Source organism: Oryzias latipes, chromosome 19, assembly GCF_053564925.1.
Source record: "Oryzias latipes strain Hd-rR chromosome 19, Olatipes_Hd-rR_3.1".
In the NCBI taxonomy this organism is placed as follows: Eukaryota; Metazoa; Chordata; class Actinopteri; order Beloniformes; family Adrianichthyidae; genus Oryzias; species Oryzias latipes.
Genome location: NC_136255.1, coordinates 4,403,245 through 4,474,693, shown reverse-complemented (window position 1 = coordinate 4,474,693; position 71,449 = coordinate 4,403,245). Strand labels below are relative to the sequence as shown.

The 71,449-nt window shown below is 43.7% G+C and overlaps 1 protein-coding gene and 3 long non-coding RNA genes across 18 annotated transcripts; 3 read left to right on the top strand and 1 right to left on the bottom strand.

Annotated features, from left to right (window-relative positions):
* The first annotated feature begins 5,094 nt into the window (after positions 1-5,094).
* On the top strand, positions 5,095-10,603 carry LOC144988032 (uncharacterized). 6 transcript variants are annotated; one of them, XR_013651745.1, is made up of 8 exons: positions 5,123-6,025; positions 6,100-6,161; positions 6,522-6,568; positions 6,818-7,613; positions 7,937-8,083; positions 8,372-8,479; positions 9,634-9,804; positions 9,898-10,603. It is a non-coding gene; the product is annotated as an uncharacterized LOC144988032 (long non-coding RNA). The 6 variants fall into 6 exon arrangements; XR_013651746.1 differs by having other exon boundaries at positions 5,095-6,025; positions 6,257-7,613; XR_013651744.1 differs by having other exon boundaries at positions 5,107-6,161; positions 6,257-6,568.
* Positions 10,604-40,731: 30,128 nt separating this feature from the next.
* Positions 40,732-49,344, top strand: LOC144988031 (uncharacterized). 4 transcript variants are annotated; one of them, XR_013651738.1, is made up of 7 exons: positions 40,732-40,893; positions 41,218-41,364; positions 41,655-41,762; positions 42,152-42,710; positions 42,821-42,941; positions 48,734-48,845; positions 48,939-49,344. It is a non-coding gene; the product is annotated as an uncharacterized LOC144988031 (long non-coding RNA). The 4 variants fall into 4 exon arrangements; XR_013651739.1 differs by having other exon boundaries at positions 40,738-40,893; positions 42,632-42,710; XR_013651737.1 differs by having other exon boundaries at positions 40,738-40,893; positions 42,622-42,710.
* On the bottom strand, positions 41,610-71,091 carry LOC144988034 (uncharacterized). Its single transcript, XR_013651758.1, has 3 exons — positions 71,020-71,091; positions 43,682-44,859; positions 41,610-41,746 (listed from the first exon to the last, which is right to left on the bottom strand). It is a non-coding gene; the product is annotated as an uncharacterized LOC144988034 (long non-coding RNA).
* Positions 65,793-68,988, top strand: LOC144988029 (serine protease HTRA1-like). 7 transcript variants are annotated; one of them, XR_013651725.1, is made up of 6 exons: positions 65,793-65,979; positions 66,304-66,450; positions 66,744-66,848; positions 68,072-68,162; positions 68,256-68,370; positions 68,602-68,988. XR_013651725.1 is itself a non-coding variant. In XM_078938110.1 (5 exons), the coding sequence occupies exons 3-5, from the start codon at positions 66,769-66,771 to the stop codon at positions 68,635-68,637; spliced, it is 231 nt and encodes a 76-aa protein (XP_078794236.1). In that variant the 5' UTR covers positions 65,799-65,979; positions 66,304-66,450; positions 66,744-66,768; the 3' UTR covers positions 68,638-68,988. The 7 variants fall into 7 exon arrangements, 2 of the variants coding, with proteins under 2 accessions (XP_078794236.1, XP_078794235.1); XR_013651724.1 differs by having other exon boundaries at positions 65,796-65,979; positions 67,992-68,162; XR_013651722.1 differs by having other exon boundaries at positions 65,801-65,979; positions 66,741-66,852; positions 67,992-68,162.
* Positions 71,092-71,449: the final 358 nt, after the last annotated feature.

The window sequence follows — 71,449 nt, the reverse complement described above, 5'->3', positions numbered from 1 at the left end:
AAAAAGTTTCAGGCTCCCAATTGGAAAAACTCTAAGTGCCATTCTGTAAACCAGATTATCAACAGCTTTAATTCTTTTCCTAAAAACATCGTTCTTTGGTCCAAACCTAAAACACAATTTGCAGTTCAGGCACAATTAGCAAAACTCTGAGTCTAAGCTTTGCAAGATGCATGATATATTCTGACTTTTAAATGACCTTCATCATGCAAAAGCAACTTTGTTTTAGCTTTAAGGGTGTTATTATGTTGATTTCTCAATATGAACCCCAAAGTGGTATTTTGATCCATTCACGCATTTCTGAGTATTCCTCTAAAACCCTGCTCTCTGAGCACCAGCCCCTCCTAATCCACGAAAGTGAGTGGGTCCTCACATTGTAATGTCACAAAGTGAGGAACAGCCCCTTCCAGGAAGGGCTGCCAGCACCGCCCCCAGACTAACACACACAGGCCCACTTTCAGGTAGCAATAATCGGCTAAACGCTCTCATGTCACATGCACATCTATCTTTGCAAAAGTTCGGATGTTGTCTGTTTACGTAGACGAGATGCAGACACAGTTGGCGTCATGAAATGGGCGGCACCCACAAGGAGCGAAAGGCTGAAGAATAGCTTGGTATAGGCCCTTTCAAACATGGTTGCTATTCATACCAATGTACAAGATGCCAAAACACAAATTGGCAAAACGGCTTCTATTACCATTAACACAGTACTGATCAATGGCAGGGCAGTCCTGGAAATATTGAGCGGCTTTTCAAAGATGGATAACGGAGCAAAGCAAGTCAGACCAAGAAGAGTGAACCATGAAGGAAAAAGGTCAAAAGGTCAACCGCCAACTCAGCAGGTTCACTGTTTCATCAATAATACAGACATTCAACAAGAAAATGTCAGAGAAGATGTAGCGTTTTTGTTGTCTGGGACAGTTTCAATTCTCACAAAGGTCTTCTCTTCAGACAGTGGTTTAACACAAATCCCCTATTTGCATTAGTCTTGTTTTCACCTTAGTCTCCATTCTTTAACCTAATTGGATTTGTATCAGCTGGGCGTTGGAAGGTATAAAAGAGAAAACCATCCACTCAGGAAAACTGGTTCCAGGCCACGGACATGGCTTATGGTGACATTTCCAGGGAATCCTGTACAGGTTGGATCAGGCACACAAGATCATTTTTACCCGTTGTCTCAAAAAGTAAATCCCAGATACTGTTTTACTCTAATTTCTTGGAAGGTGGGGGGCATTACTATTCTTTCTAAAGCATTGTGTTTACAGCATGATGTGTTTTGTTTCTGCAAACATGAACCTTTGGGGATTTCTTCATACATGGTGTTTTACGGTGATGTGACTGTAACTTTGCTGCTGTTACTGCAAGACTGTTTGGAATACGTCCCGTTCATGCAAGTGGCTCTAAGTTTCCCTATCAGGCCAAGACGAAGTACACAACTCCGCACCCGCCATCCTTCTCCAGGTTAAGGGTCCCGCAGTCCATCCAGTTCTCCAGAACTAGATGAATTCTAAGTATCGAGCGGTTCTGTTAAGCATCTGCACACTGAGGTGCAGCTCAGACCCTCCATGTATGAAGACAGATTTGGTCAAATATACACATATTCAAGTACTACAGTGGCTTTTTGGTCATTTTACTCTGAAAAGATCTGCTATACCAGGGGTCGGCAACCCATGGCTCCGGAGCCACATGTGGCTCTTTCATCCTTCTGTTGTGGCTCTCTGTGACTTTGGAAAATAATGAGTATTTTATAATAATTCAATTTTATTTTAGTTTGTTCATTTTTCATGGCATTTCAAAGGCGCTGCTGGCTCCGCACGAAGCGCGAGCCACGTAAAAACCAGCTTTGTAATGAGCTCGTATTTATCGGGCGAGACCTGCAGGGCTGATAACAGGAGGAGACACGCGGGGCGGCTTCAATAAACACTCCGATCTTCTGCCGGGAACTTGACGTGCTGCGGGGCAGAGACCAACTCGCTGATGACAGAGAGTTTGCGCCAGTGTTGCCAGATAGAGTCACAGTTTTCCAGCCCAAAAGTCATCTGAAAACCGTCAGACCCAGCCAAAAACCGCCCAACACAACTTTTGTTGATATTTTTTTTCCGTACTGATTTAGCAAAATAAAAGATTTTTCTAAATAAAAGATAGTTCAGACTAATAATAAAATGTGTACAATATTGAATATTTTTTCAGTGGGCCGCCTTCTTCCATTCATTTGCTTGACCCGCTCTATCCCTGCTATAACCTGCGTCCGGCTCTTTCATCCGTGTGCTGCGCTGGAGCGACCTGACTATCGTGTCAACCTATGATGACTGTATTTTGCACTCTCTGTGTAGGACACACTGAGGAGCGCGGGGGAAACAAGTCTCAGCTGCAGAGGGTGTGAACAGGTAGAGAGGAAAAGCAGGTGAAGAGGCGGAGGAGGGGCTTTGGCTTCAAACTCTGTCAGATGGAAGCACGGGCGTCAGATTGAGACACAGCTTTCCCTGCAGGAGTTGAAGCAGAGACTTTCCCTGTGATGATTTTATGAACTCAAACATGAAAACATGATTACCAAGTAGAAATCTTCAAAATAATAAACCTGATCTCTCCACATTCTCAGTTTCTACCATGCAATGATAAACGCATCGCTCCATGCAGCGATCAGACCAGAACCAGTAGCTCCTCCCAACGCGACCGCGGTATCATCCTTTAAAGGACACAATGTGCATTTGCAGCGACGTGTGCTTCAGATGATGTACGATTGGCCAATCTACATGTCAATCAAGTCCCGTACTTCTCAGTGAGGATTTTGATTGGCTGGTGGATTTTAAAGAAGTACTTTTTTTTTTTAAATCTTTTCTGGCTCGTGATCTACACTCATGTCATTGAAGATCGACCGGTCGATCGCGATCGACGTAATGACGTAATTGAATAATATATACATGCATAATATATATAATGATGTCAAAACGGGTTGTGGCTCCGGGTGCTTTCTTTTTTATTAGGGGCGGTCCCAAATGGCTCTTTGAGTAAAAAAGGTTGCCGACCCCTTTGCTAAACAAAACAGTATACAGAATAACATTTTGTTTGCTTTTTATTCATTTGTAAGATTTCTATTTTATTTATTTAAAGTGTGGACGTTTTTCTATTCTCCTTGTTCTGAGCTGTTGGATGGAAATAAAACAAACGTGCCAATGAAACATCCAGTCCTGCAGCTTCTGCACGGAGCAGCTGGAGTTGTGTTACAATCAGAGATTGCACACACAGACCCGCTTTGTTTCCTCAATCCAACACCTGAACACAGACGGAGGACCACGAATCATTCAGGGCTGCTTGATCTGCTGCGACGTCACGGTGGAAGTGGGGGCCTGTGATGAGCTTCTGGGATGTCCCTGAACTGCAGAAGGTCATGGGGGGGGGGCAGGTAGCTGTTGGACGGCGCCGGACCTCATCAGAAGACCTGGGGCCTCATTTATAAAACTTTGCGTAGGATTTGCGTCAGAAGTGGCGTACGGATGAAACATAGGACGTGCGTACGCACAGAAATATTCGGATTTATAAAACCGTGCGCACGCACATCCTACGCATCTTTCCCTTAATAAATCACAACCATTCTAAATGCAGCGCAGCTTTTGCGGCGCCATGACACGCCCATAGTTGCCCATAAATAGTCTGTGAAACGCCCACAAATGAATATTCATTGATTGCGAAATCATGGCAAATACAGAGAGGAAATCAAAAAAACGTAACTTCACTCAATGTGAAGTAGAAGTTATCTTTGGCGAGGAGGAAAAGAGGAGAAAAGTGTTGTTTGGAGGGCACAGTGTGGGCATTACTAATGCCAAAAAGGCACTGAGTGACAAACGGGGGCAGACGCCGTAAATGCTGTAGCCTCACAACCTCGGACCGTGGCCGAAATAAAAAAGAAATGGTCGGACATCAAAGTCGAGGCGAAAAGATGTGTAGCGCTCCATCGACAGAGTGTGTCTGCCACGGGTGGGTGGGGGGGACGACACCGGAGCTGACCTCTCTTGATGAGAGGCTGACGGCAATTATTGGGGAATCCCTTTTAAGTGGAGTTGTGACTGAGGCGCAGGGGGAACACCGACGCGCCAGATGCACCTGGTGACACAGGTAAGAGAAATAACTAAACTGGAAAAGAGAAAAAAAGGAAAATGCAGGGAGAGGATCAGGAACGGATGAGTTTAGCTGATGTCTAAATGCCATCTGGAGTTTTCCTCCAGGTTTGAAAACACAATAATGCAAAGACAGAAACAGCTGATCCCCAGCATAAATGAGAGCCTCCAGGCTTTCCCTCTGTCCGTACTGCGCCGCCACAAACACAGGGGAGATGCCATGGTTGTCCAGAACCTCCCGGTTACTGACCTTCACCAGGATGGACACAATTTGGCCGTGACCCTGGAGGAGAGACGGCGCATTTACAGCTGTTTGTGTGTGGACGCCGTGTGTGTCCTGTTAACCTCTGCGCCCTTAGACAACAGCAGGTCAACCACGTCCATGTGCCCCCTGTCTACAGCTGAGGGAATTACACCTTTGCTACAAAAACAGCAGACAGCACCTGTCAGCGGCAGGTAGCAGCTTCACCTGCATACAGAGGACAGGACAAGTCATCTGGTGATGTCGGCGTGGGCTTTCAGGAGGAGGCGGACCACTCCCCCATGCCCCTGCTGCGCTGCCAGGTAACAAGCAGACTCCCCCTGGTGGGTTTGAGCGTTCACCAAAGCTGGAACTCTTTTGCAGGAGCGACTGTGGTAGGGAACCAAGATGGAAACATGAGTACGGCGAGGCTTGATGGGATCGGCGGCTGCACTTCTAGGGACGTTTAAATGTCGACATAACACAGAAACAAATGCAGAGAGACATTTAGACAATGAAAAACAAGCAGAAATGAAAAAACTCTCTGAAAAGTGGGGCATATTTTTGAAAAAAACAAATTCATAGCAGAAAGATTTATTTTAAAATGGCCAGAAAGTTCATGTCAAATGCACGATGTCTTGATTTAGCTGTACAGGAGGTGGGGATGTTGGACTAGAACAGGTTTCAGCCTGTCCTACCATCTACTGAAAGATAGAATTGATCTAGATAGAATCTAAAGACCCAATGCTGTTTTGAACATAATCTTGTAGCATTTTGGAGGACACATATAAAGAAAATTTAGAACAAATTTGCATTTTGGAATATTTCTTTAGTCAAATTGTTGGGAATCCGGAGCAGACGACAAAATGTTGCTTGAAAAAGAGTTTATTTGTCACGTAGAAAATACGCCGAGTGGGCCACAAGCTGCCTGCTCCCAATGACTAATATATACATTTGAACATGGACAGTGGAAATGTGTCAGTGCTGGTTTTATTGGATCTCATTGCTGCATTTGTTACAGTTGAGCATGTTTTATTACTCAAATGTCTGGAAAACGTGGTGGGTCTCAATGGGCCAGTACTTTACTGGTTCATGCTTGGAAAACAGAAAATATTTTGTGTCCTTTGGTAACTTTACATTGGAGCCAACAGAAATGACCCGTGGAGTTTATGCTTGATCTAAATTCTGTTCTTTTTAACAATAATAATGGATTGGATTTTTCTGCGCTTTTCCAGATGCTCAAAGCACTTACATTGTGTCCATTATTCATTCACTCCTCATTCATACTTGGTGGTGGTAAGCTACTGTTGTAGCCACAGCTGCCCCTGGGGCAGACTGACAGAGGTCTGGCTGCCAGATTGTGCCTACGGCCCCTCTGACCATCACTGGGATCATTCATGCACATTCACATACCAGTGGAGCCACACTGGAGTCAAGGAGGGTGAGGTGTCTTGCCCAAGGACACAACAACATTTCACTGGTGGGAGCGGGAATTGAACCTGTAACAGTCCCAAACATTTATGTGTTTATTCTGTTGTTCTAAATTATATTTTAATTTGCGCCATCTAGTGGTGAGAGCATGTGGAACAAAGTTCAATTAAAGTTCCACACGGACACATTTAACTACGCACCCAGCTATCAGTGCATTGCTGCAGCCACGTGAAGATCTCCGGTAAGATCAGTAGAGATCACATCGATGTATAACAGAATTATCAATGTAATAATTTGTTTATTGTGTTTATTTAGAAAGTTAAAGGAAAGCTGAAGCCAAATGAGTAATTAGCCCCTCGTGGATGTCAGCCCACGAGGTTTGTGTGCTTTTATTTGTATAATTTAAGATTCATATTTTGTAAGCTGTAGAATTATTTTTGATGTATATTTGTGTTTTTTATTTTGCTGCCAGTTCTCACGGGTTGTGAAGACCAATAAACCCTGTTTTAAACACCTCGTGCTCATGCTAATTCCTCGAGGGTGCTACAGAACCGCTGACCCTTTGATCATTGGATGACCCGCTCAACCGCCTGAGCCACTGTCGCCCCATTTCTTTTAATGTTTTATGTAAAGCAATTGCCTTTGTGTGTTCATGAAATGTGCTTGCCTCGTCTAAAAGGGTCTTTTTTTTGTTTTATTCTTTTACAACTCAATAAGTGTTTTCTTGACTCTTTTAGTCAGACGCCAACATCAGCCTTTCATCCAAGGATGAGGAAATGGACAGGTGAGTCTGACAGATCCTGCAGTCTCTGTGGTGGGAGGAGCCAGAATCACTTTATTTAGAGGTGTTTATCATCCTTACTATAAAGGCGGTTTAAAAATCTGTATCAACCGCGATCACAGCTTTAATCAATGAGGAAAACTAAGTTCTTGTTAGTCCTCATCATCAAACCAACGACTGCAGTGTGAGCTGATGCACCGTAGACTCTCCGCGCACGCCCAGACCTCCAGCTTCTTCCTTCTTACTGTGCAGGGCCGCCAGGATTTCTCGCATGCACGCACTGTGGCCGCCTTGTGCAGAGCAGTGGAGCATGGATAGATGGATGGATGGATGGATGGATGGATGGGTGGGTGGGTGGAATAAGACACCCACAGTGTAGAAACGAGCACTACTGCAGGTCTGTCATTCCCACTGCTATCAGACTGCACAACTCTGTATTATCAGGTCATCAAAAATGTGCACATATATAAATGTACCTATTTACTGATTTGTTTGATCTGATATCTGGTGATTTGCAATTGTACTATAACTTTATTTTTCTTTGGGCTTCCTTGATGGGTAAATTTCTCCCTGAGAGATAAATAAAGTTCCATTCAATGTCTCAACCAAAGCAAGAAATTAATTTTCTATTTTTAATTTCATTTTACTTAATTTTTGAAGAGAAAACAATTCCTTCTAAATGTAACCCAGGTTAAAATACCCTTAAAAATAAATAATCCAAAAAATAAAAATATATTAAAATACAAGAAAAACATAAATGGGAAATTGTTCAAAATGTCATTTCATATTTGTTCTCTTTTATTTTGAAAAGTTTTGCAGTCTCTGGGTGACGCGATCCACGTGACCGACAACAGCCAATCAGGTTTTTTCAGATGTGAGAGCTTTCCTGTACGTTAGCAGAGCGGCCATTATGCAGTTTATCAAACGAGGGAGAAGATGAGATGATCAGAGATCGATAAAAGTTTGGTTTTTGTTCATTTTACTCGGTGGTGAAGTTGGGTTTTGCCTGAAGAAAAAAATACTATTTTCATGTACTCAACGGGACTTGGTGAGTGTGTTAAAAATATATTTTATTTGCATAAATTTCATATTTAACAATGTTTTATTAGTAAATGTCGTGAAATAGCAGACTAAGACAGTGAATTTATGTTGTTTTATGATTTTTTAGTCAAGTTGTAGATGTTTTGGCGCGTTAATGTAGGCCTCGCGCGGACATCCAACCGCCATTACGTGATGCGTAACTTGAAATAGTTCTGTTTAAAAAATAAAATTAAAAACAAGGCGACCTTATTTTTATTTATTCGTACTGACTGCCTGGTGTTTATTTAGCTTATTTGAGTGTATTTTATGTTTGTCTGATGGGCCATGAAGGTTGGGCCGAATAAAGCGGATTGTTTTCTGAGATCCATGAGCGGAAGAAACAAGATGGCGAACCAACCCTGAACCATGAAAGTGATCCTAGCGAAGCACCAAGCGCCCTCTGCTGGACACTGGACAACCCTTACTCTACTGGAACTGGTAGGAATGGAAGCGTTTCTGTAGAATAACTGAAAATATAAGTCAATACCAGAAATGCTTTTTCTTTTTTAAAATGGCTTAATTCAAATATATATCTGGTGTGTCAGAAGATTCATAATCCCTGTTGTAAAAGTAAAACATGTTAAAGCGGCCTTTGAGCTCTCATTTGTTTCCTCAGCTGTAATAAAGAAAAACAGGAAAGCATTTAGTTGAATTCTTTATAGCATCAACCAAATGTTTTCCCTAATGTTTAAGTGCCTTACGGGTGAAGTTACACCTTTCCACCAGCAGGTGGCGTTTGAGTCTGTGAGGCGGTATGGAGACTTTAGCCAGCATCAAAATGGCAGAAGGACCAGAGTCATCGTCAGTCGACTTTGTTGCTCTCCAGTCTTACAGGTTGGTAAGGCAGTAAGATACGCAAAATGGATTATAGAAATATAAATATTCAACACATTTAATTGAGAGGTATCACTTTAGTGAACAAATACTGCACTATTATTTAGGGGTCTAACAGTACATTAATCCCCCAAGTATTGTTTACGCGTTTAAGATTCCATCCAAACGCCCTTCATCATCTCCAGATTGTGGAAATGAACCCAAACGACAGAAAAAGGTTCTGATTCTGCAGAGGCTCTGGGAGTTTTAAAACAGCGTCAACAATTCGTGGATTTTCGTTAATCGCGCGGGGGGGGGGGGGGGGGGGGGCGCTGTGGTTCACATAGAGCTGTTCTGAAAGTGTCTGAGTCTCTGTTCACTGAGCTGAAGGCTGGCTGGCTTCTGCTGCTATCAGGACAAAGATTCTCATCATTTTGTGCTTTAAATAAAAAGATTTTTACTTTTTTTCCCCATAAGTGTTGTTTTTTTTTTTTCTGAAAAAACTCAACTTTCAGGATTTGTTCTGTGGTCCAGAGTTCATGGGACAGCTAACAAATCCTGTGTGCACACCTGTGTTTGGGAAAAAATAATTTCTGGATGCTTCTTGTTGGTTTAGTCACTAACCCTGTTTAACCATTGATATTATATTTCATCCACACATTTCTGAGACCTCTATCTAATAACCAGGATCCAAACTTTCCTTCAAACTCCATTGTGTAGAACGTGGTCCATGTTTTCTAAAGATTTGCCTTTTTTCTGAATATTTTTTCCTCTTAAACTGACATTATTGAGAACAAAAACTGATCATGATGTAGAAATCTTTCTCATTAAAAATGACATTAAATATCCTTTAGTGGATTTTATCAAAGGTTTAAAGTCCCACTCTGATCATCTTTTCATTCATTTTCAGAGTTTCCAGTGGTCTCTTCACTATTATTTAGCTAAAATCACTAAACCTGTCTTTTTCTAGGACATAGTTTCTGCAGAGCAGCAGGACTTCATTAGAAATTCACCTCTGAGCTGTGGGCGGGGCCATTAGCATGGAGCCACCTCGCCCCCTTCCCCTAGCAACAAAAACAGCCAGAAATATTAGAGCTATGCAGCCGTACAGTTTGGATGCAGATTCCAGCTCAGACCAGGAAAACAAAGACCTTCATGGATCTATTTGTCTGCAGGATGGTGTTTTCCAGGAGGGGGGTGCCGTTTATAAAAACTTGTAAACTGGCCCACGTGGTTTGTATTTGAATAAAAACAGAAGTGCCTCAAGCTTCAGTCAGTGAGGCCAGAGAACATGGCGGCGTCAGTCAGCAGCTCCGATGCCATTCCTACAATAGGATGGCAACCCAGTAAGATATTCAGAAAAAAGTAATATATTATCATATACGTATAGCCTGAGATATATGTCCTTTAAATCAGCTGTCCCTTCTGTCTCTGTTTAGGATGGGAGCTTCCAGGAGGGGGGTGCCGTTCAGCAGTGGATCCGGGTTTGTGGTGTCGTACGATGGCCACATTTTGACCAACGCCCATGTCATCAAAAAGAGAACAGGAAATAGATCTGATTGTGTCCTCACCCTTTTCCAGGTGGAGCTGAAGAATGGGGTCCCTGACCCCTGTAGTAGGGGGTGTCAAAGATCTGCTCAAATCTGCATTGACTGACACATCACCTGACCTCATCTTAACCCTAACCTCCACCAAACCAACCCCCCCCCCCCCCCCATCCATAGCATAACCTCCACCCATCCCTGACCTGACACTAATCCTAACCCCGACCCCAACCCAAGTGACCCCCCCACCCCTAATCCTAGTTAGGTTATGTGTATATTTGTGTATGTTTCTATGTTCTAAAGAATGTTGTACATTTTTATCACATGTATTAAACTGCCCTGCTATGTGTGTTTGTGTGTATAAATGTGTTGCTGTTTCTCATAGTTCCATCAAATGTCTAAATGTGTAAAATCAGAAAAAGTTAATAAAGGTTTTATTGTTTCATTCTGTAGATTTATTGTATGAATTTATCAACAGTTTACATGAAGTCTGTATTAAAACTATTGCTATAAAGAAAATCAACTTTACTGCTTTTCATGAATAGAAAAATAAATGTTTATCCAGTCTGTGATGGATTCAAATAAAGAGATGATAAAATCTTTTTTTTTTAACTTGTCCTGTCCAACAGCTGGGCAGGCAGATGAGAGCTGAGGGCCTCTTGTGTTGGACATATTTTACTTTAACAAGAGGGGTTATTAATCTTCATACAAACCAAAGGTATGTCTGGATAAACCCCTTTTGTAATTGAGGCCAAACTTTATAAATTTAAACCATGTTTGAAAATTTTGTGTGTTGGACCGGACGGAAAGAAGGGAAGAAAAAGGGAGGGATGTTAGAGAGGGGGGTAGGAGGGTGATAATAGGAGGGGAGGGGGGATAAGACCATGAAGCAGCATAAAGCAACCAGTTTACTGGTTGTTTATCATTACGGTAAGGTTCAAATGTAGTACAAAAAGGGCGGGGCCTGTCCACATACACACTGAAATGTTATCAACATACTTGCTAGCTGCAAAAATGTCAACATGTACACAAAACAGTGTTCACACACGCATACCTATGCCTTTAAACCAAGTAGTGTAAAATCTTTCATTCATTCAATCATGCAAACTATTAGTGCAAAGGTGAGCTAACACCTGTGCTCATGTGAGTGTTTATGTTCTTCTAAAATGGATGGTGGAATGTGAAAAGAAGGAGGAGGAGCGCCCAGCCACACCCAGACCCCCGCCGCAGCGGCAGCCGGAATCCCCCCAACGCCACACGGGAACAGGGAGGGAACAACCGCCCCCCGGGCGACCAAGACCGCCACCCAGGCCAGGGCCAGCAGGATCGCCGCGAGGCCCACAGAGAGCTGGGAGGCATGGAGGGAAAGAGAGCGCCGCCCCAGCCCAACCAGGAAAGCAGCCCCCCCTGCCGGGCCGGGAGAGCCCAACGCAGGGCCCCACCGGAGAAGGACGCCCACAGCCCCAGACGAGCACCCCATCACCACCCAGGAGTTCCGGGCATCCCCCCGCCCCAACCCCAGGTACGAGCCTGAAGTTCTCCATCAGGTCTTTGTTGGTTATTCCATGGAACTGGTCCCGGATCTGTTAGGATTCAGGATTCTTTGTTGTCATTTCACCACAGAGATGAAAGAAAACTTGTATCTCTGGTCCCGGGCCAGCCGTTTAGTGACAAACAGGAAGAGACATGTCAATGTGAAATATGATGATTTCTATAGAGAATTGCACAGCGGAGGATATATGATAGTACTGCACGGGGGGGGGGTTTCCAGTGATCTTCCAGAGTTCAGCGTCTGACTGCTTCTGGGAAGAAACTATTCCTCATCTGGTGGTCCTGCTCTTTATGCTCTGCAGCCTCCTGCCTGAGGGGAGCAGGAGGGAACAGAGTGGGTGAGGGGTGGGTGGGGTCTTTCAGGATGGGGGAGGCTCGTTTCCTTCATCTGGTCTCATAGATGTCAGTGGTGGTCTGCAGGCTGCAGCTTTAGTCACTCGTTGCAGAGCTTTTTTCTCTGCCGCAGAGCAGCTGCTGTGCCACACAGTGATGGAGGAGGACAGGACGCTCTCCACCTCACACCTGTAGAAGGACAGGACCTTCTCCACCTCACACCTGTAGAAGGACAGGTTGCTCTCCACCACACACCTGTAGAAGGACAGGACCTTCTCCACCTCACACCTGTAGAAGGACAGGACGCTCTCCACCCAGGAAATAGAGGCGCTGATTTGCTTTTTTGGCCAGACAGGAAGTGTTGGTGCTCCAGGTATGGTTGTTGGAGATGTGCACGCCCAGATACCTGAAGCTGGAAACTACTTCCACCACAGCCCCTCCAATGTGAATGGGGTGGAGGGGGGTGTCTGTCCTTCCTGAAGTCCACGATCATCTCTTTGGTCTTCTTCACGTTGATGCAAAGGTTGTTGTCTCTGCACCAGCCCTCCAGATGTTCCAGAAGAAAATGCAGAGGTAAATTTGCTGAAGAAATGGCTGAAAATGTGAAGATGTTGAAACTCTGAAACTTAAAAAAATAAAGAAATGATCAAAGTTGACCATAAATAAAGTGAAAACAGCACAAGAACAAAGAAGATATGTTAGTTAAAAATGGGAGCATCGGGTATCATCAAAGCAGAGAAGTTGTTCAGCACAGCTCACGTGTCTCGCCATGACGACGCCACCAAGCAGGTACAGTGGACAGGAGCTGTTCTTCATCATTTAGTGAGAAAACAGCTGTTTGTTTTGTTTGTTATTCCCTCTACAGTCCAGCAGGGGGCGGTGTAGGAGCAACAAGAAACAATGTTTTTCACTAAAAAGAGAAAACTCGTTAAAGTTTCCAGAAGCTGCTGGATCAACAACTGTGGGAGTTCTTGTCAGAATATTCTGATGAAGAGTACAGAGTAGATCAAAAGGCTGGGTCTGGATGTTTCTTCAGGCTGTGCTACAGCGTCTACTCTCAGGTGTGATCTCACTGCTGAGCGGCACGCGGGCTTTGACCTGCTCCGTTTCCGGCCTGGGCCGGTTCACCCGTCCTTAGATGACCTGGTCTCCCCGGGCTCCCCCAGAAAGACCATATCGGTACCGAACTCAGTGCAGACACCCGATCAGCACAGTCCACTGCAGCTCAGAGCTCCTGAGCTCTAACCATCCTCCAGCCTCAGCCTCCATGAGCGCAGATTACAGGCGCGCGCCACCACACCCGGCAGGAAACACAGATCAGCTGTTGGACTAAGATGCTGCAGTCACAGCATCTTAGTCCAAGAAAAGATGGAACTACAGAACTCTGAGATGGAATATCCAGACAGATGCCATCACTGAAGTTGGGGGTGAGTCTTTTTGCCTGTGCAGGTGGGGGTTGGCTTTTATTGGGGGGAGGGGGGCTGCCCTGGGGAGAGTCAACCCTATTGTTGCACTGCCTCGGTCCCGTCGAGGCCTAACCAGGGTTTTCCCAGGGGCGGTGCTCGGGGGCGGGGCCTGGGTTTGCTCCGGGGAGCGGCGCTTTCTTTTCTCCTCTCTCTTTGTGTGGGCTGGGGTGGTGGGGCATGGGGGCACTGCGCTTTGGGAGATGGGGCCCATGGGCTGGGGAGACCTTGGCCCAGTCCTAAGCGGGGGCTGGGGGACAGTTTTTTCACCAACCGGGGGCCAGTCTACCTGCTGTCCCGACTTGCCCCCTTCCTCATATAATCACTTATCAGGGTGATGGGGGGGGAGGGGGTCAGCCTGCGATGCACCTTGTGGGGAGGAGCTACCTGGTAATGGTCCGCCTCCCATGGTTGCCGTGTGGTAACAGGCTCCTCCCCTCTCGGTTTTAATTGAACTTAGACATGTAGGACCCTTGGTGGTGGTGGTGGGGGTGCTTGGACATCACTGCCAGCAAGCAGCAGATGTCTTCTCAGTGCTCCACCCTCCAGTTCTAATTGCACCCTTTAGAAGACACACCCTCTACCCCACAAAAAGTATGCTCCAACACACACACACACACACATGAAATGGATTTTTGGTAACGAGTGGAGCAAAGAGGACCCCCCCCCCCAGGGAACTGTGCTCTGTTCTCTTCGTCACTATCTACACTTTGGACTTCATGTAAAACACCACCAGCTGTCATCTCCAGAAGTACTGTGAGTCTGAAGGAGGTGCTGTGGAGGAACGGTCAACCATCAGGAACTTTGTGAGCTTGTGTGAGAGCAATGACTTGTGCTCAAACATTAGCAAGACCAAAGAGATGGTGGTTGACCCCAGAAGACCAAGAACGGTGGCCCACTTCCCGGAGAACATCCAGGAAGTGACATTGACATGGTCGACAGTTTCAAGGAGGTGTACAACAAACTGGATTGGTCCCTCAACACAGATGACCTGTAAAGGAAGGGCCAAAGTCTCCTCCATCTTCTAAGGAGACTGAGGTCCTTTGGAGTGTGCAGACCTCTGCTCAGAACCTTTTCTGGCTCTCTGGTAGCCTCTGCCTTTCTTTATGCTGTTGTCTGCTGGGACCAAGCAGCACGACCGGGACAAGAGGAGACTGAATGAGCTGGTCAGGAGGTCCAGCTCTGTCCTGGGCTGCTAGCTGGACTCTGTGGAGGAGGTGGGTAAGAGGAGGATGTTGATCAAGCTGCTGTCCATCAAAGACAGCAGCTCTCACCCACTGCAGGCGACTGCAAAATGACTGAGAAGTTCCTGCAGTGACAGATTTGGACACACACAGTGTAGAAACGAGCTGCAGGTCTCACATTCCCACTGCTATCAGACTGCACAACTCTGTATTACCAGGTCTTAAAAAATATGTAAATGTGTAGATGTACCTATTTACTGATTTGTTAGTTTGATCCAATATCTAGTGATTTGCAATCGTGCTATCACTTTTTTTTCTTTGGGCTGCTGATGGCTACATTTCTCCCTGAGATAAATAAAGTTCCATTCTATTATTAATACAAAGCAAGAAGAAATTAACTTTCTATTGTTTTTTTTCTTTTAATTTGTTTTGGAGGGGTTGTTAAATACGACAGAGTTTTAGACCCACCAAAAAAAAAAAAGTAAATTTACGAGTTTTTATCTCCCAAATTTACGAGAAGAAAAGTTTTAGATTAAGGAGAAAACACCGAAGTTGTCCGTTTATCGGAATCTAGCTTGAAGATGAAATATGTGGAGCCTTTTGTGAAGCTTTATTTCCGGATTATTATAGGTTTAAAACAAAGAGATTCTGAACCTTTTGGCGACTCAAAATCAGATTATTTTCCGTGTAGCCGTCTTTCTGGGGTTCGGTGTTAGTAAAGCGGAGTTTCATATGTAAAACAAGGAGCTCAGAGACACGTTTGGGTGTAGAGGATCGCTGCAGCCTTTATTTTCATTTTCATTTTTTCGGAATCTCACATTTCAGAATCAATATTTTCCAAAGTAGCTTTGCTTTTATTTCACATAGCTGTTTTTCAGAATGAATTATTTATTTCTTGATGAGCTTTTTCAGCAGAATGAGTCTGTCTGTCAATCACTGAAAGTGGGTGGTTCTAAACGTTCATTGGCTGATCCCTGAACTGACTCATATTCCTGGATACCCGCTCTGCTGTGTTCCACTCAGAGAGATGACATATTTCAGCGACATCTGCACGGCTTTGCTGACATTAGCTGATTAAATAGAGACAGACAACCTGTCTGCTGCAGAAGATGCAAACATCCACGACTCTATTTTCTAGTTTGAGGGTTTGTGTGAACCACAGAGGAACTTTCTTTAAGCGCCGGTCGTCCACGTCTAGAAGTTCCCGTTGAAAAACACAAGAACACAAAAGACAGCTCTTTAAATAATGACAACACATGAAAGAACTAAACACAGATGCAACTGACCCCAGTAGAACCAAAGGGGTCAGGGCCTGAGAGACAAAGAAAGACCCAGAAACCGAAGACACAAGAGACAAATCAGAAGACACACTGCACAGCAGACATGTGGGGAGCAGCAGAACTGTGAGACAGAAAAGAACCACTGTACATTGGAGCAACTCAGACTAGAGACAAGTTTGTTTATGAGAAATCCAGGAGCAGGTCTTTGGAAACTGGGCTGGAAGCTAAACTAATTTGAGTAAATATTAATAATTATTGACCTCTGAAAACATAGAAGAATGTTTCTGCTGTCTGAATAGTCAGCTGGAAAAATGGTGAGTGAGATTCAGGAAAAGATCTTAAAGGCAGTTTCCTTTCCAACACATGTATAGAGCTCTGCGTCTCTGTCCATGATCACTGCAGGCTTTGGATTGATTTTCAGCACTGGACAGCTCCCGTGTGGCTTCACAATTGCTGCAGAGTTTGCAAACAGCTCTTGTTCTTGCTCTGTCCTCTGAGAGTCATCTCCAATGGATGTTAAAAAAAAGACTACTGCCGCCTGTGGAAAGAACACTAGTTAAAAGAAATCAACTGACATTGAGATCCAGCTTCAAGAAGAGGAACAAAACTCAAAGGTTTCCATGAATCTGGAAGATGTGGAAGGAGCTTCAGAAGAACTTCATCTCCATCAGACAGACCCAATGACACAACTGTTGGTAATGAACTAAAAACTATTGCTGGGGAAGGTCCATCACCAACAGAACTTCTAAAAGGACAGGAAGGCTTGGCTCTGCTGTGAGACAACAGTCTCTGGGAATCTTTTCATACCAAGAGGCAGCTCAGCCGTACGAGCATCGCCGCAGTGCCCATCCAGACCGGGACAGCAAGGGGTCCAATTCACAGCCGGGAGGCTGCAATGTTAAACTCCAGCTGCCCCAGCAAGGGCAACAACTGCAGCAACAACCACCGACCAAGCCGGCAAGTCCTGGCATTGAAAAACAGACATGACTCAGTTTAAAAGTGGTTTTCAGGAGGTTCTTGCTCTGCAGAACAATTGACTCAAGACATTCATCACACATACCAAGACAAAACAGAACAATCCTACAATCATAAACAGTTCAAGAAGAGACAGCATGAGGGGCAGTGTTATGTGACCATTTTCTTGTCTTTTCAGTATCTTTATTCCAGCTCCAGGTTTCCCAGCCTGCCCCAGAAGCACCTGATTGAGGAGGGTTTAAAAGGCCCTTTTTGGCTCCTCCCTGGCTCCTCCCTTCTCCCATGGCTGGCAGCCACACTAGCAGGATGACTCATGCTTGACAGCAGCCTTTGTCCCTTCTCAGATACTTGTTGTTAGTGTTTCCACATGAGTGGGAATAAACCTGTTTGTTTCGTACCGTAAGCCCTTGGTTGTGTCTTTTATGTTGCACCCACTGAGCCTGGATGTAACATATGGGCGCTCGTCCGGGATCCTCTTGCCCCAGGTGTGAGGTTTGTGATGCTTTGTTGGTCATTGTGGGATTTGGTGTGAGATTGGCTGCCGGTTTGGTTTCTGCATCTGTTTGGGGTGTTAAGTTTGGGTTCCCTGGTTAGAATAGAGAGTGTTCCAGCAGGTTTGATTTCCTCATCTGCCATCGGTTCACTCATTTGTTATTTTGCCTTTTTTATTTTTGAGGTTATCCTGGGTGGGGATTTTGTCCCTGTCAGGGGTAAGCAAGTCAGGACCTTAGCGGTCACTGACGCTTTGCTTTTAAAGCCACCTCAAGCCCGGTACGCCTCAGAAGATAGTTTAGGCTTTAGTTTTAATCAGGCAGGTACCAGGGGCCCCTTTGTTTGTTTAGGGAGAATAAGCTGTGTGAGATCTGTAATTAGTGCTCTTGTTTTCTTGTGGCAGTTTGGGCTTTGGGTTTGCTCGTGGTTTCTAAGTAGTGGTTTTGGCCTGCTGTTTTTTTTGTTTGCTAAAGCATCCTGATTGTTTGCTAATAGCAGGTAGCATAGCTTCCCTTGCTGACTTCATAGAGTCGCCTTCTGAGGAGCTCCTTCAGAAGTTTACTAAAGAACAGTTGTTAAGTTTGGCCTCACATTATAGTATTGACACTGGAGGTTGGAGTAAACGTGGAAAGGAACCTGTTAAGGATTTACTTCGAATTGCCTTGGTTGGGGAGGGGCTGCTGAAAACATCCACCCTTGACCCTTTGGCACCTGTAAGTGTTCCTACTTCAATTTCACCTGACACAGTTTCAACAGATTTGGCTCTGGAGGTGAGACTCAGAGAATTAAGTATGCAGGAAAGGGAGATACAGCTGAAAGAAAAGCAAATTCTGTTGGAACATGAACGTTTTCTAGCAGATTTAGAATTTAGGAGGGCTTCAATGCACATTAGCTTGGAGCAATCAGAGTTTGACGTGGCCCGACATATTAGATTGGTTCCCCCATTTGCTGAAAAAGATGTGGAGAATTATTTTCCACACTTTGAGCGTGTTGCTATCATGTCTAAGTGGCCCAAACAAGCTTGGACACTACTTCTACAAAGTGTTTTGGTCGGGAAAGCTCAAGAGGCCTATTCCTCTCTAACAGTGGAAGAAAGTGGGGACTATGAAATTGTAAAAAAAGCCATCTTAAAAGCATATGAGTTGGTTCCTGAGGCCTATCGCCAACGGTTTTGGGGGCTAATTAAACAGGGCAACCAGCCTTATGTGGAGTTTGCAAAGGAGAAAGAGACACTCTTCAATAGATGGTGCACATCCCAGAAAGCAGTCATTAGATGAATTTAAACAGCTTGTTTTACTCGAGGAATTCAAAAATTGTCTTCCTCCGACTATATGCACTTATCTGAATGAGCGACAAGTTACCACTCTGTCTAGAGCCGCAGTTTTGGCTGATGAGTTTATGTTAATACATAAATTTGACTATCAGAGACCATCGGGAGAATCTAGACCAGAGACGCGTCAACAGAGTTCACCTCCCCGCATGACTAGCTCTAGAAGGTCATTTGAAACAACTGAACGTGTCTGTTTCTACTGCAGGAAGCCTGGTCACTTTATTGCTGATTGCCCTGTTTTGAGTAGAAAGCAGCCTAAACCTATTGGCCTTCTCCATACAGACCTTGGCCAAGAGTGAGTAAGGGGACAGCAACAGAAGGTGGGGTTGAATGCACTTCATCTTTTTTGATGGATGGGTATGTATCTCTTGGTTCGAATTCGAATCAAGAGGATAGCCGTCCAATTAAAATCTGGAGAGACAGTGGCGCTTTTCAGTCTGTAATTCTGCGTGATGTTCCCCCCTTTTCTGAGCAGTCTGAGTTGAAGTGCAGTGCCATTGTGCAGGGGTTTTGTGGTTTTATGACACTCCCATTGCACTCAATCAATCTCAATAGTGTTTTAGTCTCTGGGAAGGTTTCTGTGGCTGTTTGTCCGTCTATACCCATAAATGGTGTGTCTCTGATTCTAGGCAACGATTTGGCTGGGGACAGAGTGTTAGCCGCTCCTGTGGTTACTTCCACCCCTACAGAGCTGGAGTGTCCAGATAAGTTGGAGCAGGAGTACCCGGATGTTTTCCCTGTGTGTGCTGTCACCCGAGCCATGTCTAAGAAGCCCTTAGAGAAAGAGATGGACCCCCATGTTGATTTGTCAGACACCTTCTTAGCTAAATGTGACACGTTTGGTTTTGGTGATTCTTTTCCTTCTCATGAGGACCTTAAAGCTGCCCAGGCTTCTGACAAAAGTTTATGCTCTTTGTTTGATAATGTTGTCCCGGAGGGCGAAGCTGAAAAACTCTCCCGTGCTTATTTCATCAGCAATGGAGTACTGATGAGGAAATGGACGCCCCCTGAGCTAACCTGTGAAGACAGCTGGGGGAGTTTCTTTCAGGTTGTGGTCCCAGTCATTTTTCGTACTGAAGTTCTTTGCCTTGCCCATGATCATGGTTTAGCAGGTCATATGGGTGTGAGGAAGACTTTAGACAGGGTTACGAGGAATTTCTATTGGCCTGGTGTTAAATCTGATGTGACAGGCTACTGTAAAACCTGTCATGTTTGCCAGGTTGTGGGGAAGCCTAATCAGACCATTCCCAGGGCTCCTTTACATCCCATTCCAGCTATTGGAGAGCCTTTCGAGCATGTCTTGGTTGATTGTGTGGGTCCGCTTCCTCGCACCAAGTCTGGAAATCAGTACCTCCTAACTATGATGTGCACAGCAACACGTTTCCCTGAGGCTGTTCCCTTGAGGACAATAACAGCCACTGCAGTGTCTAAGGCCCTTGTCAAGTTCTTTACACTGTTTGGACTCCCACGTGTGATTCAAACAGACCAGGGGACAAACTTTATGTCCAGGGTTTTTTTGCAGGTGTTGCAGCAGTTTTCCATCAAGCACTGCACATCTTCAGCCTATCATCCCGAGTCCCAAGGAGCCTTAGAGCGTTGTCATCAAACATTAAAGACCATGCTGAGGGTTTATTGTCAGGAGTTTGGGAAGGAATGGGATGATGGGGTCCCATTGCTACTTTTTGCAGCTAGGGAAGTAACTCAGGAGTCTCTGGGTTTCAGTCCGGCTGAGTTAGTGTTTGGACATACAGTGCGGGGCCCTTTGAAGCTATTGAAAGAGAGGTGGTTGGAGGAGCCCACTTGCAAGACAGATTTAATGCAATATGTCTGTAGTTTCAGGTCCAAACTTCTGAGGGCATGTGAACTTGCCAGGAAGAACTTAGAGAAGGCTCAAGAAAAAATGAAACTGAGGTATGATAAACACACTCAGTACAGGGTGTTTTCCCCAGGGGATAAGGTGTTGGTTCTCTTACCACTCCCAGGGTCCACCTTGCAATCCCAGTACAGTGGGCCTTTCACAGTTGTGCGCAAAATAAGTGACACTGATTACTTGGTTCGGACTCCTGACCGAAAAAGAAAAGAACGTCGGTGCCATGTGAATCTACTTAAGCCTTATTTTGATAGGGAGATAGAGTCAAGGCCTATTATGTCATTGTCTGTGTCAGTTTCAGACCCAGTGGACACCTTCAATGTGGCTTTAAGGGGCATTCCTGAACGAAGACTCTTGAACTCTGAATTATTTTCAAGTTTGGATGTACATCTGGCTTATTTGGACTGTGAAAAGCGTGCTGACATTGTTGCTATCCTTCACAGGTATCTAGAGCTTTTCTCGGACGTGCCAACTTGCACCAGTGTTCTAGAGCATGACATAGATGTTGGTGACGCTCTCCCTGTAAAGCAACATCCATATCGAATAAACCCAGAGAAGCGTCGGATAATGCAACAGGAGGTATCGTACATGTTGCAACATGGGATTGCTCGGCCTAGCTCCAGTCCATGGAGCTCTCCTTGTCTCCTAGTTGAAAAGTCTGATAAGTCACCACGTTTTTTTACTGATTTCAGGAAGGTTAATTCGTTCACTAAGCCAGACTGTTTTCCTTTGCCCCGCTTGGATGATTGCATTGACCGTGTGGGATCTGCCGCTTATGTCACAAAACTAGACCTACTTAAAGGCTATTGGCAAGTTCCTTTGACCCCTAGGGCTTGTGAGATTTCAGCTTTTGCTACCCCTGATGATTTTTGTCAGTATACGGTCATGGCTTTTGGCATGAGAAACGCACCAGCGACATTCCAACGGCTGATAAACACAGTGCTAAGGGATGTATCAGGTTGTGAAGCTTACCTGGATGACGTTGTGGTTAGCAGCTCTTGTTGGCCTGACCACTTGTCACAACTCAGTGATGTATTTTTGAGGTTGACTAAGGCTAATCTAACACTGAATCTTGCTAAGTGTGTGTTTGGACAAGCTACGGTCACCTATTTGGGAAAAGTGGTTGGTTGTGGACAGGTCTGTCCAGTCGAAGCGAAGATTGAGGCCATTGTGAACTTCTGCGTTCCTAGCACAAGACGTGACCTCAGGCGTTTTCTCGGCATGGCCGGTTATTATAGGGGTTTCTGCAAAAACTTTTCAATTGTGGCTGCTCCGCTAACCACATTGCTCAGCCCAAAGGTTTCCTTTGAGTGGTCTGAGGCTTGTCAGGTGGCCTGTAGCAACCTGAAATCATTGATGGCGTGTGCCCCTGTTCTTGTTGCTCCCGACTTCAACCTGCCATTTAAACTGGCAGTGGATGCCAGTGAGGTTGGTGCTGGAGCTGTCCTTCTTCAGGATCGATCAGGAGTTGAGCATCCAGTTTGCTACTTCTCCCGAAAGTTTAACTGCCATCAACTCCGGTACTCCACCATAGAAAAAGAGGCCCTTGCACTAATTTTGGCTCTTGAACACTTTGAGGTCTACGTTTCCTCCACCCAAACAGTAGTGGTATACACAGACCACAATCCACTGATTGCCCTGCAACGCATGAAAAATTCTAATCACCGTCTGATGCGGTGGTGCCTGTTTTTGCAAGGTTTCATTTTGGACATCCACCATATTCGAGGACGTGATAATGTCCTTGCGGATGCCCTTTCCAGGTCGTGAGTAGCCGAAAACGTTGTGCATGTTGGCGACCAACATGCTTATGGGAGGGGATGTTATGTGACCATTTTCTTGTCTTTTCAGTATCTTTATTCCAGCTCCAGGTTTCCCAGCCTGCCCCAGAAGCACCTGATTGAGGAGGGTTTAAAAGGCCCTTTTTGGCTCCTCCCTGGCTCCTCCCTTCTCCCATGGCTGGCAGCCACACTAGCAGGATGACTCATGCTTGACAGCAGCCTTTGTCCCTTCTCAGATACTTGTTGTTAGTGTTTCCACATGAGTGGGAATAAATCTGGCTGTTTCGTACCGTAAGCCCTTGGTTGTGTCTTTTATGTTGCACCCACTGAGCCTGGATGTAACAGGCAGTTGGAAGCAACGTCAGTGGTTGCAGCTGGATTTCCTTCTAACAACGTAGAAATAGTCTTAGTGTATGAGGTTCCGTTTGTGCCAAAAATATCAAATGGGTTTTTGCGTCCACTGTTATGTCTTTGGTCCATTGTCTATGTCTACTGATCGTGTTTTTGCGTCCACTGTCTATGTTTTGGGGCCATTGCCTATGTCTATTGAACCAGTTCATTGAACATTGGTTCATGTCTATGTACTACTAAGCAATATCTTCTGCATGCCCATGCTTCTTTGATTATTACTTTCTTTGGAACCGTGGATCCTGAGGAACGTGGCGTGGACGCCGAGGACGGCGTAGCGGCTTGAGGCGAAGCATGGATGTCGAGGACGATGGAGTGACGTGAGGCGAGGCACGGACGCCGAGGACGGCGGAACCAGCTTGACATGAGGCGTGGGCGCCGAGGACGGTGGAACCAGCTTGGAGTGTGGAGAGAGGCTCAGGACGGAGGAACCAGCGTGACCAGTGGTGGAAGAACCGAAAGGTGAGCACAAGGCGAGGTAAGTTAAGTAACTTAACTTGATTAACAGATACTACAAGGCCAGACATAAGCACCGGAGTGAGTATAACAAACTGGCACTGTATACTGGTGAGTAGAACCCTTATGAAGGCAGTCAGGATGATCGGTGATGCAGGAAAGCTGGTTCCTTTTTTTTTCTTTCTTTCTTTTAACTTGTTCTGTCCAACAGCTGAGCAAACAGATTAGAGCTGAAGGCTTTTTGTGTTGGACAGGTTTTACTATCACAAAAAGAGGTTATATTGCTTCGAGAAACTAGAGTGTAGATTTGTATAAACCCCTTTTTGTCGTATTTTTTTCTTTTATTTATTTGTTACATTTAGTGTGTGTGGGGAGGGAGAGGGGAAGAATGTGAGGGGGGGTGGAAGAGAGTAAAAGGAAGAAAGGTGAAAAGGTGGGGGATACAAACACTGATTTGAATAAGTTATTATTTTAAGCTGTAACAATTATACCAGATCTGCTGGAAAGACAAATATTACATCAAAAGTGAAAATCTGACACTAAGATGAGCGAAAAAAATCTGTCCATCAATACACTGTGGGTAAGGAGGAGGGATGAAGCAGACAGGGAGCAGTGTGGCAGTGTGCACGTGCACGTGGGGGTGGAGATACATGCATGCTGCCGACGTGAACCGTGTGTTCATAAGGGGAACCTACCCAGCCCGACCAGGAGATGGGAGGAGAGCCCCACAGGCCAGGAGCCCCCCCAGCATCCGGACCCAGGCAGCCTGGGATGGGGGGGGGAGGGGACCGCCCACCCCACCGGCCAGGCACAGAGAGGGCCCCCCTATCGGGCCCCCCCCAATGCCCAGAGGCATAAGTGAACCCAGTGTCCGGCCCCCAGGCCAAAGGACAGGAGCGCTTAGCCGTACCAGGCGGCAGCCGGACACCGAGACAAGGGCCAAGGACTAAGCCAGGGCCCCCAGAACCCATGAGCCGTCCACCACCCGACCGGCGCCCTGTCTACGCAAGCCAGCCCAGGCAAGCGACCTGAGCAACCCAAGGATCGCCACGCACCCACAGCCACCCCCCATAACCCTACAACCCTACACACTACAACCCCCCCCCCCCCCCCCCCCGCCATAATATCTGAGCCCCCCTCCCAACCCTCTCAGTGCCCTCCCCTCTCTGTGATGGGGAGGGAAAGCCCCAGAGGGTCCCAGCGAGCCAGCCCCCAGGTCCGTCCCACCCATGGACTCACGCACACGTACTCACAATCATCTGGTTACCCTCCCCACCCCCCGCCGCCACGCAGTAACACCCCCCCCCCCCCCCCCCCAGCCGGCCGACTCCCAGCGCCGTATGCCCGACTATTCCGCAGCTGACAGGATACCCATAAGCCCGGCCGCCCTGAGAGGACCAGGCGGGTGAAGACCGGCCGCCCCCCCCGACCCTACCCATGTATGGAGGTGTGGGAGTGCTGTGTGTGTGCTGCAGGTAAAATAGGAGCTCTCCAGTGTGGGGGGCCACTAAGCTGCTAAGCCGCAGAGCCCCCCACTCCCTCTGTGAGTGGTGTGTATTTGCTGTGTGTGTGCTCCTAGCATGCAGTGTGTGTGTCTACAGAGGAAGTTAAAATTGTGGGGGGGGCCAGCGAAAGGTGAGCACGGATGTTTCACCGTGCCCCCCTCCACCAGACCCTCTCCACAAGGCCCTAGATGAATCAGAGTGTCTAATATGCAAGTAAAAAGCGGGGTGGAGGGCGGGTGCCAACGCGAACCCAGAGAGGGGCATCCCCAGTGAGCCCCGCCAGCATACCCCTGGCTGGCGGGGCTCACTCGGGATGCCCCTCTCTGGGTTCGAAGCAGAGCAGGAGCAGATGCAGGGGGGGGGGGGGGAGGTGACTGACAGGCACCGTGACAATTGTATCATTCTGAAACGTTAAAGCAGGGGTCGGGAACCTTTTTGGCCAAGAGAGCCATAAACGCCACATATTTTGAAATGTAATTTCAAAAGAGCCATACAATAATGTAGGCTGTGTCCGAATTACCGCCCTAACCCCTATATAGTGCACTATATAGTGCGGTCGCCATTTTGTAGTGCTGTCCGAATCTACAGTTCAAAAATCATGTGCACTAAAAATTTCCCAGAATTCTCTACGAAAAACCAGTGTGGATCGATGCTCACTCGATCGGCGAATATTGCCCAGAATGCACTGCGTTCATACCAAAATGCATTGTGTGTGACCCACAATACACTGCGCTTGAATTATTCGAAGATGGCGGACGGTTGCGCGAGAAAGAGGACTTAAAAATGTAAGTATATTTAAAAGTATCAAGTATCTGTTGTAAAATATATTTGTAAATACGTAAGATGATGTGTTTAATATGTTATATTCCTCAATCGACTATCTACATTGTTTGGAAGCTCATCAATTTCGGTAATGCTAAAGCTAACGCTAGCGCGAATTAGCGCCGAATGCTAAAAACAAACGCTGTTGATATTACATAAAAAAAAGCAGAGTTCTAACCGTAGTAATAAGTTATTAACACATTTTTTTAATGTGTTTATATATGTAGGGACTGACGAGGATAAGGAAAATGTGATCCATCTGTGGATGGAGAAAGATAGACTGTTTGTTTAAGGCAAGCTCGTGCCGGATGGGAGTAAGAGACACTTGATCAGATTTGTATTTATTTATCATTAAACTGTAATCGTTGTCATGTTGGGGTAAAGGTTGTTGTTGAAAGAGGAGAGGAGGAAAGAGCACGAAGGGACAAAGAGTGACAGGAGAGTCTGTTAAGCTTACCTGAGTTTAAAATATTGTTCACAAAATGTAACGTTGTCGTTGTTTTTGCAATTTGTTTAATAAATGCAGTAACAAAAATGAATTATTTACATGTATTATTTAAATCTGAGCCATTTTTAACAATCTCAAAAGAATTTTCATATAAATATCAAATGTACATATTTACATTTTCCCAACAAAAATATCTCTAAATTTGGCATTAGTCACGTACAGCCTGCAGTTGAATGGAATAAAAAAGCTTCCTGTTAAAATAACAAGCTGCATTTTCTTTTAGGACCTTTATTCTTAAGTGGCAGCTATCAGTGTTCCCTACGACCTTTTGGAAGGTGGAAGACCAAGCGAGCTGCTAAAAAACCAGACGTGACTAATGGCAGTTCATTCCCACTGGATGCTGGGTGACCCTGCTCATCAGCTGGAGGATGCGGTCTGCCGTCCTGTGGACAATGTCGCTCACAGTGGACCGTGGCATGTCAAAGGCTCTGTTTACCACACCGTAAGATGTGCCACACGCCAGCCAGAAAAGAAACACCAGGCATTAACAAATGCTTAAATTGAACTAATAAAAAAACTTTAAGTTTAACACACAAGTTGTTCATGTCTGGTCAGGGGCATCCAGAGGAAATCTTCTGAGACGTCTGCTTCTCCTCCTTGCTGTCCTGTGATGCTGCATATCTGCTCGTTTTTGGTTTGATCTCACGAAAAACGGTTGAATTATTGCCAGGAACACGGACAGATTCATATATAAAGCTATTTTCAGTAACGTAGAAGATAAAACTACAGAAAAAAAATGCTTCCTCCCAAGAGCCCGTAAATTGTTCAGCGCCACAAAAATAAATATTGCCATGGACTAATGACTTGAGGGTTTATTTATCAACTAATACATTAAATCTACACCAATTTGTTTGTAATTTTATTATTTATAAATCAGCCACGTTTTCCATGATCAGAACACAGCAGATTCATAAATAGTCTTCATAAAATGTTTATATTTATTATATTTTTACCTTGACAAATGGGTGTCATTCTCGCCGTTAAATAGAAGTAGTTCCCCTCCAGACCAGGTGGTGGCGGTAATGCGCCACTTTGTTTTCGTGCCGAGCGCCATTTGAAAACACCCGAAAGAGAAAACTAGTGAGCACGGGTGTCCGAATTGCTTTGAAAATTCAGAGAACTATATAGAGAACTATATAGTGCCGCACTATATAGGGTTTTAGTAGTTAGGGGTTAGGGCGGTAATTCGGACACAGCCGTAGTGTTCCTTTCCCATACTGAGGCACTGAGACGTAACCTCTTTTAAGGTTCTTTATTCTGGTTACTGCAGACCGCAACAAACGCCGTACAATTAATTCAGCAAATCCTTATTCTCTCCAGCGAGACGAGAGCGCTTCTCCCAACTTTATATTCCCCCCCCTCCCGCTCCAGCCCTCCCATTTCCCTTATTCGGCCCATAGCTGAACCCCATTGGTCCAAATTACCTAACAACAGGCTGAGCGACAGAACTGAGGGCCAATCAGATCTCTGCTTGATGCGTTCAATGAACTCCAGAACTTTTAACGCGGCCCAACAGCCACCCAGTCCAAATCAGTAAGCAACGATATGTTTAAAACTAAATATACAAGTGAATGTGTGCATTTGATGTAATTTCAACATTTTTAAAGTACAATAAGTCTGTGGATTCTTTTTAATAATATTGTTATGCTTTTGCTGATAAATGAGGCGTTGAGACTTTAAACGTGATCGTAGGTTGGTCTGAATGTTCTGTAGATGTGAGAAAGACTGCTCACATGCAGACGTGGAGCCAAACACACCCACCCACGCTGCAGTGAGTGACGGGTAGCGGGTTTTACGTTATTACAATCCCTGCGCGATTCACCTGCTACCTGTGCCCACAACTCCACCCCCACCCCCACCCTCTGGTTTCTTCCTCACACAACTGCGCGCTCTTTCTCAGAGACGGGAGCGCGCAGTTTTAGGCACGGCAATTCACAGGTTTCCGGGTGGTACAAACTCTGTGAAATAATAGATAACAGTAAACTGATAGTTTTCTCTCCAAGCACCGCTACTACTGCGCGCCTCTGGCATCGCATCGCGCCCGAGAAGGACTGGTCTAATGAAAAAAAGAAAAAAAAAAGTATAATTAAAGATTTGTCTGCGAGCCACATGTGACCATCAAAAGAGCCATACATGGCTCGCGAGCCATAGGTTCCCGACCCCTGCTTTAAAGCATTCAACAGTGAAAACACAGAGCAGCTGTGAATCCAGCCCATGGGGTATTCCAGGAAGCATGTTTAAACTAGCCTGACTTTAAGCCTGAACTCTGGCTGAAATCCGCCTGAACTTGCTTACTCTGGGTATGTCGGTTCCAAAAGACCGGATATGAGTTGGCGTAATTACGCTCGACTTGGTAACCCTGGGTTATTGCACGTGCACAGAAGGTACATAAAGACATTCTCAATGGATCCCCGATTTCCGGAGTCACCATGGAAACGCGTGGAGAGAAAAAAGAGAGCGCTATAATTCAGTGAGACGGAGTCTGAGCTTTTAATGACGACGTATGAAGATTATACGTCTATCAAAAAGTAATACGGCTGCATCAGCAAAAGAAAGAGTTTCTGCTTGCAGTAGAAGAACAGAGAAAGTAAACGCACAAGTTTCTGATCTTATTTCCATTTTCCTTGTGACGCATATATATATATAACTTATCCAATTTTGCCAACGTAAATGAATTACTTCTATTGGTAACAGATAATTGAGTTAAATTTATTCAACCTAATTTCTTACGTCTATAAAACTCAATAATTGTTTATACAACTCAAATTTATGTATTTATCTAACTAAATGTCATATTACTCCAATTCAATTAATATTTTTTCCATCATAATTAATTATAATTCTCGATCTCTCATATGTCTAAGTATGAGCCTGCAGATATGCTAATTTTTATTACAATAAAAAGGATGGGAAAAAATGCACGTTCCGCATAAATCCATTAAAGAATTTTCCATTATTGTCATTACAACGCTGATTGGTGTGTGTGCTATATAAACTCATCATCCTCTCCTTCACTCTCACTCATGGTGCAGAGACTTGAGCAAAGTAGGACAAAATATCTCGGCAGAACATGGCAAAACACAGTAAAACAGCTAAACAACTAAACACATTTGGTCAAAAACCCAAACTTACACCAAAATCCATCCAGACAGGCAAAGGAAATGGTATCCCACAATCCCTTGCGGTGCCGCTCTAACAGCAGCACCCAAGTTACACCTACTTAATTGAATTAATTTGAATGAAAGTAAAATAACTGTCCGAAAACTACGTGTTATTTTTAAGCTGGCTTAACAAAAAAATGATTTATCTTAACTGAAGCAAATAACTACATTAGATAAAAGTAAAAAAGTTTAATTTTCCAACATCCATGGGGTGATCTTATCACCTTCTCACGGTGGAAAAAGTATTATCTGAGCTTCTTCATCCACTAAATCATCTTCAAATGGACGCGCCATGCTGCTTCACCTCTCTGTAAACAAACTAACCTTCAACTAAACCTGCTCCAGACCAGGTTATGTTCAGAGCATGAGTTGCTATGGCAACTTGACATACCCTGAAACATACCTCCATTTCTGGAACCGAAAACTGAGGTTATCAACTTCCTTAACCTCAAACTTACCGTGGGAGCTAGCATAACCTGCTTTCTGGAATACCCCCCAGGAGTCCAAGATGGACCTGAGGCTCAGTGGTTCTCACCTTTTATTTGTTTTAAATGACCAAACAGGCAGACAATAGGAAACAGTAGACATGATGATTGCCTGAAGATATGTTTCAGAAACTGACACAGACAAATGTGGTCTGATTTTACACGTAGCAAACAGAACAGGAAATACGCAAATTACAGCAATTTTTGAGATCTTTTTATGTCAAGGATTCAAGGAGTATTTATTGCCATTTTTCAGTGAACAGGGCAGTTTTGGAATTTGCTGCGGTGCTAATGTGCGACAAAAAACACTTAAGAATAAAAAAATAAACAACAGTGAGCAAAAAAATAACAACACAAAGGACACAGCAATAAATAGAGGTACAATGGTGCAAACAGTGCAAACTGAGGATGGAGAAGGTGCGGGTAGTGGACTGGTGACTGAACATTTATGTGAAAAATTTAAGGGGGGAGGAGTTAAAAGGTGTTCATGAGTCTGACCTTAGAGTGAAAGAAACTGTTCTTATGACACAGCAGCACAGCAATATGGAGGAACGAATCTACAAACTCTGCCGTATTCATATTCATTCATTCATTTCTTCATTTTCTATTCCTTTTAGTCCCTTTCAGGGTCTTGGGGCTGCTGGAGCCTATCCCGGCCACTTCTGGGGGAAGGCAGGGGACACCCTGGAGAGGTCGCCAGTCTGTCGCAGGGTAGAATGTCCTCAATCACACACCCATTCATTCTCACACTTATGGACAATTTAGAGTTGCTAATTAACCTATGAAGCATGTTTTTGGACGGTGGGAGGAAGCGGGAGATCCCGGAGAAAACCCACGCATGCACGGGGAGAACATGCAAACTCCAGACAGAAAGATCCCTCATTGATGTTGTTTTTCAGGTCCCCCAGCCGGGACTTGAACAGCCGTTTTAACCATATCATGACTGAATCCTCAGGGATTTTCATACTGAAAAACGTTTTGACTTATTTTTTCTTTAATTTTGTACATTTGAATATTTGTGTTTTCTACACTTTATACCACATTTATGGAGGTGAAGGAGTGATTATATTTAATTTTGAAGAGTATTTTGATGTTAAGATGACTAAAAATTGTAAGAAACACTTCCTGTTTTCTACTAGAACAGCACAAATCAGCACAAAACAGAACAATCCTGCAATCATAAACAGTTCAAGAAGAGACAGCCTGAGGGGCAGTTAGAAGCAACGTCAGTGGTTGCAGCTGGATTTCCTTCAAACAAAGTAGAAATAGTCTTAGTGTATGAGGTTCCGTTTGTGCCAAAAATATCAAAATGGGTTTTTGCGTCCACTGTTATGTCTTTGGTCCATTGTCTATGTCTACTGATCGTGTTTTTGCGTCCACTGTCTATGTTTTGGGCCCATTTTCTATGTCTATTGAACGAGTTCATTGAACATTGGTTCATGTCTATGTACTACTAAGCAATATCCTCTGCATGCCCATGCTTCTTTGATTATTACTTTGTTTTTACTTTGTGATGTATATGCTTCCTTTATGCTTAAAACTTTGCATTTGTCTTTGTCTTTGTCCTTACCCCATGTCATCTCACTACGGCGTCAGGAAAGTCCTTAGCAACCGTTGCTAGTGACGTTAGCTATGTCGTCTCAAGGCCCGTACACACCGGGACGAATATTCGCCAGGCGTTATTCGCCAGCGTTTTTCGCCACGTTTTTTGTGTTCACACCCAGGCGATTTTCGCTGACGATGAGTGGAGTGAACATGCAATTTCATTCCCTGACATTAGATGGCGCTTAATGTAAAACAGAAATACTCCTGTACACAAGGTGGCGCTGCGCAACTTTACGCTTCTTAAAGTCGCTTTTCACTCAGAAGAAGAGAGCAAGTATTTACACGCTTGTCAGAATCAAACAAAGAAAACATGAATATTTCAAGCATCAGTAGCTCCAACTGGTTCTTGGTTCGGGGATATTTTAGAATGTCCGTCATTATTGCTTCGCGGCTGTGTAGACGCTACTTGGCGTCTATCTTCTTCGCTGCTATGTGTGCTCAGCAAGGCAGTTTTGTGTTTGAGCGCCCCCAAGTTGTGTTTTACTGTAACTTCAGAAGCTCCAGACACGTGAGCAAAAGCGCCATTCTCATTGGTCGAGTAGTTTTCGACGCGACGCGTCGAAAAAAAAAAACGAACCCGAGGCGTTTTTTTTTTTGACGCTTTAACGCGTGGCGTTTTTTCGCGTCGGTGTGCACACTCTCGTTGGTGCCCTTTGTTTAGTCACGAGGCGTTAAACGTCGGCGAAAATCGCCGGCGAAATTCGTCCCGGTGTGAACAGGCCTTCACCATGTCGTGTCAAAGTTGTCAGAAAGTTGTTTCCTGTACTACCACGGAACGAAACACGTTTAAAAAAACAAAACTTTATTGATATTCCTGCAAACGCACACTGCCAGAAAGGGGGGGGGGGGTGCATGCGTACAACGGTTTCATGTTCCCGTTTTAAGTTATTTAGTATTAAGTTATTTAGAGTATGGCTTCAGTTAAATCCGGTGATGAAACTATTATTTAAACGTCTTTTGAAAAGTAACTGATCTTTATCCAACATGTTCTTACAAATCTGATGGATAAACGATGAGCAGAGGCGCCCAAGAGCATTATACTGGTCCCGAGAGCGCCACTTCATGGTCATATAAATACATATATATAAAAACAGATTGAAAAGAAAAGATCAAAATCCGGTCAAAGATTTTGGCCCGTCTGCTCCTCGTTTATCCACCCGATTTGTGACAACATTTTTGATAAAGATCAGTTATTTTTTAAAAGACTTAAATAGTAGTTTCATCTCAAAATTTAATTGAAGCCAGACTCTAACGAACTTGAAACAATTGGCAAGAATCGCTTCGGGAACGTGAAAGTGTTGTACGCATGCGACCCCCCCTTTTTCTGGCAATAAAGGTCATTTTAAAAAATGTGTTTGTCATGGTTAACCCTAGCGCCGGCTTTAATAAACATTTATTTTTTCGTTCCGTGGTAGTACAGGAAAAAATTTACCGGCCGTACAAAGGACTTTTCTGACGACTTTGGCAAAATTTGAACAACAACAAGATCTAACGACAAGACACGGGGAAACATCGTAGCTAACGACAGTAGCAAACATTGTAGCTAACGACAATAGCAACGGTTGCTAATGACTTTCCTGACGACAAAGTGAGACGACACAGGGTGTAACAAAGACAAATGCAAAGTTTTACACATAACGCATGGACCAATGTTCAATGAACTCAGTCAGTAGACACAGACAGTGGACCAAAGACGTACACAGTCGACACAAAAACAGATTTGGCACAAACGGAACCTCATATTAGTGATGTTGGAGTCCTAATGACTTGCAGGAGTTCATTCCAGGTTTAGGTGAACACAAAAAGGAGGGATTTCTGTTTGTAGCAGTTCCTAAATGCTGGTAAAGCCAAGAGTCCAGTTGTGGTTGAGTTTTAGAGCCATTGCAGTGAGTGCTGCTGAAGTGTGTCCATTTAAAACTTGGTAGCACACTTTGAGTCTGTGGCTTATTGTATCATTCTGAAACGTTAAAGCATTCAACAGTGAAAACACAGAGCAGCAGTGAATCCAGCCCAGGAGTCCAGGATGGACCTGAGGCTCAGTGGTTCTCACCTTTTATTTGTTGTAAATGACCAAACAGGCAGACGATTGGAAACAGTAGACATGATGATTGCCTGAAGATATGTTTCAGAAACTGACACGGACAAATGTGGTCTGATTTTACACGTAGCAAGCCATTAAACAGAACAGGAAATACGCAAATTACAGCAATTTTTGAGATCTTTTTATGTCAAATATTCAAAGATTATTTATTGCCATTTTCAGTGAACAGGGCAGTTTTGGAATTTGCTGTGGTGCTAATGTGCGACAAAAAACACTTAAGAATAAAAAAATAAACAACAGTGAGCAAAAAAATAACAACACAAAGGACACAGCAATAAATAGAAGTACAATGGTACAAACAGTGCAAACTGAGGATGGAGAAGGTGTGGGTAGTGGAATGGTGACTGAGCATTTATGTGAAAAGTTTAAGGGGGGAGGAGTTAAAAGGTGTTCATGAGTCTGACCTTAGAGTGAAAGAAACTGTTCTTATGTCTCCAGGTTCTGGTCCTGATGGACCTTAGCCTTCGTAATCCATGTCCAGGGTGAGAAGGGTCGGCTGCTATCCGACCTGCACGCCCCGGGTTCTGGAGACGTATAGGTAGCTTGGACTTCCTGGAGTGCTCCAAAACAGACGTGTGGTCCTTTCTCCTTGTCACCTGTTTATGAGAAAACCTGTCATGTTCACTCAGACAGTCAGCTTTCTGAACTGTTTTTTCTCTGCAGCAACGTTATTTTATGCCTAGACTCCTGAAATAACAGGCATGGAAAAACTGTCAGACAGGTCAGCACTGAGCTGTGCGCGTGATGGCGTAGTCTGGGTAAATATCGGCATTGGGGGGTTGTGGCGATATTTTGGTTTCACCAAGTTGGGTTTCGGCGCTACCTTGTGACGTGGCACAATCTTTTCGCCAATCACATCATTTCCCAGCAAAAGCGTAACACCTTTTATGGGCGGGTCCGGACAAACTGCCTGTAAAATACCTGTAACTAGAAGGAGCTGCATTTCCAGAAGAAAATGCAGGGTTGAATGCTGTATTGCTGAATGAAAGCAGAAATATGATGAAAAAGCTGAACATTGTAAAAGTAGAATGTCTAAAATAGGTCAAACATTGTAGAAGGAGTTAAGCATGAAAGTTGAAATTGTTCAAAAGAATGGCTGAACTGTCCTGCAAAATCCTGAAATATTTTGAAAAGTTAAAGGACCACAAGTCAAAGGTGAACATTGTAAAAGTAGAATGACCAAAACAGGTCAAAATTTGTAGACGGAGTTAAGCATGAAAGCTGGAAATGTTGAAAAAATGGATGTACTGTTGAAAAATTGAAGATGATGCTAAAATGGCTAAAAGTGCTAGCATTGGAATCAGTATCATCAACTGACTCAAAAAAACAAATTTTTTGAGAATATCATATTGGTAAAAGCTACATGTCTAAGTTGACAGAAAATCCACTTTTTTTTAAAATGGCGGCTTTTCTATTAATTTTATCTCCATAGCAACCATTTAATGCATTTTTCTGTTTTGTGAAGCACCTTGAATTACTTTGTGTACGAATTGTGCTATACAAATAAACTTGCCTTTATGTTTGGGTCGCCTGGGGATGACGAACAAATCAACGTCAGTTTCAGACAAATTGGAAAAAGTAAACCTTTGGACGTCCTTAGCAACGAAGTTTGTTTGCTAACCACGCCCACATTCCTTATATGTATTTCAATATGTTCAGTTCTATCCATGGATGAATTTTTTTGCAATATTTGCTTCAGATTTTGTAAAAAAATGGCTTTTAGGTAGGTAGTGTTGCCATCCCATAATAATTGCAAAATTTATGTTGAAGTCCAAAGCCTTGTGAACATTTAAATGTTTGAACGGTGTCTCTAGCTGAAAGCATGTTGAAGTTACAATGGTTACAACAAACAAAGGTTTTCAAGAATTATCTTTGTATTTAAATGGAGCATAACTCCTGGAAAATCCTGGAATATCCTGGAATATCTTGAAAGGTTCAAGGATTTGAAGGACCAAAAGTTATAGCAGAAAGGATTAAGCTTAAAGAGTTGAACATTTTAATAGTAGAATCGTTAAAATAGGTAAAAACTGAAGTTTAAAATCGCCTCACATTTAAGCACAAAATGGCAGCCAAAGCTTAGTTGGTGTTGCCATCCCATAATAATTTCAAAACTCATATTAAAGTCCAAAGTCCTGTGTGCAGTTTAATGTTTGAACGGTGTCTCTAGCTAAAGGCATGTTGAAGTTATTAACAAAGGTTTCAAGGATTCTCCATGTATTTTAATGGAGCAGAAATCTTGGAAAACCCTGGAAAATCCTGGAATATCTTGAAAAGTTGAAGGATTTGAAGGGTCAAAATTCATAGATGAAATAAAGTTAAATAGTTAAAGATTTTAATAATTTTAAGGTTGAAAAATTTGAAGTGTCCGAACGGGGTGTCGAACCGGGCACCTCATGCACCATAATTTTCCTATGTATTTTAATAGGGCAAAAAAATCCCGGAAAACCTGGAATATCTTAAAAAGTTGAAGGAATTGAAAAACCAAAAGTCATAGCATTAATAAGCTGAAAGAGCTGAACATTTTAAAAGTTGAATGGTTAAAATAGGTTAAAAATTGTAGAAGGAGTTAAGTACCGAAAAATGGCGGAAGATAGCATAAGAGGAAAACAAAGGGTTGAATGCTTTACAGCATTCAACCAATTAACTAAGACTTCAGGTGGACAAGGTGAACTGGGAGAGAAGAAATCTCCATGCCAATACCATGAAGCATACAGTTATATCCACAGAAGGATGAACCAGAAAACGGTGGTGCATTTGCTAAAATCACAGTCTGGGAACCCTCAAAATGCGGTTTCTGCTCAGGGAGATAAGACCTTCAAAAGCAAAAGGTTTAAAGCAGGTGGCTGGGTGTTTCTTACCTTCACCTGACTTTCAGATGACTCCAACCCCTTTTGGACTGGAAGGACTCTGTTGAGCGTTTTCAGATTCATAAGAGAGTGCAGTCAGCGATGACATGTCCAGTTTTATGACAATAAAAACAGTCGTGTGTCTCTCTGGATGCATGGAGTTCAGTGTGAGTCGGCTGAGGTACAGAAGCGGCTCTCAGGTGGTTGTTTGGCACAGGGAAGGATGTTTTATGACTCAACACGTATTCATCAACCAGCACCGCTGCTGATGTCACAGAGTTAACTTTCTGCTCATTCAGATAGACCACAAGCCTCTCGGGTAAACTTCTTTTGAACTCCTCCTCCTCCAACCTTTGGCGATAGGCTTCAGGCACGGGTTCATATGCCTGTAAAACTGACATTTTAACCAATGAATCCTCAGGGAGCCACGCTACAACCTCTTGGACCTTTCCACACATCTTACAGTGGAGCAACAAAGGCCACATCTCATGGAGCCACTTCAAATTACCAGCGATGCCTTCAAATGATGCTAAATAGGAATCAACCTCCACTTCCATGAAAGCAGGAACTAGACGGATGGGTTTGTGTCATTACACACTGCAGAGCGCCCTCTGCTGGATAAATAAATAACTGTATCCACAGATGACAGAAGCCCCTGGCTGCAGCCTGCAGAACTGTACGTGACACAGCAGCACAGCAAAATGGAGGAACGCATCAAAAAACTCTGCCGTATTCATATTCATTCATTCATTTTCTATTCCGTTTAGTCCCTTTCGGGGTCACGGGGCTGCTGGAGCCTATCCCGGCCACTTGTGGGGGAAGGCAGGGGACACCCTGGACAGGTCGCCAGTCTGTCGCAGGGTAGAATGTCCACAATCACACACCTATTCATTCTCACACCTATGGACAATTTAGAGTTGCCAATTAACCTGTGAAGCATGTTTTTGGACGGTGGGAGGAAGCCGGAGATCCCGGAGAAAACCCACGCATGCATGGGGAGAACATGCAAACTCCAGACAGAAAGATCCCCCATTGATGTTGTTTTTCAGGTCCCCCAGCCGGGACTTGAACAGCCGTTTTAACCATATCATGACTGAATCCTCAGGGATTTTCATACTGAAAAACGTTTTTACTTGTTTTTTCTTTAATTTTGTACATTTGAATATTTGTGTTTTCTACACTTTATACCAAATTTATGGAGGTGAAGGAGTGATTATATTTAATTTTGAAGAGTATTTCGATGTTAAGATGACTAAAAATTGTAAGAAGCACTTCCTGTTTTCTCCTAGAACAGCACACATGAAGTCAGAATGACAGACAACTAAAAGAGAGCTATGATCCCTTGTGCTATCCTATGGGGTCAAGATGAACATTGACGTGTTATTCCTACTATGACAAAGGTGAGAAAAGATGGAGAGGATTTCATGTCATTCCTGGAATCCAGTAAATATCACAAATCATTGAAGAAAAAAGTTTCAGGCTCCCAATTGGAAAAACTCTAAGTGCCATTCTGTAAACCAGATTATCAACAGCTTTAATTCTTTTCCTAAAAACATCGTTCTTTGGTCCAAACCTAAAACACAATTTGCAGTTCAGGCACAATTAGCAAAACTCTGAGTCTAAGCTTTGCAAGATGCATGATATATTCTCACTTTTAAATGACCTTCATCATGCAAAAGCAACTTTGTTTTAGCTTTAAGTGTGTTATTATGTTGATTTCTCAATATGAACCCCAAAGTGGTATTTTGATCCATTTACGCATTTCTGAGTATTCCTCTAAAACCCTGCTCTCTGAGCACCAGCCCCTCCTAATCCACGAAAGCGAGTGGGTCCTCACATTGTGATGTCACAAAGTGAGGAACAGCCCCTTCCAGGAAGGGCTGCCAGCACCACCCCCAGACTAACACACACAGGCCCACTTTCAGGTAGCAATAATCGGCTAAACGCTCTCATGTCATGCACATCCATCTTTGCAAAAGTTCGGATGTTGTCTGTTAACGTAGACGAGACGCAGACACAGTTGGCGTCATGAAATGGGCGGCACCCACAAGGAGCAAAAGGCTGAAGAATAGCATGGTATAGGCCCTTTCAAACATGGTTGCTATTCATACCAATGTACAAGATGCCAAAACACAAATTGGCAAAACGGCTTCTATTACCATTAACACAGTACTGATCAAAGGCAGGGCAGTCCTGGAAATATTGAGCGGCTTTTCAAAGATGGATAACGGAGCAAAGCAAGTCAGACCAAGAAGAGTGAACCATGAAGGAAACAGGTCAAAAGGTCAACCGCCAACTCAGCAGGTTCACTGTTTCATCAATAATACAGACATTCAACAAGAAAATGACAGAGAAGATGTAGCGTTTTTGTTGTCTGGGAAAGTTTCAATTCTCACAAAGGTCTTCTCTTCAGACAGTGGTTTAACACAAATCCCCTATTTGCATTAGTCTTGTTTTCACCTTAGTCTCCATTCTTTAACCTAATTGGATTTGTATCAGCTGGGCGTTGGAAGGTATAAAAGAGAAAACCATCCACTCAGGAAAACTGGTTCCAGGCCACGGACATGGCTTATGGTGACATTTCCAGGGAATCCTGTACAGGTTGGATCAGGCACACAAGACCATTTTTACCCGTTGTCTCAAAAAGTAAATCCCAGATACTGTTTTACTCTAATTTCTTGGAAGGTGGGGGGCATTACTATTCTTTCTAAAGCATTGTGTTTACAGCATGATGTGTTTTGTTTCTGCAAACATGAACCTTTGGGGATTTCTTCATACATGGTGTTTTACGGTGATGTGACTGTAACTTTGCTGCTGTTACTGCAAGACTGTTTTGAATACGTCCCGTTCATGCAAGTGGCTCTAAGTTTCCCTATCAGGCCAAGACGAAGTACACAACTCTGCACCCGCCATCCTTCTCCAGGTTAAGGGTCCCGCAGTCCATCCAGTTCTCCAGAACTAGATGAATTCTAAGTATCGAGCGGTTCTGTTAAGTTTCTGCACACTGAGGTGCAGCTCAGACCCTCCATGTATGAAGACAGATTTGGTCAAATATACACATATTCAAGTATTCTGAGCACAACTGAACAAAACCTGACCACGCTGAAAAGCTGCTCCTGCTGCTCCTGCTGCTTACAAGTGAGGCTGAAGCAGGAAGGACGGCTCCAGCCCTGAACTCAGGAGCACCGGAAGCCAAAGGCAGGCAGAACCGCTGCAGCTTCCAGCCACACTCAGCATGCGCCTCAGCTCCTGCAGCGTCAGCGTCCTCCTTCCAGAGCACTCTGCGGTTGGAGACTCGTTTCGTAGAAAGCATTGATGCTGGAGGATGAGCTGCAGCAGCTGTGAGCTGTCAGAGACAAAGACCTGGATCCAGTCTTCAGCTCCTGCAGCCACCAGCAGACCCACACACTCCCTGAAAGACATCCAGGCTGGATTATTGGACAGGGAGCCCTCTGCAGGGAAACCTCATGGATGCACACCTGTCCCGGCGGGAGACAGGTCAGGGCTCCGTACCCCGTACGTCCGAATTCAGCCGCTGCATGGATGGGAAGCTGAGGCCATTCGTTTCTGCAGGCCTGGTTGAGATCTGCCTCAAGGTCTAACAGAAGGTCGACGCATGCCATGTGACCTTCCTGTGAGCCAATACGGAGGGGGGTGGCTAGATCAGCGGCTGGGCTGTTGACATCTGCACCAGGAAAAGAGAAAAAAAGGAAAATGCAGGGAGAGGATCAGGAACGGATGAGTTTAGCTGATGTCTAAATGCCATCTGGAGTTTTCCTCCAAGTTTGAAAACACAATAATGCAAAGACAGAAACAGCTGATCCCCAGCATAAATGAGAGCCTCCAGGCTTTCCCTCTGTCCGTACTGCGCCGCCACAAACACAGGGGAGATGCCATGGTTGTCCAGAACCTCCCGGTTACAGACCTTCACCAGGATGGACACAATTTGGCCGTGACCCTGGAGGAGAGACGGCACATTTACAGCTGTTTGTGTGTGGACGCCGTGTGTGTGTCCTGTGGATGGATGGGTGGATGGATGGATGGGTGGAATAAGACACCCACAGTGTAGAAACGAGCACTACTGCAGGTCTGTCATTCCCACCGCTATCAGACTGCACAACTCTGTATTTTCAGGTCATCAAAAATGTGCACATATATAAATCTACCTATTTACTGATTTGTTTGATCTGATATCTGGTGATTTGCAATTGTACTATCACTTTATTTTTCTTTGGGCTTCCTTGACGGGTAAATTTCTCCGTGAGAGATAAATAAAAATCCATTCAATGTCTCAACCAAAGCAAGAAATTCATTTTCTATTTTTTATTTAATTTTACTTAATTTTGGAAGAGAAAACAATTCCTTCTTAATGTAACCCAGGTTAAAATACCTTTGAAAATAAATAATAAAAAATGAAAATATATATTAAAATACAAGAAAAACATGAATGGGAAATTGTTCGAAATGTCATTTCATATTTCAACTCCTTTATTTTGAAAAGGTATGCAGTCTCTGGGTGACGTGACCCACGTGACTGACAACAGCCAATCAGGTTCTTGCAGATGTGAGAGCTTTCCTGTACGTTAACAGAGCAGCCATTATGCAGCATATCAAACGAGGGAAAAGATGAGATGATCAGAGATCGATAAATGTTTGGTTTTTGTTCATTTTACTCGGTGGTGAAGTTGGGTTTTGCCTGAAGAAAAAAATACTATTTTCATGTACTCAACGGGACTTGGTGAGTGTGTTAAAAATATCTTTTTTTGCATAAATTTCATATTTAACAATGTTTTATTAGTAAATGTCGTGAAATAGCAGACTAAGGCAGTGAATTTATGTTGTTTTATGTGTTATTTGTCAAGTTGTAGAAGTTTTGGCGCGTTAGTGTAGGCCTCGCGCGGACATCCAACCGCCATTACATTACGTGATGCGTAACTTGAAATAGTTATGTTTAAAAAATAAAATTAAAAGGCGACCTTATTTTTATTTATTCGTACTGACTGCCTGGTGTTTTATTTAGCTTATTTGAGTGTATTTTATGTTTGTCTGATGGGCCATGAAGGTTGGGCCGAATAAAGCGGATTGTTTTCTGAGATCCATGAGCGGAAGAAACAAGATGGCGAACCAACCCTGAACCATGAAAGTGATCCTAGCGAAGCACCAAGCGCCCTCTGCTGGACACTGGACAACCCTTTCTCTGCTGGAACTGGTAGGAATGGAAGCGTTTCTGTAGCAAAACTAAAAATATAAGTCAATACCAGAAATGCTTTTTTTTTCTTTTAAAATGGCTTAATTCAAATATATATCTGGTGTGTCAGAAGATTCATAATCCCTGTTGTAAAAGTAAAACATGTTTATGCGGCCTTTGAGCTCTCATTTGTTTCCTCAGCTGTAATAAAGAAAAACAGGAAAGCATTTAGTTGAATTCTTTATAGCATCAACCAAATGTTTTCCCTAATGTTTAAGTGCCTTACGGGTGAAGTTACACCTTTCCACCAGCAGGTGGCGTTTGAGTCTGTGAGGCGGTATGGAGACGTTAACCAGCATCAAAATGGCAGAAGGACCAGAGTCATCGTCTGTCGACTTTGTTGCTCTCCAGTCTTACAGGTTGGTAAGGCAGTAAGATATGCAAAATGGATTATAGAAATATAAATATTCAACACATTTAATTGAGAGGTATCACTTTAGTGAACAAATACTGCACTGTTATTTAGGGGTTTAACAGTACACTAAAATCTCAAATCAGTTCAGAATTTCAATGGACTCTGCTCAATACATTTTCTTTCTGCCTTTTTCGCTACAAAAAGGCAGAAAAAAAAGTCTTGCGAAATGCATTTATTGGTTTTATATAAGAATAATAAAATTAACCTATGGTGGTGATCTGCTATATAAAATAAAACAACTATTTGCTGTCAGGAACCAAAAACTTTGGATACTTAACAATGGCCTCAAAAAGACAAAAAACATTTTAACTTGCACAATTTTCTTTCTTGTAGACCCGATTTTTACAGTCTGGTGATGCCGTTTCAAGTTGGATAACAGATTAGATGTTATCTGTGGTTGATGCTATCTTCATGTAAGAATAAAATGTGGAAACACAGCATTCAACTTCTCCAGCTGTCTTTTCCTTTTTATCCCCAAAAAAATCCAAAGTGTTCCCACACAGGAGAGCATGAGGGGGGCGGGGGTCCATTCTATTGCCCTACTCATAATTTGTATTCACTGCCAACATCAAGTTCATCGCTGACATAGTGGAGAACACCACACCGGCTGTGGTTCACATACAGCTGTTTTTTCCCCATAATTGTTGCTTTTTTTCCTGAAAAAACTCAACAACCTTCAGGATTTGTTCTGTGGTCCAGAGTTCATGGGACAGCTAAGAAATGCACACCTGTGTTTGGAAAAAATCATTTCTGGAGACTTCTTGTTGGTTTTGTCATTAACCCTGTTTAACCATTGATCTCAGGGCTCGGCAGCCATTTGCCCGCTGGCCCGGTCATCGCTTTCTAACAAACGCTGTGGAAGCCTGAACCGTCCAACGCGAAGCATGTTATGGTATAACTGCATTTACAATAGTAATATAAGATAAGTGTAATAAATATGTGTAATAATAGATATCCATTTTGAACAACAGGAAAATTGATTTGTTTCCATTACTCTCATAGATTCTCAAACCCCCCCCTCACCTGAAGGGAGCTCCGTCCCCCTTTTCAGGAGGCGGGATATTATCCTGGACATTGTGGACACCGCAGCTCCTGCTGTGGTGTCCATATTTGCGTCACAGAGGTAAGTGCCTGAACCTCTGTTCACTGAGCTAAAGACTGATGAGAAACATTTATTTCGGTTATGTTAAACAAACAAACTAAAAACATCAACATAAACATTGACACTGATCAATGTCAACATAAACATTGAACAACATTAACCTAAAAAGGTGTTGGGTGAAGCCAAGGCTTATTTCCCCAACCCTGAACACAAACATCACATCTACCTACAAATTGTTAGAACCTTAAATTAGAAAAGAAAAAAAAGAAGAGGGACAAAAACAAACACTTCTCAAAATGACCTCACAACCACCAAAGTCTCTCAGTCCAGAAGATATTTTTGAAACATTTTAGCTTTATACATTTTCTTAAAGTGCAGTATGGATTTTGCATTTTTCAGTTCGTCTGATAATAAATTCCACATGTTGACCCCCTGAACAAAAATACTATTCCTTAATGCATTAGTTCTGACCACTTTCTTTTTAAACATATCTTTACCTCGAAAATCATAATTATTAACTTTTATTTCAAACAAACTCAGTATTTTGGCAGCTACACATTCTTTTTTAACTTTAAACATAAAAATTCCAGTACTGAGATCTACTAAATCAAAAAATGTAATTGCCCTTAATTTAGGAAATATTTGTTTTGTAGATTGATTGTATGAAGAGTGATTTACGATTCTAATTGTTTTTTTTTTGCAGAATAAAAATAGGTTTTGTATTTGACTTGTAACTATGCCCCCAGATTTCTAAACAATACAGTGATGAAAGTCTTCCGGGAATTCCCGGAAATCCGGGTTTTTGAGCAAACCGAACGTACTTTCCGGGAAATAAAGACCTGATCTCTACGGACAAATCGCTTTCCGGATTAAAAAATGGTCTGAAATCAGCTAATTTTAGCTTTATTTTCTATATTTCTCCGCAGATCGCTTCCTCTATGGTCGTGGCCATCTCTCGTCTTCCCGGCCTAATTGACCAATGACGGGACGTTTTAGTTGCTTTCGGATGCGTCGACGGGTCTGATTGGCTCTGTCTGCACCACGTGGTCAGCGTGACTTGCTTCCCTAGAGACCAAAACTGGCGGACCCACGCTAAACTTTCACAAACACATCTGAAGAGTTTGCGATCAAATTTGTGTTAAAATAATGGCAGGCATCGTCATTATTGAGCGTGGTCACGACCTCAGTTGTGAGAAGACGATAAAAAACAAATTGAAGTGGTCTTGGCTGGAAAAAAAAAGATTTTTAAGGTAGTGTAGGTCAAATACTTTTTTGTGTAAAATAATCTCAAAACCACATTTTGAAATAATTTCAATTTTAGTTTTGAGTTTCAGTTTTTATTTTGAATACATTTCTTTATCTAATTTATTTGTATTTCCTAATTACCATGATTTAGTTCAGTATAGTTGACATTAATTATAAGTATTTGATGGTTTGGACCCAGACTCCCTTAAAAAATAATGTTTACAATGTTTAGTTTAGTTTGTATGTTTGTTTTGATATTTCCCAGATTACTTAGTATTGGTGTTAAAGAATTGATGTATTATGTTATAGAATTATAGTTTAAAGCAGATCCCATATTTTGATGTAATTATAGTTTGAGAAAACAGTGCAAGTGGATGTTGTACATCAGTCATTTCTAAAGCAGAAATAATGTATAAATAACTGAGGTATTTTCATAGAATATCATAGTTACTGGTGTTCTTTTTGCCATTTGGGGCTTTGATGTTACTATATTTTAGCAATTGTATGTTTTGCAGCTTTAAGGAAAAGCGTAGATTGTAGGATTGTGTTACTTTGAGCAATTTTCCAAATTCTTTTTTAGGACCAGCAAGTCCTTAATGGAGAGTCAAACTAGGGGTTTGAATGACAAATCATGATGCTCCAATTAGTCTTAGTTTCTTGATAAAGAAGTGAATAACTAGCTGCCAGAATGCATCTAAGACCATATATTTTTCCAAAATTTCGCTCTGTGCCCGCCATATCGCTCAAAGAAAAGTTCAGGGATTTTTTCCTTACCTGACTTTCATCACTGACAATAGGTCAAATAAGGAATTATGAGGGAAAAATATAGAATATACAATGTAGCTGTGTTTAAAAAATATTTAACTTTATGTAGGATGGCTAATGATTTGGACAATTTAGAGAGAACATGCGTTATGTGTGGTTTCCATGATAATGTATGATTCAAAATTCCTCCCAGAAATTTTATTTCATTTACTCTTTCAAGAACAACATCCTCAATTTTTAACTCAGAGATGTTTTCCCGTTTTCTATAGCCAAATATAATGTACTTGGTTTTATTTTTATTTAAAGACAGTTTGTTTGAATCGAACCATTGTTTGATTATGGATAATTCTTTTGTTATGTCTGAAAGAAGCTTTTCCAAGTTATCTCCTGATAAATACAAAGTATTGTCGTCAGCATATAAAACACAATTTAACAAATCAGAAACTTTACAAAAGTCGTTTATGTATAAAATAAATAATATAGGACCCAATAGGGACCCCTGGGGAACTCCACATGTTACAGGACACACAGTAGCGGTTCTAGGCACGGGCCGTCCGGGCGGTGGCCTGGGGCGGAAAACTGAAGGGGGGCGGCACCGGCGGCTCAGCCCTTGTAAAATATTATATGCACCACTATTGGTTTACTTATGTCACAGTTTGTGAGTTTGTAACAGCCTGAACCTGGCCGCGCCGCCGCCCTCGCCCCGCAGCTGCGCGCTCTCCTGTCTTTGAGAAGTAGACACAAATGAGTGTGAAGAAGGAGAAGGGAGGGGGCGGGGAATCAGTGCAATTGTGGGACGCTTCCAAATTATGTGGCTAGGTGGGGACAAGGGCGAGGGTTTGAATCTACTTTATACAACCTTTTTATAAGTCAGTCATAAGGTGACATTCTATGACCTACATTTTAATGAAGGTATAAAAAATATATTCTGCTTTTTTGGGTTCATTTTGTGTGAAATGCCCAAATGAAAAAATGGCAACACAAAACAATGCTGTCACTAAGGTGACAGTTGGTTCAGTCGATGGACTTGATGCCTTCTTCGTGACCTGAGGACATTTATGCCAAACAAACGCCAAAAACATCTAAAATATGGAGAAAAAAAGGTCAAAGCCATCTGGTGCCCAATTTAGAAAGAAAAGAAGAGGAGAAAAGAGATAAAGAAAAGGGTAAATCCTCACAGCTTGATGCATGTTTTTTCTAAATTCTAATGCTACCTGCCCTACAACAACGTTGCCGATGAAAACTTTATTTTGGTCGATGACCAACACTGAAGTAGGCCCAAATGTTGCAAATAGCGTCATTTTTTATTCTTTTTTTAGATTTTATTCTTAAAAATTTGCTCTGCCTTAACCTGTAACATTAGTTATGATTCATGTGTCTGTCTGCTCTGCTGTAACACAAAGGTTTTGTTGTTGTATACTAGTTCATAATGTTAAAAAAGCTGTGATGGTTACACAGCATGCTGCTGCTGCCATAAGATGCTAATGGGGCAAATAATTTGAGATCGGTCATTAATTTAATAATCATTTGTGGCAGCCTAAACGTTTTCACAATGTTTTTTTTACATTTAACTGGGGATTTAGGGGTTAATTTTGAGCATGCATATGAAGTTTATTTGGAATTTGGAAATGTTGGGTTATATTTTTAGCCAATAGAATTTCCATAAATCTGTAGGTAGTTTTAAAAATGAATATTTACCATTTACTGCAACTCTATGGGGACAAAACATAATGTAACAGGTCATAACTAAAAATGTGCCAATCAAAGGATTGAAGACTGAAAACATGAGCTAATTTTTCTTCTCTGAAGTAGAGATCGATATAGAACATGACAATTTAAATTTCCAATTCATAAATGTTTTTATAAGGCCTATATTGTAGACTATGGTTGACAAAGACAAAAAAAGTTCTGTTGTGACTAGGGGGGGCTGGGGAGGGTCTCGCCCGGGGAGTAATTCAGGGTAGAACCGCCACTGAGGACACATATCAGATTTTTCGTTCTTGAAATAAACATACTGACATCTGTTAATAAGATAACTTTCTAACCAGGAATATGATATTCCTCTAAAACCATATTTCTGTAACATAGTGTGATTTAATGTATCAAATGCTTTTTGAAGATCAACAAAAAGGCCTACAGTAAATTTCTTCTTCTCTATCGAGGAAGAAATATGATCAACCAGCTGCATTATCGCCATTGAAGTAGATCTACCAGCCCTAAAACCATATTGATCCTCATGCAATAAATTAAACTTTCCAATAAAATTATTCATTCTTTTAACAAAAAGTTTTTCTAATATCTTGGAGAATTGGGATAATAGTGAAATTGGTCTGTAATTTGTAAATATATGGCGATCTCCATTTTTAAAAATGGGAATCATTTTTGCTATTTTCATGTTATTTGGAAAAATGCCCTCCCTAAAAGACATGTTAAATATATGAGTTAGTGGTTCAACAATGAACTCAATTGTGTTTTTAATTAACGCCATATCAATGTCATTCCAATCTTTGGATCTTTTATTTTGAAATGTTCTTACAATTTCTAGGATTTCATTTGAACTAACCTCAGACAGAAACATTGAGAACTTGTTTGATTGGATACTAAGTTCTTTCAACTTCTTTATTGGCTCTTTTATTTCCATTACAAGTTTATTTCCAACATTAGCAAAGTATTCATTTAACTAATTTGCAATAAGCATTGGGTTTCTGATATGAATATCATTTGTTTTTAAATAACTTGGATACTTTTGTTTCTTATTGTTTTTTTGGTTAATTTGTTTATTATTTTCCAAGTCTCTTGCATGTGTAATTTGTGTTGCTCAATTAACTTATGATAATACTGTTTTTTTAGAATTTCTTATTATATTCACCAATTTATTTTTATAATTTTTATATCTATTTTCTGCTTCTTTACTTTTACAAACTGTCTGTAAAGTGCATTTTTCTTTTTACAAGCCTTTTCAATACCTTTGGTTATCCAAGGCTTTTCATTATTCTTTTTATGACTAATTTTAATTTTTGGACAGTTTAAATTATAAAGCTCTGTATCGATGCAGAAAGGCATCATTAGCTTCATTCACATTGGTAGAAGCATATATTTCATTCCATGTTTGATTACATAGAGCCGTCCTAAAGGAATCAATGTTATCAGGATTGCAACACCTTATCCATTTTCCCTGGGTCTGTGTATACATTTTCTTTGAAGACACATTTTTCAACACTGCAAACACAGGCAAGTGATCAGTAATATCACAAAACAAAAGGCTTCCCAAAAGACTGGCAGTAGTGTTGGGAGGTTGATGCCTCAGCTGTGTTTTACCTGGACAAAAGTAATCGGAATCAAGGCCTGATCAGAATTTGAAATTCATTTAAAATTATTGATCTTTTTAAGTCTCTGATGTAGTGGGCTTTACAGGGTTAACAGAAATAAACTAGTGCTTCTTTCATAGACACAGATGAGCTCCTTATGGAGACTTGATCATGTAAAATCTACTTTTTGAGTGTAATATCATGTTAATTCCTCTCCAAAAACAGCCCCAAAGCAGTATTTTGATCTATTCAAGCATTTCTGAGGATTCTTCTAAAACCTGTTCTCTGAGTACCAGCCCCCCCAATCCATTAAAATGAGCGTGCTGTCATAGATATGCAAAAATGGAGCTGCGAAAATAACTAACTTTATATTTTCAAAAATCGTTCTTAAGTGAGCCAAAGGTAACATATTGTCATATATATATGCATGTAGGCTTAATAATTGCATGGCATACATGCCCCTTTAAATCTGTTGTCCCCTCTGTCTCTCTTTAGAAGTGCATCCCTCCTGAGCTTGTTTAGGAGTGTGGGCACAGGTTTTCTAATATCGGCCAATGGTGACATCATAACCTGTGCCCACGTGGTGAAAGGGAACCACAGGATTCAGGTGAGCGACAGCAACGATGTTTTACTAAAACCTCAATTCATCATTGTTTGAAGAACAGGAAATAGATCTGATTGTGTCCTCACCCTTTTCCAGGTGGAGCTGAAGAATGGGGTCCCTGACCCCTGTAGTAGGGGGTGTCAAAGATCTGCTCAAATCTGCATTGACTGACACATCACCTGACCTCATCTTAACCCTAACCTCCACCAAACCAACCCCCCCCCCATCCCATCCCATCCATAGCATAACCTCCACCCATCCCTGACTTGACACTAATCCTAACTCCAATCCAAGTGACCCCTCCACCCCTAATCCTAGTTAGGTTATGTGTATATTTGTGTATGTTTGTATGTTCTAAAGAATGTTGTACATTTTTATCACATGTATTAAACTGCCCTGCTATGTGTGTTTGTGTGTATAAATGTGTTGCTGTTTCTCATAGTTCCATCAAATGTCTAAATGTGTAAAATCAGAAAAAGTTAATAAAGGTTTTATTGTTTCATTCTGTAGATTTATTGTATGAATTTATCAACAGTTTACATGAAGTCTGTATTAAAACTATTGCTATAAAGAAAATCAACTTTACTGCTTTTTATGAATAGAAAAATAAATGTTTATCCAGTCTGTGATGGATTCAAATAAAGAGATGATAAAATCTTTTTTTTTTAACTTGTCCTGTCCAGCAGCTGGGCAGGCAGATGAGAGCTGAGGGCCTCTTGTGTTGGACATATTTTACTTTAACAAGAGGGGTTATTAATCTTCATACAAACCAAAGGTATGTCTGGATAAACCCCTTTTGTAATTAAGGCCAAACTTTATTAATGTAAACCATGTTTGAAAATTTTGTGTGTTGGACCGGACGGAAAGAAGGGAAGGGAAGAAAAAGGGAGGGATGTTAGAGAGGGGGGTAGGAGGGTGATAATAGGAGGGGAGGGGGGGATAAGACCATGAAGCAGCATAAAGCAACCAGTTTACTGGTTGTTTATCATTACGGTAAGGTTCAAATGTAGTACAAAAAGGGCGGGGCCTGTCCACACACACACTGAAATGTTATCAACATACTTGCTAGCTGCAAAAATGTCAACATGTACACAAAACAGATAGTGTTCACACACGCATACCTATGCCTTTAAACCAAGTAGTGTAAAATCTTTCATTCATTCAATCATGCAAACTATTAGTGCAAAGGTGAGCTAACACCTGTGCTCATGTGAGTGTTTATGTTCTTCTAAAATGGATGGTGGAATGTGAAAAGAAGGAGGAGGAGCGCCCAGCCACACCCAGACCCCCGCCGCAGCGGCAGCCGGAATTCCCCCAACGCCACACGGGAACAGGGAGGGAACAACCGCCCCCCGGGCGACCTAGACCGCCACCCAGGCCAGGGCCAGCAGGATCGCCGCGAGGCCCAGAGAGCTGGGAGGCATGGAGGGAAAGAGAGCGCCGCCCCAGCCCAACCAGGAAAGCAGCCCCCCCTGCCGGGCCGGGAGAGCCCAACGCAGGGCCCCACCGGAGAAGGACGACCACAGCCCCAGACGAACACCCCATCACCACCCAGGAGTTCCGGGCATCCCCCCGCCCCAACCCCAGGTACGAGCCAGGACCCCCCAAGGGAGACCCGCTCCGCACTCCCGGCAGCCACCCACCCGGCCCACGGTTGGTCCAGGGAGGAGCAAGGCAGGGGCCCGCCGCCCCCGCTCAGGAGGGGGGAACCCCGGGGAAAAAAGGGGGCCCACAAGGGGTGTTGTAAATATGGCCCGACCAGGCTCGGCCACTGTTGGAAGTTTGGCGGGGCCCAGCGCTCAGGGGCAAGGACCAGGACCCACCCCCCAGGGACACGAACACCCCCGGCTCAGGTGTAATATGAACCCCCCCACCGCGCGGAGAGAGCACCGCCGGCCCCAGGAAGCCGGCACCCAGGGGACACGGCCGCCGTTGCCAAGGGGCCCGCACCCCCCAACAGGGAAGGGGTAGGGGACAGATGGACCCAGGTCCCACCTTCCTTGCAAAATGTGTGTGCGTGTATGTGTGTTTGAGAGGGTGCGTGTGTGCATGTGTGTGTGTTTATGTTGGAATGTATATATTGAAGGGGGAGGGGTGTGTGTACTAAGGGGGGTGCAGTTAAAATTGGCGAGTAGGGCACTAAGGGGACATCTCCTGATTACTCACAGTGATGTCCCCTCACCCTCCCCACCAAGGGGCCCTAAATGTCTAGGGTGCGGTTAAAATTGGCGGGTAGGGTGCTAGGAGGACATCTGCTGCTTGCTGGCAGTGATGTCCAAGCACCCCCCCTACCAAGGACCCTACATGTCTAAGGTGCAAATAAAACCGAAAGAAGGGGAGCCCACTCCATTCGGCAACCATAGGAGGGGGGCCACTGCCAAGTAGCTCCCCCCCAAGGCGCATCGCAGGCTAAACCCCCCACCCCCTCACCCTAATATGAGGTTATATGAGGAAGGAGGTAAGTTGGGGACAGCTGGTAGACTGCCCCCCGGTGGTCAAACAGCCGTCCCCCAGCCCTCCCCCCCCAGCAAAGGGGCCAGGCCCACCCAGCCCAGGGGCCCCACCCCCGGAGGCGCCGACACCCCAGGCCCGGCACCACCCACCCCACACAGAGAGAGAGGAGCCAGAAAGCACCGCCCCCCCCCCCCCACCCCCCCGGAGCACGCCCAGGCCCCCACCCCCAAACGCCGGCCCTAGAAGAGCTCTGGTCAGGCCTTGACGGGACCGAGGCAGCCAACCGGCCGGGGCAACCACCGATTGCCTCAGCGGAGACCCCGACCCGTCAGCCCCCCCGCCCCGTACGAATAGTGGGCCCCCCCTCCCCCCCCAGAACGCCCCCCCACAGGACAGGGCCGACAAGCCCCCCACCCCACCCCAGACCCCGCAGCCGAAGCGGATGACACCCAGAGCGACCGGGGATCCCGAGAGGGTTGTCCCGTCCCGTCCCAGAGCCAGGTAAGGGCCGACCCCAGCCCCAGGTGCAGATGGGCAGCCCATCCAGCGCCGCTAGCCCCCCCCCCCCCGAGCAGGGCCACCCGCCAACCCCCCTCAGCACAGGCAAAGGGACCACCCCCCCAAGCCAAGCCAGACCACCACCCCACCCCCCCACCACGCACCCCCACACCCAAGCCCAGAGGACCACGCAGCGCCCCAGCCCGCCCCGACCAGGCACCGGATCCGACCCCCCGACCAACGGAGCCAAAGAGATGATAAAATCTAAAGTCACCTGTTTATCCAGTCCCTTCAGAAGTTGTTCCATCCCAGCGGTAGAAGCTGTCCTCTTTTCCTGATAGTCCAAGTCTCAGGATGTGCCGAGGAAGACCTGCTCTGAAGTTCTCCATCAGGTCTTTGTTGGTTATTCCATGGAACTGGTCCCTGATCTGTTAGGATTCAGGATTCTTTGTTGTCATTTCACCACAGAGATGAAAGAAAACTTGTATCTCTGGTCCCGGGCCAGCCGTTTAGTGACAGACAGGAAGAGACATGTCAATGTGAAATATGATGATTTCTATAGAGGATTGCACAGAGGAGGATATATGACAGTACTGCACGGGGGGGGGGGTTTCCAGTGATCTTCCAGAGTTCAGCGTCTGACTGCTTCTGGGGAGAAACTCTTCCTCATCTGGTGGTCCTGCTCTTTATGCTCTGCAGCCTCCTGCCTGAGGGGAGCAGGAGGGAACAGAGTGGGTGAGGGGTGGGTGGGGTCTTTCAGGATGGGGGAGGCTCGTTTCCTTCATCTGGTCTCATAGATGTCAGTGGTGGTCTGCAGGCTGCAGCTTTAGTCACTCGTTGCAGAGCTTTTTTCTCTGCCGCAGAGCAGCTGCTGTGCCACACAGTGATGGAGGAGGACAGGACGCTCTCCACCTCACACCTGTAGAAGGACAGGACGCTCTCCAACACACCTGTAGAAGGACAGGACGCTCTCCACCACACACCTGTAGAAGGACAGGACGCTCTCCACCACACACCTGTAGAAGGACAGGACGCTCTCCACCACACACCTGTAGAAGGACAGGACGCTCTCCACCTCACACCTGTAGAAGGACAGGACCTTCTCCACCTCACACCTGTAGCAGGACAGGACGCTCTCCACCTCACATCTGTAGAAGGACAGGACGCTCTCCACCACACACCTGTAGAAGGACAGGACGCTCTCCACCACACACCTGTAGAAGGAGGTCAAGACTGTGATTCTCATCCCAGCTCACCTGAGCCTCATCAGGAAATAGAGGTGCTGATTTGCTTTTTTGGCCAGACAGGAAGTGTTGGTGCTCCAGGTATGGTTGTTGGAGATGTGCACGCCCAGATACCTGAAGCTGGAGACTACTTCCACCACGGCCCCTCCAATGTGAATGGGGTGGAGGGGGGTGTCTGTCCTTCCTGAAGTCCACGATCATCTCTTTGGTCTTCTTCACGTTGATGCAGAGGTTGTTGTCTCTGCATCAGCCCTCCAGATGTTCCAGAAGAAAATGCAGAGGTACATTTGTTGAAGAAATGGCTGAAAATGTGAAGATGTTGAAACTCTGAAACTTAAAAAAATAAAGAAATGATCAAAGTTGACCATAAATAAAGTGAAAACAGCACAAGAACAAAGAAGATATGTTTATTAAAAAAGGGAGCATCGGGTATCATCAAAGCAGAAAAGTTGTTCAGCACAGCTCACGTGTCTCGCCATGACAACGCCACCAAGCAGGTACAGTGGACAGGAGCTGTTCTTCATCATTTAGTGAGAAAACAGCTGTTTGTTTTGTTTGTTATTCCCTCTACAGTCCAGCAGGGGGCGGTGTAGGAGCAACAAGAAACAATGTTTTTCACTAAAAACAGAAAACTCGTTAAAGTTTCCAGAAGCTGCTGGATCAACAACTGTGGGAGTTCTTGTCAGAATATTCTGATGAAGAGTACAGAGTAGATCAAAAGGCTGGGTCTGGATGTTTCTTCAGGCTGTGCTACAGCGTCTACTCTCAGGTGTGATCTCACTGCTGAGCGGCACGCGGGCTTTGACCTGCTCCGTTTCCGGCCTGGGCCGGTTCACCCGTCCTTAGATGACCTGGTCTCCCCGGGCTCCCCCCGAAAGACCATATCGGTACCGAGCTCAGTGCAGACACCCGATCAGCACAGTCCACTGCAGCTCAGAGCTCCTGAGCTCTAACCATCCTCCAGCCTCAGCCTCCATGAGCGCAGATTACAGGCGCGCGCCACCACTCCCGGCAGGAAACACAGATCAGCTGTTGGACTAAGAGGCTGCAGTCACAGCATCTTAGTCCAAGAAAAGATGGAACTACAGAACTCTGAGATGGAATATCCAGACAGATGCCATCACTGAAGTTGGGGGTGAGTCTTTTTGCCTGTGCAGGTGGGGGTTGGCTTTTATTGGGGGGAGGGGGGCTGCCCTGGGGAGAGTCAACCCTATTGTTGCACTGCCTCGGTCCCGTCGAGGCCTAACCAGGGTTTTCCCAGGGGCGGTGCTCGGGGCGGGGCCTGGGTTTGCTCCGGGGATCGGCGCTTTCTTTTCTCCTCTCTCTTTGTGTGGGCTGGGGTGGCGGGGCATGGGGGCACTGCGCTTTGGGTTATGGGGCCCATGGGCTGGGGAGACCTTGGCCCAGTTCTAAGGGGGGCTGGGGGACAGTTTTTTCACCAGTCTACCTGCTGTCCCAGACTTGCCCCCTTCCTCATATAATCACTTATCAGGGTGATGGGGGGGAGGGGGTCAGCCTGCGATGCACCTTGTGGGGAGGAGCTACCTGGTAATGGTCCGCCTCCCATGGTTGCCGTGTGGTAACAGGCTCCTCCCCTCTCGGTTTTAATTGAACTTAGACATGTAGGACCCTTGGTGGTGGTGGTGGGGGGGGGGGGTTGCTTGGACATCACTGCCAGCAAGCAGCAGATGTCTTCTCAGTGCTCCACCCTCCAGTTCTGATTGCACCCTTTAGAAGACACACCCTTTACCCCGCAAAAAGTATGCTCCAACACACACACACACACACATGAAATGGATTTTTGGTAACGAGTGGAGCAAAGAGGACCCCCCCCCAGGGAACTGTGCTCTGTTCTCTTCGTCCCTATCTACACTTTGAACTTCATGTAAAAAACCACCAGTTGTCATCTCCAGAAGTACTGTGAGTCTGAAGGAGGTGCTGTGGAGGAACGGTCAACCATCAGGAACTTTGTGAGCTTGTGTGAGAGCAATGACTTGTGCTCAAACACCAGCAAGACCAAAGAGATGGTGGTTGACCCCAGAAGACCAAGAACGGTGGCCCACTTCCCGGAGAACATCCAGGAAGTGACATTGACATGGTCGACAGTTTCAAGGAGGTGTACAACAAACTGGATTGGTCCCTCAACACAGATGACCTGTAAAGGAAGGGCCAAAGTCTCCTCCATCTTCTAAGGAGACTGAGGTCCTTTGGAGTGTGCAGACCTCTGCTCAGAACCTTTTCTGGCTCTCTGGTAGCCTCTGCCTTTCTTTATGCTGTTGTCTGCTGGGACCAAGCAGCACGACCGGGACAAGAGACTGAATGAGCTGGTCAGGAGGTCCAGCTCTGTCCTGGGCTGCTAGCTGGACTCTGTGGAGGAGGTGGGTAAGAGAAAGATGTTGATCAAGCTGCTGTCCATCACAGACAGCAGCTCTCACCCACTGCAGGCGACTGCAAAATGACTGAGAAGTTCCTGCAGTGACATTTGGACACACACAGTGTAGAAACGAGCTGCAGGTCTCACATTCCCACTGCTATCAGACTGCACAACTCTGTGTTACCAGGTCTTAAAAAATATGTAAATGTGTAGATGTACCTATTTACTGATTTGTTAGTTTGATCCAATATCTAGTGATTTGCAATCGTGCTATCACTTTTTTTTCTTTTAGGCTGCTGATGGCTACATTTCTCCCTGAGATAAATAAAGTTCCATTCTATTATTAAAACAAAGCAAGAAGAAATTAACTTTCTAATGTTTTTTTTCTTTTAATTTGTTTGTGAGGGGTTGTTAAATACGACAGAGTTTTAGACCCACCAAAAAAAAAAAGTAAATTTACGAGTTTTTATCTCCTAAATTTACGAGAAGAAAAGTTGTAGATTAAGGAGAAAACACCGAAGTTGTCCGTTTATCGGAATCTAGCTTGAAGATAAAATATGTGGAGCCTTTTGTAAAGCTTTATTTCCGGATTATTATAGGTTTAAAACAAAGAGATTCTGAACCTTTTGGCGACTCAAAATCAGATTATTTTCCGTGTAGCAGTCTTTCTGGGGTTCGGTGTCGGTAAAGCGGAGTTTCATATGTAAAATAAGGAGCTCAGAGACACGTTTGGGTGTAGAGGATCGCTGCAGCCTTTATTTTCATTTTCATTTTTTCGGAATCTCACATTTCAGAATCAATATTTTCCAAAGTAGCTTTGCTTTTATTTCACATTGCTGTTTTTCAGAATGAATTATTTATTTCTTGATGAGCTTTTTCAGCAGAATGAGTCTGTCTGTCAATCACTGAAAGTGGGTGGTTCTAAACGTTCATTGGCTGATCCCTGAACTGACTCATGTTCCTGGATACCCGCTCTGCTGTGTTCCACTCAGAGAGATGACATATTTCAGCGACATCTGCACGGCTTTGCTGACATTAGCTGATTAAATAGAGACAGACAACCTGTCTGCTGCAGAAGATGCAAACATCCACGACTCTATTTTCTAGTTTGAGGGTTTGTGTGAACCACAGAGGAACTTTCTTTAAGCGCCGGTCGTCCACGTCTAGAAGTTCCCGTTGAAAAACACAAGAACACAAAAGACAGCTCTTTAAAGAATGAGAACACATGAAAGAACTAAACACAGATGCAACTGACCCCAGTAGAACCAAAGGGGTCAGGGCCTGAGAGACAAAGAAAGACCCAGAAACCGAACACACAAGAGACAAATCAGAAGACACACTGCACAGCAGACATGTGGGGAGCAGCAGAACTGTGAGACAGAAAAGAACCACTGTACATTGGAGCAACTCAGACTAGAGACAAGTTTGTTTGTGAGAAATCCAGGATCAGGTCTTTGGAAACTGAGCTGGAAGCTAAACTAATTTGAGTAAATATTAATAATTATTGACCTCTGAAAACATAGAAGAATGTTTCTGCTGTCTGAATATTCAGCTGTAAAAATGGTGAGTGAGATTCAGGAAAAGATCTTAAAGGCAGTTTCCTTTCCAACACATGTATAGAGCTCTGCATCTCTACCAAAGATCACTGCAGGCTTTGGATTGATTTTCAGCACTGGACAGCTCCCGTGTGGCTTCACAATTGCTGCAGAGTTTGCAAACAGCTCTTGTTCTTAATCTGTCCTCTGAGAGTCATCTCCAATGGATGTTAAAAAAAAGACTACTGCCGCCTGTGGAAAGAACACTAGTTAAAAGAAATCAACTGACATTGAGATCCAGCTTCAAGAAGAGGAACAAAACTCAAAGGTTTCCATGAATCTGGAAGATGTGGAAGGAGCTTCAGAAGAACTTCATCTCCATCAGACAGACCCAATGACACAACTGTTGGTAATGAAGTAAAAACTATTGCTGGGGAAGGTCCATCACCAACAGAACTTCTAGAAGGACAGGAAGGCTTGGCTCTGCTGTGAGACAACAGTCTCTGGGAATCTTTTCATACCAAGAGGCAGCTCAGCCGTACGAGCATCGCCGCAGTGCCCATCCAGACCGGGACAGCAAGGGGTCCAATTCACAGCCGGGAGGCTGCAATGTTAAACTCCAGCTGCCCCAGCAAGGGCAACAACTGCAGCAACAACCACCAACCAAGCCGGCAAGTCCTGGCATTGAAAAACAGACCTGACTCAGTTTAAAAGTGGTTTTCAGGAGGTTCTTGCTCTGCAGAACAATTAACTCAAGGCATTCATAACACATACCAAGACAAAACAGAACAATCCTACAATCATAAACAGTTCAAGAAGAGACAGCATGAGGGCAGTTAGAAGCAACGTCAGTGGTTGCAGCTGGATTTCCTTCAAACAAAGTAGAAATAGTCTTAGTGTATGAGGTTCCGTTTGTGCCAAAAATATCAAAATGGGTTTTTGCGTCCACTGTTATGTCTTTGGTCCATTGTCTATGTCTACTGATCGTGTTTTTGCGTCCACTGTCTATGTTTTGGGCCCATTGTTTATGTCTATTGAACCAGTTCATTGAACATTGGTTCATGTCTATGTACTACTAAGCAATATCTTCTGCATGCCCATGCTTCTTTGATTATTACTTTGTTTTTACTTTGTGATGTATATGCTTGCTTTATGCTTAAAACTTTGCATTTGTCTTTGTCTTTGTCCTTACCCCATGTCATCTCACTACGGCATCAGGAAAATCCTTAGCAACTGTTGCTAGTGTCGTTTGCTACGTCGTTTCCCTGTGTCGTTAGGAAAATCCTTAGCAACCGTTGCTAGTGTCGTTTGCTACGTCGTTTCCCTGTCGTCAGGAAAATCCTTAGCAACCGTTGCTAGTGTCGTTTGCTACGTCGTTTCCCTGTCGTCAGGAAAATCCTTAGCAACTGTTGCTAGTGTCGTTAGCTATGTCGTCTCACCATGTCGTTTCCTTAGATCTTGTTGTATATCAAATTTTGCCAAAGTTGTCAGAAAAGTCCTTTGTACGGCCGGTAAATTGTTTCCTGTACTTCCACGGAACGAAAAAAGAAATGCAAACAGTGCAAACTGAGGATGGAGAAGGTGCGGGTAGTGGACTGGTGACTGAACATTTATGTGAAAAGTTTAAGGGGGGAGGAGTTAAAAGGTGTTCATGAGTCTGACCTTAGAGTGAAAGAAACTGTTCTTATGTCTGGAGGTTCTGGTCCTGATGGACCTTAGCCTGCGTAATCCATGTCCAGGGTGAGAAGGGTCGGCTGCTATCCGACCTGCACGCCCCGGGTTCTGCAGACGTATAGGTAGCTTGGACTTCCTGGAGCGCTCCAAAACAGACGTGTGGTCCTTTCTCCTTGTCACCTGTTTATGAGAAAACCTGTCATGTTCACTCAGACAGTCAGCTTCCTGAACTGTTTTTTCTCTGCAGCAATGTTATTTTATGTCTAGACTCCTGAAATAACAGGCATGGAAAAACTGTCAGACAGTTTTTGCCAGCCACATCATTTCCCAGCAAAAGCGTTACACCTTTTATGGGCGGGTCCAGACAAACTGCCTGTAGAATACCTGTAATTAACTAAGACTTCAGGTGGACAAGGTGAACTGGGAGAGGAGAAATCTCCATGCCAATACCACGAAGCATACAGTTATATCCACAGAAGGATGAAACAGAAAACGGTGGTGCATTTGCTAAAATCACAGTCTGGGAACCCTCAAAATGCGGTTTCTGCTCAGGGAGATAAGACCTTCAAAAGCAAAAGGTTTAAAGCAGGTGGCTGGGTGTTTCTTACCTTCACCTGACTTTAAGATGACTCCAACCCCTTTTGGACTGGAAGGACTCTGTTGAGCATTTTCAGATTCATAAGAGAGTGCAGTCAGCGATGACATGTCCAGTTTTATGACAATAAAAACAGTCGGGTGTCTCTCTGGATGCATGGAGTTCAGTGTGAGTCGGCTGAGGTACAGAAGCGGCTCTCAGGTGGTTGTTTGGCACAGGGAAGGATGTTTTATGACTCAACACGTATTCATCAACCAGCACCGCTGCTGATGTCACAGAGTTAACTTTCTGCTCATTCAGATAGACCACAAGCCTCTCGGGTAAACTTCTTTTGGACTCCTCCTCCTCCAACCTTTGGCGATAGGCTTCAGGCACGAGTTCATATGCCTGTAAAACAGACATTTTAACCATATCATAACTGAGTGAATCCTCAGGGAGCCACGCTACAACCTCTTGGACCTTTCCACTCATCTTACAGTGGAGCAACAAAGGCCACATCTCATGGGGCCACTTCAAAGTACCAGCGATGCGTTCAAATGATGCTAAATAGGAATCAACCTCCACTTCCCTGAAAGCAGGAACGACACGGATGGGTTTGTGCTGTCACATACTGCAGAGCGCCCTCTGCTGGATAAATAAATAACTGTATCCACAGATGACAGAAGCCCCTGGCTGCAGCCTGCAGAACTGTACGTGACACAGCAGCACAGCAAAATGGAGGAACGCATCAACAAACTCTGCCGTATTCATATTCATTCATTCCTTTTTGTATTCCGTTTAGTCCCTTTCAGGGTCACGGGGCTGCTGGAGCCTATCCCGGCCACATGTGGGGGAAGGCAGGGGACACCCTGGACAGGTCGCCAGTCTGTCGCAGGGTAGAATGTCCACAATCACACACCTATTCATTCTCACACCTATGGACAATTTAGAGTTGCCAATTAACCTATGAAGCATGTTTTTGGACGGTGGGAGGAAGCCGGAGATCCCGGAGAAAACCCACGCATGCATGGGGAGAACATGCAAACTCCAGACAGAAAGATCCCCCATTGATGTTGTTTTTCAGGTCCCCCAGCCGGGACTTGAACCGGGGGAGGGCCTGTATTCATACTGAAAGACGTTTTTACCTATTTTTTCTTTAACTTTTTATATTTGAATATTTGTGTTTTCTACACTTTATACCACATTTATGGAGGTGAAGGAGTGATTATATTTAATTTTGAAGAGTATTTTGATGTTTAGATGACTAAAGATTGTGAGAAGCACTTCCTGTTTTCTGCTAGAACAGCACATATGAAGTCAGACTGACAGACAACTAAAAGAGAGCTATGATCCCTTGTGCTATCCTATGGGGTCAAGATGAACATTGACGTGTTATTCCTACTATGACAAAGGTGAGAAAAGATGGAGAGGATTTCATGTTATTCCTGGAATCCAGTAAATATCACAAATCATTGAAGAAAAAAGTTTCAGGCTCCCAATTGGAAAAACTCTAAGTGCCATTCTGTAAACCAGATTATCAACAGCTTTAATTCTTTTCCTAAAAACATCGTTCTTTGGTCCAAACCTAAAACACAATTTGCAGTTCAGGCACAATTAGCAAAACTCTGAGTCTAAGCTTTGCAAGATGCATGATATATTCTGACTTTTAAATGACCTTCATCATGCAAAAGCAACTTTGTTTTAGCTTTAAGTGTGTTATTATGTTGATTTCTCAATATGAACCCCAAAGTGGTATTTTGATCCATTCACGCATTTCTGAGTATTCCTCTAAAACCCTGTTCTCTGAGCACCAGCCCCTCCTAATCCACGAAAGCGAGTGGGTCCTCACATTGTGATGTCACAAAGTGAGGAAGAGCCCCTTCCAGGAAGGGCTGCCAGCACCGCCCCCAGACTTACACACACAGGCCCACTTTCAGGTAGCAATAATCGGCTAAACGCTCTCATGTCACATGCACATCCATCTTTGCAAAAGTTCGGATGTTGTCTGTTAACGTAGACGAGACGCAGACACAGTTGGCGTCATGAAATGGGCGGCACCCACAAGGAGCGAAAGGCTTAAGAATAGCATGGTATAGGCCCTTTCAAACATGGTTGCTATTCATACCAATGTACAAGATGCCAAAACACAAATTGGCAAAACGGCTTCTATTACCATTAACACAGTACTGATCAATGGCAGGGCAGTCCTGGAAATATTGAGCGGCTTTTCAAAGATGGATAACGGAGCAAAGCAAGTCAGACCAAGAAGAGTGAACCATGAAGGAAAAAGGTCAAAAGGTCAACCGCCAACTCAGCAGGTTCACTGTTTCATCAATAATACAGACATTCAACAAGAAAATGTCAGAGAAGATGTAGCGTTTTTGTTGTCTGGGACAGTTTCAATTCTCACAAAGGTCTTCTCTTCAGACAGTGGTTTAACACAAATCCCCTATTTGCATTAGTCTTGTTTTCACCTTAGTCTCCATTCTTTAACCTAATTGGATTTGTATCAGCTGGGCGTTGGAAGGTATAAAAGAGAAAACCATCCACTCAGGAAAACTGGTTCCAGGCCACGGACATGGCTTATGGTGACATTTCCAGGGAATCCTGTACAGGTTGGATCAGGCACACAAGATCATTTTTACCCGTTGTCTCAAAAAGTAAATCCCAGATACTGTTTTACTCTAATTTCTTGGAAGGTGGGGGGCATTACTATTCTATCTAAAGCATTGTGTTTACAGCATGATGTGATTTGTTTCTGCAAACATGAACCTTTGGGGATTTCTTCATACATGGTGTTTTACGGTGATGTGACTGTAACTTTGCTGCTGTTACTGCAAGACTGTTTTGAATACGTCCCGTTCATGCAAGTGGCTCTAAGTTTCCCTATCAGGCCAAGACGAAGTACACAACTCCGCACCCGCCATCCTTCTCCAGGTTAAGGGTCCCGCAGTCCATCCAGTTCTCCAGAACTAGATGAATTCTAAGTATCGAGCGGTTCTGTTAAGTTTCTGCACACTGAGGTGCAGCTCAGACCCTCCATGTATGAAGACAGATTTGGTCAAATATACACATATTCAAGTATTCTGAGCACAACTGAACAAAACCTGACCACGCTGAAAAGCTTCTCCTGCTGCTCCTGCTGCTTACAAGTGAGGTTGAAGCAGGAAGGACGGCTCCAGCCCTGAACTCAGGAGCACCGGAAGCCAAAGGCAGGCAGAACCGCTGCAGCTTCCAGCCACACTCAGCATGCGCCTCAGCTCCTGCAGCGTCAGCGTTCTCCTTCCAGAGCCCTCTGCGGTTGGAGACTCGTTTCGTAGAAAGCATTGATGCTGGAGGATGAGCTGCAGCAGCTGTGAGCTGTCAGAGACAAAGACCTGGATCCAGTCTTCAGCTCCTGCAGCCACCAGCAGACCCACACACTCCCTGAAAGACATCCAGGCTGGATTATTGGACAGGGAGCCCTCTGCAGTGAAACCTCATGGATGCACACCTGTCCCGGCGGGAGACGGGTCAGGGCTCCGTACCCCGTACGTCCGAATTCAGCCGCTGCATGGATGGGAAGCTGAGGCCATTCGTTTCTGCAGGCCTGGTTGAGATCTGCCTCAAGGTCTAACAGAAGGTCGACGCATGCCATGTGACCTTCCTGTGAGCCAATACGGAGGGGGGTGGCTAGATCAGCGGCTGGGCTGTTGACATCTGCACCAGGAAAAGAGAAAAAAAGGAAAATGCAGGGAGAGGATCAGGAACGGATGAGTTTAGCTGATGTCTAAATGCCATCTGGAGTTTTCCTCCAGGTTTGAAAACACAATAATGCAAAGACAGAAACAGCTGATCCCCAGCATAAATGAGAGCCTCCAGGCTTTCCCTCTGTCCGTACTGCGCCGCCACAAACACAGGGGAGATGCCATGGTTGTCCAGAACCTCCCGGTTACAGACCTTCACCAGGATGGACACAATTTGGCCGTGACCCTGGAGGAGAGACGGTGCATTTACAGCTGTTTGTGTGTGGACGCCGTGTGTGTCCTGTTCACCTCTGCGCCCTTAGACACCAGCAGGTCAACCATGTCCATGTGCCCCCTGTCTACAGCTGAGGGAATTACACCTTTGCTACAAAAACAGCAGACAGCACCTGTCAGCGGCAGGTAGCAGCTTCACCTGCATACAGAGGACAGGACAAGTCATCTGGTGATGTCGGCGTGGGCTTTCAGGAGGAGGCGGACCACTCCCCCATGCCCCTGCTGCGCTGCCAGGTAACAAGCAGACTCCCCCTGGTGGGTTTGAGCGTTCACCAAAGCTGGAACTCTTTTGCAGGAGCGGGCTGTGGTAGGGAACCAAGATGGAAACATGAGTACGGCGAGGCTTGATGGGATCGGCGGCTGCACTTCTAGGGACGTTTAAATGTCGACATAACACAGAAACAAATGCAGAGAGACATTTAGACAATGAAAAACAAGCAGAAATGAGAAAACTCTCTGAAAAGTGGGGCATATTTTTGAAAAAAACAAATTCATAGCAGAAAGATTTATTTTAAAATGGCCAGAAAGTTCATGTCAAATGCACGATGTCTTGATTTAGCTGTACAGGAGGTGGGGATGTTGGACTAGAACAAGTTTCAGCCTGTCCTACCATCTACTGAAAGATAGAATTGATCTAGATAGAATCTAAAGATCCACTGCTGTTTTTAACATAATCTTGTAGCATTTTGGAGGACACATATAAAGAAAATTTAGAACAAATTTGCATTTTGGAATATTTCTTTAGTCAAATTGTTGGGAATCCGGAGCAGACGACAAAATGTTGCTTGAAAAAGAGCTTATTTGTCACGTAGAAAATACGCCGAGTGGGCCACAAGCTGCCTGCTCCCAATGACTAATATATACATTTGAACATGGACAGTGGAAATGTGTCAGTGCTGGTTTTATTGGATCTCATTGCTGCATTTGTTACAGTTGAGCATGTTTTATTACTCAAATGTCTGGAAATCGTGGTGGGTCTCAATGGGCCAGTACTTTACTGGTTCATGCTTGGAAAACAGAAAATATTTTGTGTCCTTTGGTAACTTTACATCGGAGCCAACAGAAATGACCCGTGGAGTTTATGCTTGATCTAAATTCTGTTCTTTTTAACAATAATAATGGATTGGATTTTTCTGCACTTTTCCAGATGCTCAAAGCACTTACATTGTGTCCATTATTCATTCACTCCTCATTCATACTTGGTGGTGGTAAGCTACTGTTGTAGCCACAGCTGCCCCTGGGGCAGACTGACAGAGGTCTGGCTGCCAGATTGTGCCTACGGCCCCTCTGACCATCACTGGGATCATTCATGCACATTCACATACTAGTGGAGCCACACTGGAGTCAAGGAGGGTGAAGTGTCTTGCCCAAGGACACAACAACATTTCACTGGTGGGAGCGGGAATTGAACCGCTGACCCTTTGATCATTGGATGACCCGCTCAACCGCCTGAGCCACTGTCGCCCCATGTTGATGTTCTTTCAATCTCATTTAAATCACACTTCTGTTGAATGTTTCTTTTAATGTTTTATGTAAAGCAATTGCCTTTGTGTGTTCATGAAATATGCTTGCCTCGTCTTAAAGGGTCTTTTTTTGTTTTATTCTTTTACAATTCAATAAGTGTTTTCTTGACTCTTTTAGTCAGACGCCAACATCAGCCTTTCATCCAAGGATGAGGAAATGGACAGGTGAGTCTGACAGATCCTGCAGTCTCTGTGGTGGGAGGAGCCAGAATCACTTTATTTAGAGCTGTTTATCATCCTAACTATAAAGGCGGTTTAAAAATCTGTAGGAGACGCTGGTTCAACCGCGATCACAGCTTTAATCAATGAGGAAAACTAAGTTCTTGTTAGTCCTCATCATCAAACCAACGACTGCAGTGTGAGCTGATGCACCGTAGACTCTCCGCGCACGCCCAGACCTCCAGCTTCTTCCTTCTTACTGTGCAGGGCCACCAGGATTTCTCGCATGCACGCACTGTGGCCGCCTTGTGCAGAGCGGTCCAGCATGGATGGATGGATGGATGGATGGATGGATGGATGGATGGATGGATGGATGGATGGATGGGTGGGTGGAATAAGACACCCACAGTGTAGAAACGAGCACTACTGCAGGTCTGTCATTCCCACTGCTATCAGACTGCACAACTCTGTATTATCAGGTCATCAAAAATGTGCACATATATAAATGTACCTATTTACTGATTTGTTTGATCTGATATCTGGTGATTTGCAATTGTACTATCACTTTATTTTTCTTTGGGCTTCCTTGATGGGTAAATTTCTCCCTGAGAGATAAATAAAGTTCCATTCAATGTCTCAACCAAAGCATGAAATTAATTTTCTATTTTTAATTTCATTTTACTTAATTTTTGAAGAGAAAACAATTCCTTCTAAATGTAACCCAGGTTAAAATACCCTTAAAAATAAATAATCCAAAAAAGAAAAATATATTAAAATACAATAAAAACATAAATGGGAAATTGTTCAAAATGTTATTTCATATTTGTTCTCTTTTATTTTGAAAAGTTTTGCAGTCTCTGGGTGACGCGATCCACGTGACCAACAACAGCCAATCAGGTTGTTGCAGATGTGAGAGCTTTCCTGTACGTTAGCAGAGCGGCTATTATGCAGTTTATCAAACGAGGGAGAAGATGAGATGATCAGAGATCGATAAAAGTTTGGTTTTTGTTCATTTTACTCGGTGGTGAAGTTGGGTTTTGCCTGAAGTAAAAAATACTATTTTCATGTACTCAACGGGACTTGGTGAGTGTGTTAAAAATATATTTTATTTGCATAAATTTCATATTTAACAATGTTTTATTAGTAAATGTCGTGAAATAGCAGACTAAGGCAGTGAATTTATGTTGTTTTATGATTTAGTTGTCAAGTTGTAGATGTTTTGGCGCGTTAATGTAGGCCTCGCGCGGACATCCAACCGCCATTACGTGATGCGTAACTTGAAATAGTTCTGTTTAAAAAATAAAATTAAAAACAAGGCGACCTTATTTTTATTTATTCGTACTGACTGCCTGATGTTTTATTTAGCTTATTTGAGTGTATTTTATGTTTGTCTGATGGGCCATGAAGGTTGGGCCGAATAAAGCGGATTCTTTTCTGAGATCCATGAGCGGAAGAAACAAGATGGCGAACCAACCCTGAACCATGAAAGTGATCCTAGCGAAGCACCAAGCGCCCTCTGCTGGACACTGGACAACCCTTTCTCTGCTGGAACTGGTAGGAATGGAAGCGTTTCTGTAGCATGACTGAAAATATACGTCAATACCAGAAATGCTTTTTTTTATTTTAAAATGGCTTAATTCAAATATATATCTGGTGTGTCGGAAGATTCATAATCCCTGTTGTAAAAGTAAAACATGTTAAAGTGGCCTTTGAGCTCTCATTAGTTTCCTCAGCTGTAATAAATAAAAACAGGAAAGCATTTAGTTGAATTCTTTATAGCATTCAACCAAATGTTTTCCCTAATGTTTAAGTGCCTTACAGGTGAAGTTACACCTTTCCACCAGCAGGTGGCGTTTGAGTCTGTGAGGCGGTATGGAGACGTTAGCCAGCATCAAAATGGCAGAAGGACCAGAGTCATCGTCTGTCGACTTTGTTGCTCTCCAGTCTTACAGGTTGGTAAGGCAGTAAGATACGCAAAATGGATTATAGAAATATAAATATTCAACACATTTAATTGAGAGATATCACTTTAGTGAACAAATACTGCACTATTTTTTAGGGGTCTAACAGTACATTAATCCCCCAAGTATTTTTTACGCGTTTAAGATTCCATCCAAACGCCCTTCATCATCTCCAGCTTCTGGAAATGAACCCAAACAACAGAAAAAGGTTCTGATTCTGCAGAGGCTCTGGGAGTTTTAAAACAGCGTCAACAATTCGTGGATTTTCGTTAATCGCGCGGGGGGGGGGCGCTGTGGTTCACATAGAGCTGTTCTGAAAGTGTCTGAGTCTCTGTTCACTGAGCTGAAGGCTGGCTGGCTTCTGCTGCTATCAGGACAAAGATTCTCATCATTTTGTCCTTTAAATAAATAGATTTTTACTTTTTTTCCCCATAAGTGTTGTTTTTTTTTTTTCTGAAAAAACTCAACTTTCAAGATTTGTTCTGTGGTCCAGAGTTCATGGGACAGCTAACAAATCCTGTGTGCACACCTGTGTTTGGGAAAAAATAATTTCTGGATGCTTCTTGTTGGTTTAGTCACTAACCCTGTTTAACCATTGATATTATATTTCATCCACACATTTCTGAGACCTCTATCTAATAACCAGGATCCAAACTTTCCTTCAAACTCCATTGTGTAGAACGTGGTCCATGTTTTCTAAAGATTTGCCTTTTTTCTGAATATTTTTTCCTCTTAAACTGACATTATTGAGAACAAAAACTGATCATCATGTAGAAATCTTTCTCATTAAAAATGACATTAAATATCCTGTAGTGGATTTTATCAAAGGTTTAAAGTCCCACTCTGATCATCTTTTCATTCATTTTCAGAGTTTCCAGTGGTCTCTTCACTATTATTTAGCTAAAATCACTAAACCTGTCTTTTTCTAGGACATAGTTTCTGCAGAGCAGCAGGACTTCATTAGAAATTCACCTCTGAGCTGTGGGCGGGGCCATTAGCATGGAGCCACCTCGCCCCCTTCCCCTAGCAACAAAAACAGCCAGAAATATTAGAGCTATGCAGCCGTACAGTTTGGATGCAGATTCCAGCTCAGACCAGGAAAACAAAGACGTTCATGGATCTATTTGTCTGCAGGATGGTGTTTTCCAGGAGGGGGGTGCCGTTTATAAAAACTTGTAAACTGGCCCACGTGGTTTGTATTTGAATAAAAACAGAAGTGCCTCAAGCTTCAGTCAGTGAGGCCAGAGAACATGGCGGCGTCAGTCAGCAGCTCCGATTCCATTCCTACAATAGGATGGCAACCCAGTAAGATATTCAGAAAAAAGTAATATATTATCATATACGTATAGCCTGAGATATATGTCCTTTAAATCAGCTGTCCCCTCTGTCTCTGTTTAGGATGGGAGCTTCCAGGAGGGGGGTGCCGTTCAGCAGTGGATCCGGGTTTGTGGTGTCGTACGATGGCCACATTTTGACCAACGCCCATGTCATCAAAAAGAGCTCCAGGGTGCAGGTGAGTTACAGCATTGTTGTTTTCCTAAAACGTCAATGGAAGAGAGAACAAACAATCAGGTAGGCCATCAGGAGGTGTGGCCTATTTTAAATTATGACCATTAGTCATCGCTGAAAAGTCCCACCACGACCCATCAGTTGGTCATTATTAGATTCCTGGAGGTGGTTTAGTGTCTTCATCAAAGTCTGAAGAACAGGAAGTAGGTCTGATGGTGTCCTCACCATTTTCCAGGTGGAGCTGAAGAATGGGGTCCCTGACCAAGATTGACCCGACGGTGACCCCTGTAGTAGGGGGTGTCAAAGATCTGCTCAAATCTGCATTGACTGACGCCGTCACCTGACCCTCATTTTAACCCTAACCTAACCTCCACCAAACCCTACCCCCCACCTGGCGCTAATCCTAACCCCAACCCTAGTGAAACCTCACCCCCCACCCCTAATCCCAGTTAAATTATGTGTATGTGCGTACATTTTAAATAATGTTGTACATTTCTTACTTCATGTATTAAACTGCCCCACTATGTGTTTGTGTGTATAAATGTGTTGTTGTTTCTCATAGTTCCATCAAATGTCTAAATGTGTAAAATCACAAAAAGTTAATAAAGGTTTTATTGTTTCATTCTGTAGATTTATTGTATGAATATATCATCAGTTTATATGAAGTCTGTATTAAAACTATTGCTATAAAGAAAATCAACTTTACTGCTTTTCATGAATAGAAAAATAAATGTTCATCCAGTCTGTGATGGATTCAAATAAAGAGAGGATAAAATCTAAAGTCAGCTGTCCATCCAGTCCCTTCAGAAGTTGTTCCATCCCAGCGGTAGAAGCTGTCCTCTTTTCCTGATAGTCCAAGTCTCAGGATGTGCCGAGGAAGACCTGCTCTGAAGTTCTCCATCAGGTCTTTGTTGGTTATTCCATGGAACTGGTCCCTGATCTGTTAGGATTCAGGATTCTTTGTCATTTCACCACAGAGATGAAAGGAAACTTGTGTCTCTGGTCCCGGGCCAGCCGTTTAGTGACAGACAGGAAGAGACATGTGAATGTGAAATATGATTTCTATAGAGAATTGCACAGAGGATATGACAGTACTGCACTGGGGGGGGGGGGGGGGGGGGGGGGGGGGGGGGGGGGGGGGTTCCAGTGATCTTCCAGAGTTCAGCATCTGACTGCTTCTGGGAAGAAACTATTCCTCATCTGGTGTTCCTGCTCTTTATGCTCTGCAGCTCCTCCCTGAGGGGAGCAGGGGGAACAGAGTGGGTGAGGGGTGGGTGGGGTCTTTCAGGATGGGGGAGGCTCGTTTCCTGCATCTGGTCTCATAGATGTCAGTGGTGGTCTGCTATGGAGTCCCAAACTGTTCATAACTAAATAAATAAATAGGAGCTTGTGCAACTACATGTAACGGGTTCACAAAGTATTGAATAATCACACATTTTATTTTTTTATTTTCAGTGATGAAAGTCTTCCGGGAATTCCCGGAAATCCGGGTTTTTGAGCAAACCGAACGTACTTTCCGGGAAATAAAGACCTGATCTCTACGGACAAATCGCTTTCTGGATTAAAAAATGGTCTGAAATCAGCTAATTTTAGCTTTATTTTCTATATTTCTCCGCAGATCGCTTCCTCTATGGTCGTGGCCATCTCTCGTCTTCCCGGCCTAATTGACCAATGACGGGACGTTTTAGTTGCTTTCGGATGCGTCGACGGGTCTGATTGGCTCTGTCTGCACCACGTGGTCAGCGTGACTCGCTTCCCTAGAGACCAAAACTGGCGGACCCACGCTAAATTTTCACAAACACATCTGAAGAGTTTGCGATCAAATTTGTGTTAAAATAATGGCAGGCATCGTCATTATTGAGCGTGGTCACGACCTCAGTTGTGAGAAGACGATAAAAAACAAATTGAAGTGGTCTTGGCTGGAAAAAAAAGATTTTTAAGGTAGTGTAGGTCAAATACTTTTTTGTGTAAAATAATCTCAAAACCACATTTTGAAATAATTTCAATTTTAGTTTTGAGTTTCAGTTTTTATTTTGAATAAATTTCTCTATCTAATTTATTTGTATTTCCTAATTACCATGATTTAGTTCAGTATAGTTGACATTAATTATAAGTATTTGATGGTTTGGACCCGCACTCCCTTAAAAAATAATGTTTACAATGTTTAGCTTAGTTTGTATGTTTGTTTTGATATTTCCCAGATTACTTAGTATTGGTGTTAAAGAATTGATGTATTATGTTATAGAATTAAAGTTTAAAGCAGATCCCATATTTTGATGTAATTATAGTTTGAGAAAACAGTGCAAGTGGATGTTGTACATCAGTCATTTCTAAAGCAGAAATAATGTATAAATAACTGAGGTATTTTCATAGAATATCATAGTTACTGGTGTTCTTTTTGCCATTTGGGGCTTTGATGTTACTATATTTTAGCAATTGTATGTTTTGTAGCTTTAAGGAAAAGCGTAGATTGTAGGATTGTGTTACTTTGAGCAATTTTCCAAATTCTTTTTTAGGACCAGCAAGTCCTTAATGGAGAGTCAAACTAGGGGTTTGACTCTCCATATATACATGGTTTGAATGACAAATCATGATGCTCCAATTAGTCTTAGTTTCTTGATAAAGAAGTGAATAACTAGCTGCCAGAATGCACCAGAATGCATCTAAGACCACGTATTTTTCCAAAATTTCGCTCTGTGCCCGCCATATCGCTCAAAGAAAAGTTCAGGGATTTTTTCCTTACCTGACTTTCATCACTGTATTTTATATCTGGCAGTTGAGTTGCATGCCATTAGGGTTCACAAAATAACAACGCAGAGCAGAAACTAGCAGTGGTTACATACCAAATCAATAAATTTCTCAAATATATAAAAAGATCATGAAATTGTGAAAAACCTGCACACAGATTTTAAATTAGTCATATTATTAAATATATTTCATTTTGCTTTAAAAACCTGTTCATTATTTTAAAACAGCATTTTAAAATATTCATTTTAATCATGTTGCATATTATTATAATTCTGTTTTTTTTCAGAATCTCACATTTCAGAATCAATATTTTCCAAAGTAGCTTTGCTTTTATT

Bases quoted from the DNA above. Each gene is read 5' to 3' on its own strand.
- LOC144988029 (XM_078938110.1), top strand. From the start codon at position 66,769: ATGGAGACGTTAGCCAGCATCAAAATGGCAGAAGGACCAGAGTCATCG. The intron at 66,849-68,255 runs GTTGGTAAGGCA...GTCTCTGTTTAG, and splicing joins GTTGCTCTCCAGTCTTACAG to GATGGGAGCTTCCAGGAGGG. The intron at 68,371-68,601 runs GTGAGTTACAGC...ACCATTTTCCAG, and splicing joins AAAAGAGCTCCAGGGTGCAG to GTGGAGCTGAAGAATGGGGT.